Genomic DNA, 72089 nt, shown 5'->3' with positions numbered 1-72089 from the left:
GTGAGATTCTGCAGATTCGGGTATTGTTTGGGGACAGTGTGATTCTATAGATTGGGGTATTGATTGGGGACAGTGCGATTCTATAGATTGTGTCATTCATTGGGGCCGGTGTTATTCTAGAGATTGGGTCAATGGTTGCAGAGTATCTGATTTTCTAGATTGCATCATTGATTGGGGACCAGGGGATTCTATATATTGGGTAAATGATTGGGGAAAGTGTAATTCTATAGATTGAGCCATTGATTGGGACAGTGTGATTCTATAGATTGGGCCATTGTTTGGGAGAGTTTGATTCTATAGATTGGGCCATTGATTGGGGGGAGTGATCATTCTATTGATTGGGGGTATTGATTGGGGCCTGTGTGATTCTATAGACTGGGGAGTATTGATTGGCAACAGTGTGATTCTATAGCTTGGGTCATTGATTGAGGACAGTGTGATTCAATAGATTTGGCTATTGATCGGGGTCAGTGTCATTCTTTCGATTGGGTCATTGGGGAGAGTGTGATTCTATAGATTAGGCCATTGATTGGGTGTAATGTGATTCTATAAACATGGCCATTGATTGGGGACCGTCTGATTGTATAGATTGGTTCATTGGTGAAAGTTTGCTTCTATAGATTGCCTCAGTCATTGGGGACATGTGATTCTATAGCTTGGGCCATTGATTGTTGACATTGTGATTCTATTGATTGGGCGTTTGGGCATAGTTTGGTTCTATAGATTGGGTCATTGGGGACAGTGTGATTCTGTAGATTGGGCTGTTGATGGCGGTCAGTGTCATTCTTTACATGGTGTAATTGATTGGGAAAGTGTGATTCCATAGTTTGGGACAGTGCGATTCTATAGATGGGGCCATTGATTGGGGGAAATGTGATTCTATAGATTGGGCCATTGTTTGGGGACAGTATGATTCTATAGATTGGGGCATTGATAGGGGACAATGTTCTTCTATAGATTGCCTCATTGGGCACAGTATGAATCTATAGATTGGGCCATTGATTTGGACAGTGTGATTCCATAGTTTGGGACAGTGCGATTCTATAGATGGGGCCATTGATTGGGGGAAATGTGATTCTATAGATTGGGCCATTGTTTGGGGACAGTATGATTCTCGAGATTGGGTAATTGATAGGGGACAATGTTCTTCTATAGATTGCCTCATTGGTCACAGTATGAATCTATAGATTGGGCCATTGATTTGGACAGTGTGCTTCAATAGATAGCGTAATTGATTGAGGAGAGTGTCATTTTATAGAATGGGTCATTGATTGGGGGCAGTGCGATTCTATAGTTTAGGTCATTGGGGACAGTGTGATTCTTTAGATTCTTTAGATTGGGCCATTGATTGTGGCAGTGTGATTCTATAGATTAGGCTATTGATTGGGGAGAGAGAATTCAATAGATTGATTGTCTTGATTGGCGACTCTGTGACTCTATAGATTGGGGGGTATTTATTGGCGACAGTTTGATTCTATAGATTGGACCATTGTTTGGGCACAGTGTGGTTCTATAGATTAGGGGGTTACATTGTGGGCTGCGTGATTCTATAGATTGGGTGTATTAATTGGCGACAGTATGATTCTATTGATTGAGCCATTGATTGGGAACAGTGTGGTTCTATAGATTGGGTTATTGGGGATAGCGCAATTCTATACATTGGGCTGCTGATGGGGATTAGTGTCATTGTTTAAATTGTGTCATTGATTGAGGCAGTGTGATTCTATCGATTGGGCCATTGATTGGGGACTGTGTGATACCAGAGATTGGGGGTCTTGATTGGCGACAGTGTGATTCTATAGATTGGGCCATTGTTTGGGCACAGTGTGGTTCTATAGATTGGTTCTGTGGGGAATCTATAGAACCACACTGGGTCATTGACTGGGGACAGGGCGATTCTATAGATTGGGTCATTCATTGGGGACAGTGTGAATTTATAGATTGGTTCATTGATTGTGGACAGTGTGATTCTATCGATTGAGTCATTGCTTGGGGACAGTTGGATTCTATAGATTGGGTGAATGATTGAGGAGAATCTGATTCTATAGATTGCATCATCGATTGGGGACAACAGGATTCTATATATTGGGTCGCTAGGGAAAGTGTTGCTTTCGAGTGGGCCATCGACTGGGGAGAGTGGGATTCTATAGATTGCACCATTGATTGGGGATCGTGTGATTCTATAGATTGGGCCATTAATTGGGGACAGTGTTATTCTATAGATTGGGTCGCTCAGGACAATGTGATTCGATAGGTGGGTCATTGATTGGGGACCATGTGATTCTATAGATTGGGCCATAGTTTGGGGACAGAATGATTCTATAGATTATTTCGTTGATTGTGAACAGTGTGATTCGATAGATTATGTCATTGATTGGGGAACATATGCTTCTATCGATTGCATCATTTATTGGGGAAAGTGAGATGCTATAGATTTTTCCATTGATTGGGGACAGTGTGATTCTATAGATTGGGCCATTGTTTGGGGACCGTGAAATTCTACAGATTGGGCCATTGATTGGGGACAGTGTGATTCTATCGATTGGGTCATTCATTTGGGATGGTGTGATTCTATAGATTGGGGACATTGTGTTTTGATAGAGTGGGACATTTATAGGGACGTGTGAATCAGGTGATTGATTGGGGCGGTGTCATTCTATAGATTTGGCCATTGTTTGTACAGTGTGATTCTACAGATTGGCCCATTGATTGGGGATATTGTGGTTCTATTGATTGGGTCATTGATTGTAGACAGTGTGATTCTATAGATTGGGTCATTGATTGAGGACAGGCTGATTCTATAGATTGGGTCATTGATTTGTGACGGTGTGCTTCTATAGATTGTATCATTGATTGGGGACGATGTGATTCTATAGATTGGGTCACTGAAGTATGTTTGATGCTATAGATTTGGTCACTGGGGACAATGTGATGCTATAGTGTGGACCACTGACTGGGGAGAGTGGAATTCTATAGATTGGAACATTGATTGGGTCAGTTTGATTCTATAGATTGGGCCATTGATTGGGGACAGTGTGATTCTATAGATTGGGCCATTTATTGGGGAGAGCATGATTCTAGAGATTGGACCATTGATCGGGGACAGACTGATTCTATATAGATTGGGAATAATGTGGTTCTATAGATTGGGCCATTGATTGGGGACAGTGTGATTCTATAGATTGCATCATTGCTAGGGGACAGACTGATTTTATAGATTATTTCATTGAATGTGAATAGTGTGCTTCTATAGATTGCATCATTTTTTGGGGACAGCATGATTCTATAGATTGGGCCATTGATTGGGGGCACTGTGGTTCTATAGTCTGGGTGACTGGGGACAGTGTGATTATATAGATTAAGCGATTGATTGGGGACAGTGTGAGTCTAAAGATTTGGCCATCGATGAAGGGCAGTGTGATTCTATAGATTGGGAGTATTGCCTAGGGATGGTGTGATGTTATAGATTGGGGGTATTGATTGGCAACAGTGCGATTCTAAAGATTGGGCCATTGATGGCGGACAGTTGCATTATACAGATTGGTACATTTATTGGGCCATTGATTGGCATCGTGTTATTCTATAGATTGGTCCATTGATTGGGGACAGTCTGATTCTCTCGATTGGGTCATTGTTTGGGGTCAGTGTGCTTGTATAGGTTGCTTCATTGTTTGGGGACAGTGTGATTCTATAGATTGTGTCACTGGGGTCAATGTGATGCTATAGAGTGGGCCATTGATTGGGGACCGTTTCATCCAAATTGCGTTTCATAAATTGTGCCATTGATTGGGGACAGTGTGATTCTATTGATTGGGCCATAGATTGTAGACAGGGGGTTCTATAGCTTGAGCAACTGATTGAGGACAGTGTCATTCTATAGATTGGGACATTGATTGGGGACAGTATGATTCTATATATTGTGGGTATTGATTGTGTATAGTGTGATTCTATAGATTGGGTCATTGATTGGGGAGAGTGTGTTAGTATAGTTTGGTGCATTGATTTCGGATAGTTTAATTTTTTGATTTTGTCTTTGGGGACAGTGTGATTTATAGATTGAATCATTGGGCAAAGTGTGATTCTCTAGATCGGGCCATTGATGAGGGACAGTATGATTTTATAGATTGGGTCATTGGGAACAATGGGTATCTATAGATTGGGTCATTGATTGGGGACAGTGTGATTCTATAGATTGGCGGTATTGGTGAGGGATAATGTGATTCTATAGATTTGGGGTATTGCTTGGGGACTGTGTGATGTTATAGACTGGGGGTATTGATTGGCAACAGTGTGATTCTATAGATTGGGTATTTGTTTGGGGACAGTGCATTTCTATAGATTTGTTGATGGTGGTGACAGTGCAATTCTATAGAGTGGGTCATTGGGGACAGTGTGATTCTATAAATTGGGTCATTGCGGATAGTGTAATTCTATTGATTGGGCCATTGATTGAGGCCAGTGTGATTCTATATATTGGGTCTTTGAGGACAGTCTGATTCTATAGATTGGGTCATTGACTGTGGACAGTGGGCTTCTATAGATTGGGCCATTGATTGGGGGCATGTGGTTATATAGATGGGTCATTGGGGACAGTGCGATTCTATAGATCAGGTCATTCATTGGGGACAGTGTTATTCGATAGATTGATTCATTGATTGTGAACAGTGTGCTTCTATTGATTGGGTCATTTATTGGGGACAGTTGGATTCTATAGATTGGGTCAATGATTGAGGAGAATCTGATTCTGTAGACTGCGTCATTTATTGGGACAATGGGATTCTATAGATTAGGTCACTGGGGAAAGTGTGATGCTATAGAATGGGCCACTGACTGTGGACAGTGGAATTCTATAGATTGGGCCATTGATTAGGTAAGTGTGATTATGTAGATTGGGCTATTGATTGGGGACAGTGTCATTCTGTAGATAGGGCCATTGATTGGGGATAGTGCGATTCTATAGATTGGGTCATTGAGGATCGTATGATTCTATAAAATTGGGCCAATGATTGGGGACAGTGTCATTCTATAGATTGGGTCATTGATTGAGGATAGTATGGTTATCTATATTATGTTATTGATAGGGAACTGTGTGATTCTATAGATAGGCCATTGATTTGGTACAGTGTGGATTGTTAAAAGAGTCGTTGATTGGGGCAGTGCGATTCTATAGATTGGGTCATTGATTGCAGAAAGTGGGACTCTATAGATGATGTCATTGATTGTGGTCAATATGTTTCTATAGATTGGGCCATTGATTGGGAACAGTGTGATTCTATAGATTTGGTCAGTGATTGGGGACATTTTGATTCTATAGATTGGGTCACTAGGGAACGTGTGATTCTATATAGTTGGCCATTGATTGCGGACAGTGTGATTCTATAGATTGCATCGTTGTTTGGGGATTGTGTGATTCTATAGATTGAGGATATTGATTGGGGACAGTGTGATTCTATTTATTGAGCCATAGATTGGGGGAAGTGGAATTCTAGAGATTAGGCCATTGATTGGGGACAGTGTGATTCTATAGATTTTTTCATTGTTGGCAATTTAATTCTCGAGTTTGGGACATTGGTCGAGGCCAGCATGATTCTATAGATGATGTCTTTGATTGGGGATGCTATGAGTCTATAGATTGTGCGGTATTGATTGGGTACAATGTGGTTCTGTAGATTGGGCCATTGATTGGGGAAGTGGGATTCTAGAGATTGGGCCATTAATCAGGGCCAGTGTGATTCTATAAATGATATCATTGATTGGGGACAGTGTGATTCTATAGAGTTTTTTTTTGGTTGGGGACAGTGTGATTCTATAGATTGTCCATTGATTCAGGACAGCGTGATTCTATAGAGTCGGCCATTGATTGGGGTCAGTGTAGTTTGTAAAAAGGGTTGTTAATTGCGGCAGTGTGACTATAGATCGCGTCATTGATTGGGGACTGTGTGATACTATAGATTTTTTCATTGATTGGGGACAGTGGGATTCTATAGGTGGGCCATTGATTGGGGACACTGCGATTCTATAGATTGGGTCATTGGGGACAGTGCAATTCTATAGATTGGCCATTGATTCAGGCCAACGTGTTTCTATAGATTCGGCCATTGACTGGGGTCAGTGTAGTTTGTAAAAAGGGTTGTCAATTGCGGCAGTGTGACTCTATAGATTACGTCATTGATTGGGGAGTGATTCTATAAATTGGGTCACTGGGGACAGTGTGATTCGATAGAGTGGGCCATTGATTGGGGACAGTGTGATTCTATCGATTGGGTCATTGATTGGGGACGGTGTGATTCTATATATTGGGTCATTGATTTTTGGCAATTTAATTCTAGAGATTGAGACATTGGTCGGGGCCAGCATGATTCTATAGATGATGTCATTGATTGGGGATGGTATGATTCCATAGATTGTGCCAATGATTGGGGACAGTGTGATTCTGTAGATTTGGTCAGTGATTAAGGACAGTCTGACTCTATAGATTGGGTCACTGGGGACAGCGTGATTCTATAGAGTTGTCCATTGATTGGGGAGAGTGTGATTATATCGATTGGGTCACTGACTGAGGGCAGTGGGATTATATAGATTGTGTCATGGTTTGCGGACTGTGTGATTCTATAGATTGCGGGTATTAATTGGCGACTGTGTGATTCTATAGATTGTGCGCTATTAATTGGGGACAGTGTGGTTCTAAAGATTGGGTCTGGGAACAGTGTGATTATATAGATTGTGCAATTGATGTGGTGCAGAGTGGTTCTATAGATTGGGTCATTAATCGGGGAAACTGTGATTCTATAGATTGGGCCAATGATTGGGGGAAATTGGATTCTAGAGATTGGGCCATTGATCGGGGCCACTGTGATTCTATAGATGATATCATTGATTAGGGACAGTGTGATCTTATAGATTAGGCCATTGATTGGGGTCAGTGTGATTCTATAAATTGGGTAATTGATCGCGCACAGTGTGATTATATAGATGACGTCATTGATAGGGTACAGTGAGTTTCTATAGATTGGGCCATTGACTGGGGACATTTTGGTTCTATAAATTTGGGCGTTGATTGTGGACAGTGTGATTCTACGATTGGGTCATTGACTGGGTTGAGTATCATTCGATAGACTGTGTCATTGGAGACAGTGTGATGCTATAGATGGGGTCATTGGCAACAGTGTGATTCTATAGACTGGGCCATTCATTGAGACAGTGTGGTTCTATAAATTGCGTAATAAATTGGAGACAGATTGTTTCATTGATTGCGGACAGTATGATTCTACAGATTGGGTCATTGACTGGGCGTGGTGGAATTCTATAGATTGGGTCATTGATTGGGGCCAGTGTGATTCTATAGATGATGTCATTGATTGGGACGGTATGATTCTATAGATTGGGCCATTGATTAGGGACAGTTTGATTCCATAGATTGGGTCACTGGGGAGATTGTGATTCTAAAGAGTTGGCCATTGATTGGGGACAGTGTGATTCTACAGATTGAGTCATTGACTGGGCGCAGTGGGATTCTATAGATCGCATCATTGTTTGGGGATTGTGTGATTCTACATATTGTGTGGTATTGATTGTGGACAGTGTGGTTCTATAGATTGGGTCATTGGGGACAGTGTGGTTCTATCGTTGGGCCTTTTATGGGGGAAACTTTGTACAGATTGGGCCAGTGATTGGGGGAAGTTGGATTCTAGAGATTGGCTGTTGATCGGGGCCAGAGTATATCTGATGTCATTGATTGGTGACAGTGTGATTCTATAGATTAGACCATAGATTGGGGACAGTGTGATTCGAAAATTCGGTAATTGATTGGGGACAGTGTAATGATATAGATTGTTTCATTGATTGCGGACAGTGTGGTTCTATAGATTTGGCCAATGATTCAGGACAGTGTGATTCTATAGATTGGGCCATTGATTGGGGTCAGTGTGGTTTGTAAAAAGGGTTGTTGATTGCGGTAGTGTGATTCTATAGATTGGGTCATTGAGTACAGTAGGACTCTATAGATTGGGTCACGGGGACACTGTGATTCGATACAGTGGGCCATTGATTGGGAATCATATGTCTCTATAGATTGGATGATTGATTGAGGCAGTGCGATTCTAGAAGTTGGGACATTGATCGGGGACAATGTGATTATATAGATTGCGTCATTGATAGGGAACAGTGTGATTCTATAGATTGGGCCATTGTTTGGGGACATTGTGGTTCTATAAATTTTGGTGTTGATTGTGGACACTGTGATTCTATAGGTTGGATCATTGGGGGCAGTTTGATTCTAGCTATTGGGCCATTAATCGGGCCAGTGTGATTCTACAGATGATGTCACTGGGTCAGTATGATTCTATAGATTGGGCCATTGATTGGGGACAGTTTGATTCCATAGATTGGGTCACTCGGGAGAGTGTGATTCTACAGAGTTGGTCATTTATTTGGGATTCTATAGATTGGGCCATTGACTGGGTGCAGTGGGATTCTATAGATTTCATCATTGTTTGGGGATTGTGTGATACTACAGATTGGGGGTATAGATTGGTGACTGTGTTATTCTATAGATTGTGTGGAATTGATTGGGGACAGTGTGGTTCTATAGGTTGGGTGATTGGGGGCAGTGTGATTCTGTAGATTGGGTCTTTGATGGGGCGCAGAGTGTTTCGATAGATTGGGTCATTGATCGGTGAAACTGTGATTGTACAGATTGGGGGAAGTTGGATTCTAGAGACTGGCCGTTGATCACGGCCAGTGTGATTGTATATCTGATGTCATTGATTGGGGACAGTGTGATTCTATAAATTGGGTAATTGATTGTGGACAGTGTGATTCTATAGATTTTGTCATTGGTTGGGGACAGTGGCATTTTATTGATGGGCCATTGATTGGGGACAGTGTGATTCTATAGATTCGGCCAATGATTTAGGACAGTGTGATTCTATAGACTGGGTCATTGATTGGGGTCAGTGTGGTTTGTAAAAAGGGTTGTTGATTGCGGCAGTGTGATTCTATAGATTGGGTCATTGAGTACAGTGGGACTCTATAGATTGGGTCACGGGGACACTGTGATTCGATACAGTGGACCATTGATTGCGAACCGTGTGACTCTATAGATTGGATCATTGATTGGTGGCGATGTGACTTAAAACATTGGGCCATTGTTCGGGGACTGTGATTATATAGATTGTGTCATTGATAGGGAACAGTGTGATTCTATAGATTTGCCCATTGAATGGGGACATTGTTCTTCTATAAATGTGGGCTTTGATTGTGGACAGTGTGATTCTATATATTACGTAATTAATTGGGGACAGTGTGATTCTACAGATTGAGCTTTTGATCGGGGACAGTTTGATTCTATAGATTGGGTCATTGACTGGGCGCAGTGGGATTCTATAGATTGCATCATTGTTTGGGGATTGTGTGATTCTATAGATTGGGGGTATTGATTGGCGACTGTGATTCTATAGATTGTGCGGTATTGATTGGGGACATTGTGGTTCTATTGATTGGGTCATTGGGGACTGTGTGATTCTGTAGATTGGGCCTTTGATGGGGTGCAGAGTGGTTCTATAGATTCGGTCATTGATCGGGTAAACTGTGTTTGTACAGATTGGGATAAAGTGGATTCTAGAGATTGGGCCATTGATTGGGGGCAGTGTGATTCTATAGATTAGGCCATAGATTGGGGACAGTGTGATTCTATAAATTGGATAATTGATTGGGGACAGTGTGATTCTATAGATTGGATCATTGATTGGGGTCAGTGACATTCTATATGTTGGGCCATTGATTGGGGACAGTGTGATTCCATAGATTGGGACATTGACCAGGGACAGTGTGGTGTAAAAAGGGTCGTTGATTGGGGTAGTGTGTTTGTATAGATTGGGTCAATGATTGAGGACAGTGTTACTCTGTGGATTTGGTCATTGCTTGGGGACAGTGTGATTATATAGATTGCAACATTGATAGGGAACAGTGTGATTCTATAGATTGAGCCATTGATTGGGAACATTGTGGTTCTATAAATTGGGGCATTGATTGTGGACAGTGTGATTCTATATATTGGGTCATTGACAGGGTACAGTAGGATTCTATAGACTGGGCCATTGAGTGGGGACAGTGTGGTTCTATAAATTAGGTGTATTGATTGGTGGCTGTGTGATTCTATAGATTGGGCGGTATCGATTTGGCAGTGGGCTAGAACCTCCACTTTTTTTGCAGTCTAACGCCCATGTTATCACAGGAGTGACGTATAACGCCCATATTTCGCCCATTTTGACACAAAATGGAAACTGGCGGCCATTTTTCAAAACTTATCGCCGAGCGTTACTTTCCCCATGTGCTTAACGCCGAGACAAAATATTACCGCCCGGCCACATTTTTAGGGTAGAGTGTACAGAATGGGCGAATTCAACGGCCATATCGCTCAGTGTTACTTCCTTGTTTGTGAGCAATCGGTGGGAAACAGAGAACTACTGCAATGGGGCCTGTCCTTTCTCACCCTCTCTTGGTGACCAGCTACATGCAGCAGACTCGACATCGCTGAAGGAATGCTCCACTGCATTATGTGCCCAATGTACGAAGTGATAGACAGATAAGGAGGACCAGATGTTATACCTCCCCGCACCCCCCCCCCCCGCAAGTACAAGGAGAAGCATTCTTACGTCGACTTGCCCGACACCACCTGCCTTCGGAGACTTCACTTCCACAAAAAGGTTATCACTGAGGTATGCCAGCTGTTAAGGGCAGATCTGCAGCCTTCCAGCACCATCAGTACTGCACTGCCCATCGAGGTCAAAGTCACCACGGCACTGTCGTCCTACACCTCGGGTTCTTTTCAGGCCACAGCTGGCAACATTTGCGGAATTTCTCAGCATGCCACACATCGCTGCATTAGACAGGTCAATGAAGCCCTGCACACAAGCAGGAGGGACTTGATCCGGGAGGCAAAGAGTGAGAGGGCTCTAGGATTCTCCAGAAGTGCAAACTTTCCCAAGGTGCAGGGAGCAATAGGTTGTACGCACATCATGATGCGGGCGCCTTTTCAGGATGTTGAGGTTTTCAGGAACTGCAAGTGATTCCACTCCCTTAATGTCCAACTGGTTGTTGACCACCAGCAAATTATGCTGGCAGTGAATGCTCAATTTCCGGGCAGCATCCATGATGCTCACATCCTGCGTGAGAGCACTGTATCTGACTTGTTTAACAATGAGCCACAAGGTCAATGCTGGATGCTTGGGGACAAAGGATATGGCCTCGCCACCTGGCTGATGACCCCCCGTCGTGACACCCACAACGAGGCCGAGAGGCGATACAACGAGAGTCACAGAGCAACTCGCAATATCATGGAGAAACCGATTGGAGTGCTGAAGCAGCACTTTAGATGCCTGGACCATTCAGAGGGCGAGCTCCAATACCACCCTGAGCAGGTAGCTCAATTCATGGTGGTGTGCACCATGCTGCACAACTTGGCTATCAGGAGGGGACAAGAATTGCCTGATGAGTCTGACAGTCCACCTCACCAGAGAGAGAGGAAGAGGAAGATAAGGAGGCGGACGCTGACATCAGCCCAGACAATCAGGCTGATGCTGAAGCCATGCCCCCGCCCCCCTGTAGACCACATGAAAGGGCCCATGGTGGCATTATAGCTGCAAGAGCTTTACGTCAGGAGCTCATCAATGAGCGCTTTGCCTGAAAGAACGTTGGTGTTATTTGCAAGGCTGACACACTGCTGGGTGTGCAGGTCATACATCAATGGTGGGGCATCACCTTGGTGACAGTTAAAGTTTAACTTGACTAAAGTTAAGTGTGATTACACCTTTGATGTATTCACTGGAGTTCAGAAGAATGAGAGGGGACCTCATAGAAACATTTAAAATTCTGACGGGGTTAGACAGGTTAGATGCAGGAAGAATGTTCCCAATGTTGGGGAAGTCCAGAACCAGAGGTCACAGTCTAAGGATAAGGGGTAAGCCATTTAGGACCGAGATGCGGAGGAACTTCTTCACCCAGAGAGTGGTGAACCTGTGGAATTCTCTACCACAGAAAGTTGTTGAGGCCAATTCACTAAATATATTCAAAAAGGAGTTAGATGAGGTCCTTACTACTAGGGGGATCAAGGGGTATGGCGAGAAAGCAGGAATGGGGTACTGAAGTTGAATGTTCAGCCATGAACTCATTGAATGGCGGTGCAGGCTAGAAGGGCCGAATGGCCTACTCCTGCACCTATTTTCTATGTTTCTATGTTTCTATGAATCACCAGCGTGTAATGGTGCAGCTATCTGAGCCAATGTGCTACAAGGTTTTGTGAAATAAAAAACATTTAAACTGAACATTTGTCTGAAATCATAAGTATTTCTGTACAAGCCAACCTTTACACGCCCCTACACCCCCCCCCCCCCCAACCCCGCTTCTCCTCCCCACTTTTACCCCTTCCCCTTCCCCTCATGACTCCAAGCTGCCTGGCCGAGGAGCTCCTCAGGCGATGCTTCATTGGGGGGGATGATGGCCGAACCACTGCTTGGATGGATACGGGAAAGGACGGTCCCGAGGTGGGAACGTGCTCTGAACCAGAAGCAAGATGTTGCTGCTGGCTCTCGTGTGGGTGGCAATGGGGGTTCATCACCTTGGTGTGCAGTGCGGTGCTTCAGGACCTCTGGGACTCCTCTGCCACCAGTGTTCTTGGCTACCAGCTCCAGGGCCACCTCCATCCATTCCATATTATATCTTATTTGTTGGACAAAAACTCGGTGCCAACGATGCTCTTGGTGCTTAGTCGGCTTTTTGCTGCTGGTGAATCTCCGTCGTTCCTCCCACAACAGCCAAACAAGCACACACCAGAGCTACACACGCTTTCAGTGCCTCTGAGCTCCCTCTCTCTCTGTCTCCTCTTCTGTGTATATCATGATGATCCTTGATCCTCTGAATTGCGGGAATCCAGTGTTGCCATGCCGTTGCTAAGGACGGCCACACTTTACGGTTGAATGTCAAAATTTTTTTATGCTACCGCCTGTTTGATATCGCACGCAGTTACGCCCATTTTCATAAATATAAACTAGGTGTTTTGACAATGGGCAAGAAGCCGGTGATCTGAAAACCCTTTTTAAATGCCCACATCGGAAATAATGCCCATTTTGGGGCGATCAGCACGAAAGTGGCGGTTCTAGCCAATGTGATTCTATAGATTGGACCATTGATTGGGGACAGTGTGGTTCTATAGATTGGATCATTGGGGACAGTGTGATTTTATAGATTGGGCCATTGATTAGGGACAGGGCGACTCTATAAATTGGGTAATTGATTGGGGACTGTGGGATTCTGCACACTGGGCCATTGATTGGGGAACAGTGTGATTCTCTAGTTTGGGGTCATTGGTGACTGTGTGATTCTCTTGATTGGGCCATTGGCTGGGGACACTGTGATTCTATAGGTTGGATCATTGATTAGTAAGAGTGGGATTCTTTAGATGGGGTCATTGATTTGAGGGCAGTGTGATTATAAAGATTGGGTCATTGGTTGGGGACAGTGTGATTCTATAGATTGGGTCATTGATTGGGGACAACGTGATTCTATAAATTGAGCTCTTGATTGGGGACAGTGTGGGTCGTAAAAACGATCATTGATTGGGGACAGTGTGATTCTAAAAGATTGCATCATTGATTGGGAACGGTGTGATTGTATAGATTGGATCCTTGATTGGTGACAGTGTGATTCTAGAGATTGGGTCATTGATTGGGGACGATGTGATTCTATATATTGTAGCATTGATTGGGGACAGCGTGACTCTATAGATTGTGGGTATTGTTTGGGTACAGTGTGATTCTGCAGATTGAGGACTTGATTGGGGAAAATGTGATTCTATAGATTGGGTCATTGATTAAGGCCATTGTGATTCTACAGATTGGGTCGTTGTTTGGGAATAGTGCGATTCTATAGATCTCAGCGTTGATTGGGCAAAGTGTGATTCTATAGATTGGGTTGTTGATTGGGCAAAGTGTGATTCTATAGATTGGGTCGTTGATTGGGGACAGTGTGATTCTACTGATTCGGACATTGATTGGGGACGGTGTGATTCAATAGATTGGGTGATTGATTGGGGACAGTGTGACTTTATATATTGGGTGGTTGATTTGGAGATACTGTTGTTCTATAGATTGGCTCACTGGGGACAGTGTGATTCTATAGATTGGGGCATTGATTGGTGTCAGTGTGATTCAATAGATTGTGTCATTTTTTGTGGATAGTTTGGTTCTATAGATTGGGGTATTGATTATGGACAGTGCGATTATATAGGTTGGGCCATTTATTGGGGAATGTGTGTTTCTCTAGGTTGGGGTATTGATTGGGGACAGTAGATTTCTACAGAGTGGTTCGTTCAATTGTGGAGAGTGTGATTCTATAGATTGGGTCATTGATTGGGTACTGTGTGATTCTATAGATTAGCCATTGATTGTGGACAGTAGGTTTATATAGACTGTGTCGCTGATTGGGGACACTGTGATTCTATAGTTTGGCTCACTGGGGACAGTGTGATTCTAAATATTGTAGCTTTGAATGGGACAGCGTGATTCTATAATTCATGGGTATTGATTGTGTACAGTGTGATTCTATAGATTGGGTCATTGATTGAGGATGGTGTGATTCTATAGATTGGGTTATTGGGGACAGTGTGATTCCATAGATTGGGTCACAGGGGACTGTGTGATTCGAAAGATTGGGCCATTGATGAGGGACAGTGTGATTCTATAGATTGGGTCATTGAATGGGGATATTATGAATCTATTGATTGGGATATTGATTGGGGACAGTGGGATTCTAAAGATTGGGGTGCTGATCAGAGGCAGTAGGAGTCTATAGATTGGGTCATTGATAGGGGACAGTGTGATTCTTATAGATTGGGTCGTTGATTGCCGACATTGTGATACTATAGATTGGGGCATTGATTGGTGATAGTCGGATTCTTATAGATTGGTCCAGTGATGGGGAACAATGTGATTCTATAGGTTGGGACATTGCTTGGGGACTGTGCGATTCTATAGATTGCATCGTTGATTGGGGACAGTGTGATCTATAGATTTGTTGATTGATTGAGGACAGCCTGATTCAGTAGATTGGTTCACTGGAGACAGTGTGATTCTATAGATTGGGCCATTGAATGGGGACAGTGTGAATCTTAAAAATGTGGTCTTTGATTTGGGACAGGGTGATTCTATATGTTGGGGCATTGATTGAGGACAGTGTGGTCCTATAGATTGGCCGTTGTTTAGGGACAGGTAGATTCTATATATTGAGGCATTGCCTGAGGACAGTGTGATTCTATAGATTGGCCATTGTTTGGGGCAGGTCGATTCTATATATTGGGACATTGCTTGCGGACAGTAGTCTTCTATAGATTGGGTCGTTGATTGGGGACAGTGGAATTCTATAGATTAGGCCATTTATTGGGGATAGAGTGATTCTATAGATAGGGCCATGGGGGCAGTGCGATCCTATAGATTGGAGCATTGATTGAGGCAGTAGCATTCTATAGATTCGGTCATTGATTGGAGACAGTGTGATGCTATAGATTGGGGCATGGATTAGTGACAGTAGGATAATATAGACTGTGTTGCTGGTTGGGGACACCGTGATTCTATATATTGGCTCACTCGGGACAGTGTGATTCTACAGATTGGCCATTGGTTGGGGAGAGTGTGATTCTTCAGTTTGGGTCATTGATTAGGGACAATGTGATTCTATATATTGGGTCATTGATTTGCGGCAGTGCGATTCTATCGATTGGGTAACTTATTGGGGACAGTGTGATTCAAAAGATTGGGGAGTTGATTGGGGAAAATATGATTCTATAGATTGGGTCATTGATTAGGGCCAGTGTAATTCTATAGATTGGGTTGTTGATTTGGGATAGTGCAATTCTATAGATCTGGGCTTTGATTTGGAAAAGTGTGATTCTATTGATTCGCCCGTTGATTGGGGTGGTGTGATTCAATAGAATGGGAGATTGATTGGGGATAGTGTGATTTTATAGATTGGGGCAATCGTTGGGGACAGTAGGATTCTATAGATTGGGTGGCTGATTTGTGGACACTGTGATTCGATAGATTGGCTCACTGGGGACAGTGTGATTCTATAGCTTGGGGCATTGATTGGGGATGGTGTGATTCAATAGATTAGGTGATTGATTGAGGACAGTGTGATTCTATAGATTGGGTCATTTACTGGGGATAGTGTGGTTCTATAGATTGGGGTATTGATTGGGGACAATGCGATTATATAGGTTGGGCCATTTATTGGGGACTGTGTGTTTCTATAGATTGTGCCATTAATTGTGGACAGTAAGTTTCTATAGACTGTGTCGCTGGTTTGGGACAACGTGATTCTATAGATTGGCTCACTGGGGACAGTGTAATTCTAAATATTGTAGCTTTGAATGGGGACAGCATGATTCTATAATTCGTGGGTATTGCTTGTGTACAGTGTGATTCTATAGATTGGGTCACTGGGGACAGTGCTATTCTAAAGATTGGGCCATTGATGAGGGACTGTGTGATTCTATCAATTGAACTAATTATTGGGGACGGTGTGATTCGTAAAAAGGGTCGTTGATTCGGGACAGTGCGATTCTAGAAATTGGGTCATAGATTGGCGAGAGTGGGATTCTAAAGATTGGGTCATTGATTGGAGACAGTGTAATTCTATAGATCGGGTCATTGTTTGGGGATAGTATGAATCTATTGATTGGGATATTGATTGGGGACAGTGGGATTCTACAGATTGGGTCATTGTGGACAGTGTGATGCTACAGATTGGGTCATTGGTTGGGATCAGTTTGATTCTATAGATTGGGTCATTCGGGACAGTGTGATTCTATAGATTGGGTCGTTGATTGCGGACATTGTGATTCTATACAATGGGGCATTGATTGATTCTATAGATTGCGTTGTTGATTGGGGACACTGTATTTCTAAAGATTATCTCACCGGCGACAGTGTGATTCTATAGCTTGCGTCTTTGTGGGGACAGTGTGGTTCTATAGATTGGGGCAATGATTGGGGACAGCATGGTTATATAGATTGAGTGCTTGATGGGGGACCTTGTGATTCTATAGATTGGAACGTTTATTGGGGATAGTGTGTTTCTATAGATTGGGTCATTGGAGAACGTGTGATTCTACAGATTGGGTCATTGATTGCGGACAGTGTGATACTACAGACTGGGGCATTGATTTGGGACAGTCCGATTCTAATAGATTGGCCTTTGCTTGGCGCCTATGTGGTTCTATAGATTGGGGCATTGAGCGGAGCAGTAGGCTTCTATAGATTTGCCCAATGATTGGGACAGTGTGAGTCTACAGATTGGGGAATTGATTGAGGACAATATCATTGTTTAAATTGGTTCACTTGGGACAGAGTGTTTCTATAGATTGGGCGATTTATTGAGGACAGTGTGATTCTATAGATTGGATGTTGATTGGGGACAGCCTGATTCTATAGATTGGTTTAATCATTGGAGGCAGTGTGATTCTTTAGATTGGACGTGTATTGCGGAAAGTGTGATTTTATAGATCGGGGTGTTGATTTGGGGTCAGTGGGGTTCTGTAGATTGGTTCATTCATAGAAACATAGAAAATAGGTGCAGGAGTAGGCCATTCGGCCCTTCGAGCCTTCGTCACCATTCAATAAGATCATGGCTGATCATTCCCTCAGTACCCCTTTCCTGCTTTCTCGCCATACCCCTTGATCCATTTAACCGTAAGGGCCATATCTAACTCCCTCTTGAATATATCCAACGAACTGACATCAACAACTCTCTGCGGCAGGGAATTCCACAGGTTAACAACTCTCTGAGTGAAGAAGTTTCTTCTCCTCTCAGTCCTAAATGGCCTACCCCTTATCCTAAGACTATGTCCCCTGGTTCTGGACTTCCTCAACATCAGCAACATTCTTCCCGCACCTAACGTGTCCAGTCCTGTCAGAATCTTATACGTTTCTATGAGATCCCCTCTCATCCTTCTAAACTCTCGTGAATAAAGGCCCAGTTGATCCAGTCTCTCCTCAAATGACAGTCCAGCCATCCCTGGAATCAGTCTGGTGAACCTTCGCAGCAGTCCCTCAATAGCAGGAACGTCCTTCCTCAGATTAGGAGACCAAAACTGAACACAATATTCCAGATGAGGCCTCACCAAGGCCCTGTACAACTGCAGTAAGACCTCCCTGCTCCTATACTCAAATCCCCTAGCTATGAAGGCCAACATACCATTAACCTTCTTCACCGCCTGCTGTACCTGCATGCCAACTTTCAATGACTGATGAACCATGACATCCAGGTCCCGTTGCACTTCCCCTTTTCCTAATCTTCCGCCATTCAGATAATATGCTGCCTCCGTGTTTTTGCCCCCAAAATGGATAACCTCATATTTATCCACATTATACTGCATCTGCCATGCATTTGCCCACTCACCTAACCTGTCCAAGTCACCCTGCAGCCTTTTAGCATCCTCCTCACAGCTCACACCGCCACCCAGTTTAGTGTCATCTACAAACTTGGAGATATTACACTCAATTCCTTCATCTAAATTGTTAATGTATATTGTAAAGAGCTGGAGTCTCAGCACTGAGCCCTGCGGCACTCCACTAGTCACTGCCTGCCATTTTGAAAAGGACCCGTTTATCCCGACTCTCTGCTTCCTGTCTGCCAACCGGTTCTCTATCCACATCAGTACATTACCCCCAAAACCATGCACTTTGATTTTGCACACCAATCTCTTGTGTGGAACCTTGTCAAAAGCCTTTTGAAAGTCCAAATACACCACATCCACTGGTTCTCCCTGGTCCACTCTGTTCGTTACATCCTCAAAAAATTCCAGGAGATTCATCAAGCATGATTTCCCTTTCATAAATGCATGCTGACTTGGACCGATCCTGTCACTGCTTTTTAAATGCGCTGCTATTTCATCCTCAATGATTGATTCCAACATTTTCCTCACTACTGATGTCAGGCTAACCAGTGTATAATTACCCATTTTCTCTCCCTCCTTTTTTAAAAAATGGTGTTACATTAGCTACCCTCCAGTCCATAGGAACTGATCCAGAGTCGATAGACTGTTGGAAAATGATCACCAATGCATCCACTATTTCGAGGGCCACTTCCTTAATTACTCTGGGATGCAGACTATCAGGCCCCTGGGATTTATCGGCCTTCAATCCCATCAATTTCCCTAACACAATTTCCCGCCTAATAAGGATATCCTTCAGTTCCTCCTTCTCACTAGACCCACTGTCCCCGAGTACATTCGGAAGGTTATTTGTGTCTTCCTTTGTGAATACAGAACCGAAGTATTTGTTCAATTGGTCTGCCATTTCTTTGTTCCCCATTGTAAATTCACCTGAATCCGACTGCAAGGGACCTACATTTGCCTTCACTAATCTTTTTCTCTTCACATATTTATAGAAGCTTTTGCAGTCAGTTTTTATGTTCCCTGCAAGCTTCCTCTCGTACTCATTTTTCCCCCTTTTAATTAAACCCTTAGTCCTCCTCTGTTGAATTCTAAATTTCTCCCAGTCCTCAGGTTTGTTGCTTTTTCGAGCCAATTTATATGCCTCTTCCTTGGTTTTAACACTATCCTTAATTTCCCTTGTTAGCCACGGTTGAGCCACCTTCCCCGTATTATTTTTACTCCAGACAGAGATGTACAATTGCTGAAGTTCATCCATGTGATCTTTAAATATTTGCCATGGCTTATTCACCGTCAACCCTTTAAGTATCCTTTGCCAGTCTATTCAAGCCAATTCACGCCTCATACCGTCAAAGTTACCTTTCCTTAAGTTCAGGACCCTAGTTTCCGAATTAACTGTGTCACTCTCCATCTTAATAAAGAATTCTACCATATTATGGTCACTCTTCCCCAAGGGGCCTCGCACAACAAGATTGCTAATTAGTTCCTTCTCATTACACATCACCCAGTCTAGGATGGCCAGCTCTCTAGTTGGTTCCTCGACATATTGGTCTAGAAAACCATCCCTAATACACTCCAGGAAATCCTCCTCCACCTCATTGCTACCAGTTTGGTTAGCCCAATCAATATGTAGATTAAAGTCGCCCATAATTACTGCTGTTCCTTTATTGCACACATCCCTTTATTCTTGTTTGGTGCTTTTCCCAACCTCACTACTACTGTTTGATGGTCTGTACACAACTCCCACTAGCGTTTTCTGCCGTTTGGTGTTCCGCAGCTTCACCCATACCGATTCCACATCATCCAGGCTAATGCCCCTCCTTACAATTGCATTAATTTCCTCTTTAACCAGTAATGCCACCCCGCCTCCTGTTCCTTTCTGTCTATCCTTCCTAAATGTTGAATACCCCTGGATGTTGAGTTCCCAGCCTTGGTCACCCTGGAGTCATGTCTCCGTGATGCCAATTACATCATATCCATTAACTGCTATCTGTGCAGTTAACTCGTCCACCTTATTCCGAATACTCCTCGCATTGAGGCACAGAGCCTCCAGGCTTGTCTTTTTAACACACCTTGCCCCTTTAGAATTTTGCTGTAATGTGGCCCTTTTGTTTTTTGCCTTGGGTTTCTCTGCCCTCCACTTTTACTATTCTCCTTTCTATCTTTTGCTTCTGCCTCCATTTTATTTCCCTCTTGTCTCCCTGCATAGGTTCCCATCCCCCTGCCATGTTAGTTCAACTCCACCCCAAACACTCCCCCTAGGACATTGGTTCTGGTCCTGCTCAGATGCAGACCATCCGGTTTGTACTGGTCCCACATCCCCCAGAATCTGTTCCAATGTCCCAGGAATTTGAATCCCTCCCTTTTGCACCACTCCTCAAGCTACGTATTCATCTGAGCTATCCTGCGATTCCTACTCTGACTAGCACGTGGCACTGGTTGCAATCCTGAGATTACTACTTTTGAGGTCCTACTTTTTAATTTAGCTCCTAGCTCCCTAAATTCATCTTGTAGGACCTCATCCCGTTTTTTACCTTTATCGTTGGTATCTATATGCACCACGACAACTGGCTGTTCACCCTCCCTTTTCAGAATGTCCTGCACCCGCTCCGAGACATCCTTGACCCTTGCACCAGGGAGGCAACATACCATCCTGGAGTCTAGGTTGCAGCAGCAGAAACGTCTATCTATTCCCCTTACAATCGAATCCCCGATCACTATAGCTCTCCCAGAGCCACCCACGGTGCCATGAACTTGGCTGCTGCTGCTCTCCCCTAATGAGTCATCCCCCTCAATAGTACCCAAAGCGATGTATCTGTTTTGCAGGTGGATGACCGCAGGGGACCCCTGCACTATCTTCCTTGCACTGCTCTTCCTGTTGGTCACGCATTTACTATCTGGCTGTGTACCCTTTACCTGCGGTTAGACCAACTCGCTAAACATGCTATTCACGTCATTCCCAGCATCATGGATGCTCCAGAGTTCATCCACCCACAGCTCCAGGGCCGCATTTTTTAAGAAGCACACTGTCCCCAATGAATGCCTAAATCTATAGAATCACTCTGTCCCCAATGACATAATCTATAGAATCACACTGTCCCCAATCAAAGAGCAAATCTGTAGAATCCTACTGTCCCCAATAATGACCCAATTCATCGAATCACACTGTCCACAATGAATGCATCAATCTATAGAACCCCACTGTCACTAATCAACACCCCAAACTGTAAAATCACACTTTCCGCAATAAACGTCCAATCTAAAGAATCACACTGTTCCCAATCAATAAACCAATCTATAGAATCAGGCTGTCCCCAATCAACATCCAATCTATAGAATCACACTCTCAATAAATTGCCCAATCTATAGAAACACTCTGTCCCCAAATAATGAACCAATCTATGGAATTACATTGTCCCCAAGAAATGTCCCAATCTATAGAATCACACTGTTCCAAATGAATGACACAATCTTTAGAATCACACTGTCCCCAATGACCCAATTGGTAGAATCACACTGTCCTCAATCAAGCACCCTATCTATAGAATCATACCGTCCCCAATCAATGCCTCAATCTATAGAATCCTACTGTCCCCAATCATTGACCCTATCTGTAGAATCGCACTGTGCACAATGACCCAATCTATAGAATCACACTGCCCCTGATGAATGACTCAATCTATAGAATCACACTGTCCCCAAACAATGACCCAATCTATAGAATCACACTGTCCCCAAACAATGACCCAATCTATAGAATCACACTGTCCCCAATCAATGACGCAATTTATAGAATCATACTGTCCACAATCATTGCCCAATCTATAGAATCACACTGTGGCCAATCAACGATGCAATCTATAAGAATCCCACTATTTCCAAGCAATGCCCCAATCTATCATTCACACTGTCCACAATCAATGACCCAATCTATAACAATCACACTGTCTGCAATAAACAAGCCACTTTTTAAGAAACACACTTTCCCCAATGAATGCCTAAATCTATAGAATCACAGTGTCCCCAATGACCTAATCTATTGAATCACACTGTCCCCAATCAAAGTCCCAATCTATAGAATACTACTGTCCCCAATCAATGACCCACTGTATAGAATCATGCTGTGCCCCAATGAAGGGATTAAGTCATGGCAGGAGAGCTCGGACACGTGTTATGCTCCTCCTGTACTATGTGGGAAGTCGGGGACACTTCCGGTGTCCCTGACGACTACATCTGCGGGAAGTGTATCCGCCTCCAGCTCCTGACAGACAGTGGGATGCTATAGATTGGCTCACTGGAGACGGCGTGAGTCTATAGATTGGGCCATTGACTATGGACAGTGTGATTCTTATATATTGGGCCGTTGATTGGGTACTGTGCGATTCTTATAGATTGGGCCGTTTATTGCGGACAGTGTGATACTACAGATTGGGGCATTGGTTAGGGACAGTCCGATTCTCACAGATTGGCTCATTAATTGGGGACAGTGTGATCCTGCAGATTGGGTGATTTATTGGGTTAGTGTGATTCTTATAGATTGGGCGGCTGATTGCGGACCTAGTGATTTTTTTTAGATTGGGTCGTTTGATTGCGGACAGTGTGATTCTATCGTTTGGGAAAGTAGGATTCTTTCAATTGGGTCCATGACTGGGGACATTTGGATTCTATAGATTGGATCGTTGATTGTGGACCGTGTGATTCTATAGATGTAGCCATTGATTGGGGACAGTGTGATTCTATGGATTGAGCCATTGATTGTGGACCGTGTGATTCTACAGATTGGGCCATTGATTGGGGACAGTATGATTCTATAGATTGGGCCATTGATTGTGGACAGTATGATTCTATAGACTGGATCATTGATTGGGGACCATCTTATTCTATACATTGTGTCATTTATTGGGGCGAGTGTGATTCTATAGATTGGGTCACTGCGGACTATACGGTTCTATAGATTGGGGTATTGATTGAGGACAGTGAGATTCTTTAGATTGTGGCACTGTTTGGGGAATCTGTGATTCTATATATTGCTTCTGGGGAAAGTGTGCTTCTACAGATTGGGGACATTGTGATTCTATACATTGGCCCAATGATTGGGGACAGTGTAAATATTGGGGCAGTGTGATTCTATAGATTTGGTACATTGTGATTCTATGCATTGGCCCATTGATTGCGGACAGCGTGATTCTATCGTTTTGGTCATTGGGGACAGTGTGATTCTATAGATTGGGTCATTGATTGGGGACAGTATGATTTTATAGATTATGTTGATTGCGGACAGTGTGATTTCTATAGATTGGATCATTGATTGTGGACAGTGTGATTCTATTGATTGGAGCATTGATTGGGGACAGTAGGATTATATAGATTGGGACATTGATTGGCGACAGTGGGATTCTGCACATTGTCTCAGTGGAGACAGTGTGAAATTATAGATTAGGTCATTGGGGCCAGTGTGACTCTATAAATTGGATCATTGATTGGGGACAGTGTGATTCTATAGATTGGGTGATTGACTGGGAACGGTTTGATCTCATAGATTGGGCCACTGGTGACAGTGTGATTCTATGGATTGGGGCATTGATTGGGGACAGTAGGATTCTATAGATTTGGTCGTTGATTGGGGACAGTGTGATTCTATAGATTGGCTCACTGGGGTACAATGTGATTCTACAGATTGGGCCGTTGATTGGGGACAGCGCGGTTCTATAGATTAGGACATTGATTGGGGACAGTGTGAGCCTAAACATTGTGGACAGTAGGATTATATAGATTGGGCTGTTGATTGGGGACAGTGGGATGCTAAAGATTGGCTCACTGGAGACGGTGTGATTCTATAGATTGGGCCATTGACTATGGACAGTGTGATTCTTATATATTGGGTCATTGTTTGGGGACTGTGTGATTCTTATAGATTGGGCCGTTGATTGCAGTCATTGAGATATTTAGAGATTGGGTCATTGATTGCAGACAGTGTGATAATACAGATTGGGGCATTGATTCGGGACAGTCCGATTCTTATAGATTGGGTCATTAATTGGGGACAGTGTGATTCTTATAGATTGGGCCGCTGATTGCGGACATTGTGACTTTTATAGATTAGATCGTTGATTGTGGACAGTGTGATACTACAGATTGGGGCATTGATTGGAGACTGGGATTTATAGAGTGGGGCATTGATTTGGGGACAGTAGGATTATATAGATTTGTTCGTTGATTGGGGATAGTGGGATTCAACACATTGGCTCACTGGAGGCAGTGTGATTCTATGGATTGGGTCATTGATTGCAGACAATGTGATTCTATAGATTCGGTAATTTATTGGGGACCATGTCATTCTATAGATTGGCCTTCGATTGGGAACAGTGCGATTCTATAGATTGGGGCAATGATTGGGGATGGTGTGATTCTATAGACTGGCCACTGGCAACAGTGTGACTCCATAGATTGGGGCATTGATTGGGAACATTTGCATTCTATAGATTGGATTGTTAATTGGGGACTGTGAGTCTATAGACTGGCCACTGGCAACAGTGTGATTCTATAGATTGGGTCATTGATTGGGGACAGTACAATTTTATAGATTGGGTTTCTGACTGGGGACAGTTTGATTCTAAATATTGTTTCACTGGGGCCATTGTGATTCTATGGATAGGGTCATGGATTGTGGATAGTTTGGTTCTATAGTTTGGGTCATTGATTTGGGACAGTGTGATTATAGATTGGGTCATTGGGGAAAGTGTGATTCTATAGATTGGGTCATTGATTGGGGACAGTGTGATTTTATCGATTGGGGAAAGTAGGATTCTGTAGATTGGGTCCATGACTGGGGACAGTGGGATTCTATAGATTGGGTCGTTGATTGGGGACTGTGAGATTCTATGGATTGGCCATTGATTGGGGACATTGTGATGCTATAGATTGCGGCATTGATTGAGGTCAGTTTAATTCTACAGACTGGTTCATTGATTGGGGACAGTGAGATCCTTTAGATTGTGCCACTAATTAGGGAGGGTGTGATTCTATATATTGTCTCATGGGGAAAGTATACTTCTACAGATTGGGGACATTGTGATTCTATACATTGGGACATTGATTGGGGACAGTGTTGATATATAGGGGGCAGTGTGATTCTATAGATTGTGTACATTGTGATTCTATGCATTGGCCTATTGATTGCAGACAGCGTGATTCTATCGTTTCGGTCACTGGGGACAGTGCGATTCTATAGATTGGCCTTCGATTGGGGACAGTGCGAGTGTATAGATTGTGACAATGATTGAGGATGGTGTGATCCTATAGATTGGGCCACCGGTGACAGTGTGATTCTACAGATTGGGTCAATGATTGGGGCCAGTATGATTCTATAGATTGGGTCATTGATTGGGACAGTACAGTTCTATACATTGGGGCATTGATTAGGGACAGTGTGATTCTAAATATTGTGGCATTGATTGGGGGCTGTAGGATACTATAGATTGGATCATTGAATGGGGAAAGTGAGATTACTTATATTGGCTCACTGGGGACAGTGTGCTTCTATAGATTGGGGACATTGTGATTCTATACATTGGCCCATTGATTGGGAACAGTGTGAATATATAGATTGGGGACAGTGTGATTCTATAGATTATGGCATTGATCTGGGCAGTAGGATTCTATAGATTGGGGCATTGATTGGGGACAGTAGGATTCTATAGATTGGGTTGTGAATTGGGGACTGTGATTCTATAGATTGGCTCACTGAGGACAGTGTGATTCTATGGATTGGGTCATTGATCGGGGGCAATAGGATTCTACAGATTGGGTCATTGATTGGGGACAGTGTGATTATAGATTGGGTCATTGGGGACATTGTGATTCTATAGATTCGGTCATTGATTGATGACAGTGTGATTATAGATTGGATCATTGATTGATGACAGTGTGATTCTATAGATTGGGTCATTGATTGGGACAGTATGGTTCCATACATTGGGGCATTGATTGGCGGCTGTAGGATTCTATAGATTGGGTCATTGATTGCGGAATGTGAGATTACTTATATTGGCTCAATGGGGACAGTGTGCTTCTATAGATTGGGGACATTGTGATCCTATACATTGGCCCATTGTTTGGGGACACTGTGATTCTATAGATTGGGTCATTGATTGGGGACACTGTGATTTTATAGATTGGGTTGTTGATTGTGGACAGTGTGATGCTATAGTTTGGGTCATTGATTGGGGACAGTTTGATTCTACAGATTATTTCACAAGGGACATTATGATTCTAGAGATTGGGTCATGGATTGTCGATAGTTCGGTTTTATAGTTGGGGCATTGATCGGGGACAGTGTGATTCTGTGGATTGGATCATTGATTGGGGACAGTGTGATTGTTATAGATTATGTAGTTGATTGCGGACAGTGTGATTCTTATACATTGGGTCGTTGAGTGCGGAGAGTGGGATTCTATATTGGGGCATTGATACGGGACAGTAGGATTATATAGATTGGGATGTTGATTGAGGACAGTGGGATTCTATACATTGTCTCACTGAAGACGGTGTGAATCTATAGATTGCGTCATTGGGGCCAGTGTGATTCTATAAATTGGATCATTGATTGGGGCCAGTATGATTCTATAGATTGTGTCAATGATTGGGGACCATACAGTTCTTTAGATTGGGGTATAGCTTGGAGACAGTGAGACTCTAAAGATTGTGGCATTGATTGGGGAGTCTGATTCTATATATTGGCCCATTGATTGGGGACAGTGTGAATATATATATATATATTGGGGACAGTATGATTCTATAGATTGGGTTCATTGTGATTCTATGCATTGGCGCACTGATTGGGGACAGCATGATTCTATAGTTTCGGTCATTGATTGGGGACAGTTTGATTCTACAGATTGTTTCACAGGGGACATTGTGATTTTAGATATTGGGTCATGGATTGCCGATAGTTCAGTTCTATAGTTTGGGGCATTGATTGGGGACAGTGTGATTCTGTAGTTTGGGTCATTGATTGGGGACAGTGTGATTCTGTAGTTTGGGTCATTGATTGGGGACAGTGTGATTCTGTAGTTTGGGGCATTGATTGGGAACAGTGTGATTCTGTAGTTTGGGGCATTGATTGGGGACAGTGTGATTGTTATAGATTATGTCGTTGCTTGCGGAGAGTCTGATTCTTATATATTGGGTCTGAGTGCTGGCATTGAGATTCTATAGATTGGGGCGTTGATAGGGGAAAGTAGGATTATGTAGATTGGGACGTTGATTGGGGACAGTGGGATTCTATACGTTGTCTCACTGGAGACAGTGTGAAACTATAGATTGGGGTCATGGATTGTGGACAGTTTGTTTCTATAGTTTGGGGCATTGATTGGGCACAGCGTGATTCTCTAGATTGGGGCATTGATCGGGGGCATTGTGATTCTATAGATTGGCCATTGATTGGGGATAGTGTGATTCTATAGATTGGGGCATTGATTGAGCAGAGTTTGATTCTATAGTCTGGGCCATTGTTTGGCGACTGTCTTATTCTATAGATTGGGTCATTTATTGGGGCCAGTGTGATTTTATAGATTGGGTCATTGATTGCGCACAGTACGTTTCCATAGATTGGGGCATTGATTGGACACAGTGAGATTCTATAGATTGTGGCATTGATTGTGGGCTGTAGGATTCTATAGATTGGGTCGTTGAGTGTGAAATGTATGATGCTATATATTGGCTCTGGGGACAGTGTGCTTCTATAGATTGGGGACATTGTGATTCTATACATTGGTCCATTGATTGGAGACAGTGTGAATATATATTGGGGACAGTGTGATTCTACAGATTGGGTACATTGTGATTCTATGCATTGGCCCATTGATTGGGGACAGCGTGATCCTATAGTTTTGGTCATTGGGGACAGTGTGATTCTATAGATCAGGTCATTGATTGGGGACATTGTGATTCTATAGGTTGGCTCATTGATTGGGGACCGTGTGATTTTATAGATTGGGTTGTTGATTGGGGACAGTGTGATGCTATAGATTGGGTCATTGATTGGGGACAGTTTGATTCTATAAATTGTTTCACTGGGGACATTGTGATTCTATAGATTGGGTCATGAATTGTGGGCAGTTCGGTTCTATAGTTTGGGGCATTTATTCGGGACAGTGTAATTCTGTAGATTGGGACATTGATCGGGGACAGTGGGATTCTTTGAGTTGGCTCACTGGAGACAGTGTGAATCTATCGATTGGGTCATTTGTTGGGGCCAGTGTGATTCTATTCATTGGATCATTAATTAGGAACAGAGTGATTCTATATATTTGGTGATTTATTAGGGACAGTGTAATTCTATAGATTGGCCTTTGGATTGGGGACAGTGCAATTCTATAGATTGGGGCAATGATTGTGGATGGTGTGATTCTATAGATTGGGCCACTAGTGACACTGTGATTCTATAGATTGGGGCATTCATTGGGGACAGTAGGATTCTATAGATTGGGTCTTTGGGGACAGTGTGATTCTATAGATTAGCTCACTGGGGATAGTGTGATTATATAGATTGGGTAATTGATTGGGGCCAGTGTGATTCTATAGATGTCATTGATTGGGTAGAGTACGATTCCATAGATTGGGAAATTGACAGGGACAGTGAGCTTCGATAGATTGTGGAATTGATTGGGGGGCCCGTAGGATTCTATGGATTGGGTCGTTGATTGGGGAAAGTGTGATTTCATATCTTGGCCTTGGGGCCAGTGTGCTTCTATAGATTGGCGACATTGTGATTCTATACATTGGCCCACTGATTAGGGACAGTGTGACTATATACATTGGGGTCAGTGTGACTCTAGAGATTGGGTACATTGTGATTCTATGCATTGGCCCATTGATTGGGGACTGCGTGATTCTATAGTGTTGCTTATTGGGGTCAATGTGATTCTATAGATTGGGTCATTGATTGGGGGCATTGTGATTTTATAGATTGGGTTGTTGATTGGGGACAGTGTAATTCTACAGATTGTTTCACTGGGGACATTGTGATTCTATAGATTGGGTCATGGATTGTGAACAGTTCTGTTCTATAGTTTGGGGCATTGATTTGGGACAGTGTGATTCTATAGATTGGGGCATTAATCAGGACAGTAGGATTCTATAGATTGGGTCATTGATTGGGGACAGTGTGATTCTATAGATTGGGTCATTGATTGAGGACAGTGTGAATTTCTATATATTCGGTCATTGATTGCGGACAGTGTGATTCTATAAATTGGATCATTGATTGGGGACAGTGTGATTCTATAGATTCGGTGATTCATTGGGGACAGGGTGATTCTATAGATTGGCCTTCGATTGGGGACAGTGCAATTGTATAGATTGGAGCAATGATTATGGATGGTGTAATTCTATAGATTGGGCCACTGGTGAGAGTGTGATTCTGTAGATTGGGGCACTGATTGGGGACAGTAGGATTCTATAGATTTGGTCTTTTATTTGGGGGCAGTGTGATCCTATAGATTGTGGCATTGATTAGGGGTTGTAGGTTTCTATATATTCGGTCATTGATTGGCGAAAGTGTGATGCTATAGATTGGATCGTTGATTGGGGACAGTTTGATTCTAAAGATGTTTTCACTGGGGCCATTGTGATTCTATAGATTAGGTCATAGAAACATAGAAACATAGAAAATAGGTGCAGGAGTAGGCCATTCGGCCCTTCTAGCCTGCACCGCCATTCAATGAGTTCATGGCTGAACATTCAACTTCAGTACCCCATTCCTGCTTTCTCGCCATACCCCTTGATCCCCCTAGCAGTAAGGACCTCATCTAACTCCTTTTTGAATACATTTAGTGAATTGGCCTCAACAACTTTCTGTGGTAGAGAATTCCACAGGTTCACCACTCTCTGGGTGAAGAAGTTCCTCCGCATCTCGGTCCTAAATGGCTTACCCCTTATCCTTAGACTGTGACCCCTGGTTCTGGACTTCCCCAACATTGGGAACATTCTTCCTGCATCTAACCTGTCTAACCCCGTCAGAATTTTATATGTTTCTATGAGGTCCCCTCTCATTCTTCTGAACTCCAGTGAATACAAGCCCAGTTGATCCAGTCTTTCTTGATAGGTCAGTCCCGCCATCCCGGGAATCAGTCTGGTGAACCTTCGCTGCACTCCCTCAATAGCAAGAATGTCCTTCCTCAGGTTAGGAGACCAAAACTGTACACAATACTCCAGGTGTGGCCTCACCAATGCCCTGTACAACTGTAGCAACACCTCCCTGCCCCTGTACTCAAATCCCCTTGCTATGAAGGCCAACATGCCATTTGCTTTCTTAACCGCCTGCTGCACCTGCATGCCAACCTTCAATGACTGATGTACCATGACACCCAGGTCTCTTTGCACCTCCCCTTTTCCTAATCTGTCACCATTCAGATAATAGTCTGTCTCTCTGTTTTTACCACCAAAGTGGATAACCTCACATTTATCCACATTATACTTCATCTGCCATGCATTTGCCCACTCACCTAACCTATCCAAGTCGCTCTGCAGCCTCACAGCATCCTCCTCGCAGCTCACACTGCCACCCAACTTAGTGTCATCCGCAAATTTGGAGATACTACATTTAATCCCCTCATCTAAATCATTAATGTACAGTGTAAACAGCTGGGGCCCCAGCACAGAACCTTGGATTGTGGGCAGTTTGTTTCTATAGTTTGGGGCATTGATTGGGGACAATGTGATTCTATCGATTGGGGAATTGATTGGGGCCAGTGTGATTCTATACATTGGCCCATTGATTGCGTACAGTGTGATTCTATAATTTTGGCCATTGGGGCAGAGTGATTCTATAGATTAGGTCATTATTTGGGGACAGTAGGATTGTATAGATTGGGTCTTAGTTTGGGGACAGTGGAATTCTATATATTGGCTCATTGGAGACAGTGTGAATCTATAGATTGGGTCATTGATTGGGGCCCGTGTGATTCTATAAATTGGATCACTGATTGGGGACCGTGTGAATTCTATAGATTCGGTGATTCATTGGGGACAGGGTGATTGTATAGATTGGCCTTCGATTGGGGACAGTGCGATTGCATAGATTGGGGCAATGATTGGGGATTCAATAGATTGGGCCACTGGTGAGAGTGTGATTCGATAGATTGGGGAACTGATTGGGGACAGTAGGATTCTATAGATTTGGTCTTTGATTTGGGGGCAGTGTGATTCTATAGATTAACTCACTGGGGACTGTGTGATTCTATAGATTAGATCATTGATTGGGACCGATGTGATTCTATGGATTATGGCATTGATTGGGGGCTGTAGGTTTCTGTAGATTGGGTCATTGATTGGGGAAAGTGAGATTATTTATATTGGCTCTCTGGGGACCGTGTGCTTATATAAATCGGGGATATTGTGTTTCTATGCATTGGCCCATTGATTGAGGACAGCGTGGTTCTATAATTTCGGCCATTGGGGACAGTGTCATTCTATAGATTGTGTCATTGATTGGGGAAACTGTGATTCTATAGATTGGGTTATTGATTGGCGACAGTGTGATGCTATAGATTGGGTCGTTGATTGTGGACAGTTTGATTCAAAAGAATTTTTCACTGGGGCCATTGTGATTCTATAGATTCGGTCATGGATGAGGACAGTTTGATGCTATAGTTTGGGGCATTGATTGGGGACAGAGTGATTCTATAGATTGGGGCATTGATCAGGGCTGTCGGATTATATAGATTGGGTCATTGATTGGGGACAGCATGATTATAGATTGGTTCAGTGGGGAGAGATTGATTATATAGATTGGGTCATTGGGGACAGTGGGATTCTATGGATTGGGTCGTTGATTGGGGACGGTGTGATTCTATAGATTGGGTCATTGATTGGGGACAATACGGTTCCATAGACTGGGGCATTGATTGGACACAATGAAATTCTATAGATTGGGGCATTGATCGGGGCAGTAGGATTCTATGGGTTGGGTCATTGATTGGGGACAGTGTGATTGTAGATTGGTTCAGCGGGGACAGTTTGATTCTATACATTGGTTCATTGATTGGGGACAGTGTGATTCTATCGATTGGGGAAAGTAGGATTCTATAGATTGGGTCCTTGATTGGGGACAGTGGGATTTTATATATTGGACCTTTCATTGAGGACCGTGTGATTCTATAGATTGATTCATTGATTGGGGACAGCGTGATTCTATATATTGGCCATTTATTGGGGACAGTGTGATTCTATAAATTGGGGCATTGATTGAGGAGAGTTTGATTCTATAGACTGGGCGATTGTGGACCATCTTATTCTATAGATTGGATCATTTATTGGGGCCAGTGTGCTTCTATAGATTGGATCATTGATTGGCGCCAGTAAGGTTCCATAGATTCGGGCATTGATTGGGGACAGTCAGCTTCTATAGATTGTGGTATTGATTGGGGAAAGTGTGATTCTATATATTGTCGCTGGGGACAGCGTGCTTCTATAGATTGGGGACACTGTGATTCTATACATTGGCCCACTGATTAGAGAGAGTGTGAATATATACATTGTGGACAGTGCGATTCTACAGATTGGGTACATTGTGATTCTACAGATTAGGTCATGGATTGTGGACAGTTCGGTTCTATAGTTTGGAGCATTGATTGGGGACAGTGTGATGCTATAGAATAGGTCAGTGATTGGGGACAGTTTGATTCTACAGATTGTTTCACTGGGGACATTCTGATTCTACAGATTAGGTCATGGATTGTGGACAGTTCGGTTCTATAGTTTGGAGCATTGATTGGGGACAGTGTGATGCTATAGAATAGGTCGGTGATTGGGGACAGTTTGATTCTACAGCTTGTTTCACTGGGGACATTCTGATTCTACAGATTAGGTCATGGATTGTGGACAGTTCGGTTCTATAGTTTGCCGCATTGATTGGGGACAGTGTGATTGCTATAGATTAGGTCTTTGATTGTGGACAGTGTGATTCTATAGATTGGGGCATTGTTTGGGGACTGTAGAATTATATAGATTGGGTCATTAATTGGGGACAGTGGGATTCTATACATTGACTCAATGGAGACAGTGTGAATCTATGGATTGGGTCATTGATTGGGGCCAGTGTGATTCTATAAATTGGATCATTGATTGGGGACAGTGTGATTCAAAAGATTTGGTGATTCATTGGGGACAGGGTGGTTCTATAGATTGGCCTTTGATTGGGGACAGTGCGATTGTATAGATTGGGGCAATGATTGGGAATGGTGTGATTTTATAGATTGGGCAACTGGTGAGAGTGTGATTTTATAGATTGGGGCATTGATAGGGGACAGTAGGATTCTATAGATTGGGTCATTGATTGGGGAATGTGAGATTATTTATATTGGCTCACTGTGGACAGTATGCTTTTATAGATTGGGGACATTGTGATTCTTTACATTGGCCCATTGATTGGGCAGCATGTGAATATATAGATTGGGGAAAGTGTTATTCTATAGATTGGGGACATTGTGATTCTATGTATTGGCCCATTAATTGGGGATAGCTTGATTCTATAATTTTGGTCATTGGGCACAGCATCATTCTATAGATTGTGTCATTGATTGTGGACACTGATTCTATAGATTGGGTCAGTAATTGGAGACAGCAGGATGCTATAGATTGGGTTGTTGATTGGGGACAGTTTGATTCGATAGATTGTGGAATTGTTTGGGGACAGTAGAATTGTATAGATTGGGTCGTTGATTGGGGTAAGTTTGTTTCTATAGTTTGGGGCATTGATTGTGGGCAGTGTGATTCTATAGATTCGTCATTGATTGGGGACAGTGTTATTCTATAGATTGAGCCATTGATGAGGGACAGTGTGATTCTATAGATTGGGTCATTGATTGGGGACAGTGTGATTCTATAGATTTGCTGATTCATTGGGGACAGGGTGATTCTGTAGATTGGCCTTTGATTGGGGACAGTGCGATTGTATAGATTGGGGAAATGATTGGGGATGTAGTGATTCCATAGATTGGCTCACTGGTGACAGTGTGAGTCTATAGATTGGGTCATTGGAGCCAGTGTGATTCTATAGATTGGGTCCTTGATTGTGGACAGGACGGTTCTATACAATGGGGCATTGATTCGGGACAATGTGATTCCATAGGTTGGGTCATTGATTGGAGACAGTATGATTCTATATATTGTGGCATTGACTGGGGGCTGTAGGATTCTATAGATTGGGTCATTGATCGGGGAAAGTGAGGTCCTATATATTGGCTCACTGGGGACCGTCTGCTTCTATAGATTGGGGACATTGTGATTCTATACATTGGCCCATTGATTGGGGACAGTGTGAACATATAGATTGGGGACAGTGTGATTCTATATATTGGGGTCATTGCGATTCTATACATCTGCCCATTGATTGCGTACAGCATGATTTTATAATTTCGGTCATTGGAGCAGAGTGAATCTATAGATTGGGTCAATGATTGGCGACGGCGTGATTTTATAGTTTGGGTCATTTATTGGGAACAGTACGGTTCTATAGATTGGGTCGTTGATTGTGGACAGTGTGATTCTATAGATTGGGGCATTGTTTGGGAACAGTAGAATTGTATAGATTGGGTCGTTGATTGGGGACAGTGGGATTCTATACATTGGCTCACTGGGGACAGTGTGAATCTATAGATTGGGTCATTGATTGGGGCCAGTGTGATTCTATAAATTGGATCACTGATTGGGGACATTGTGATTCTATAGATTCAGTGATTCATTGGGGACAGGGTGATTGTATAGATTGGCCTTCGAGTGGGGACAGTGCGATTGTATAGATTGGGCAATGATTGGAGATGTTGTGATTCTATAGATTGGACCACTGGTGTGATTCTATAGATTGGGGCATTGATTGGGGACAGTAGAATTCTATAGATTTAATCGTTGATTGGGGACAGTGTGATTCTATAGATTGGCTCACTGGGGTCAGTGTGATTCTACAGATTGTGTCATTGATTGGGGCCAGTGATCATTCTATAGATTGGGTCATTGATTGGGGACAGTACGGTTCTATACAATGGGGCATTGATTGGGGACAGTGTGAATATATAGATTGGGGAAAGTGTTATTCTATAGATTGGGGACATTGTGATTCCATGCATTGGCCCATTGATTGGGGACAGCGTGATTCTATTATTTTGGTCATTGGGCACAGCGTCGTTTTATAGATTGGGTCATGGATTGTGGATAGTTTGTTTCTATAGTTTGGGGCATTGATTGGGGACAGTGTGATTCTATAGATTGGGGCATTGATTGGGGCCAGTGTGATTCTATAAATTGGATCATTGATTGAGGACAGTGTGATTCTATAGATTCGGTGATTCATTGGGGACAGGGTGATTCTGTAGATTGGCCTTCGATTGGGGACAGTGCGATTGTATAGATTGGGGGTGATGTGATTCGATAGATTGGACCACTGGTAGCAGTGTGATTCTATAGATTGGGTCATTGATTGGGGACAGTACAGTGCAGTACAGGACAGTACAGTTCTATACAATGGGGCATTGATTGGGGACAGTGTGAATATATAGATTGGGGGAAATGTTATTCTATAGATTGGGGATGCATTGGCCCATTGATTGGGGACAACGTGATTCTATAATTTTGGTCATTGGGGACAGCGTCATTTTATAGATTGGGTCAGTGATTGGAGACAGTGTGATGCTATAGATTGGGTCATGGATTATGGACAGTTTGTTTCTATAGTTTGGGACATTGATTGAGGTCAGTGTGATTCTATAGATTGGGGCATTGATTGAGGCCAGTGTAATTCTATAAATTGGATGATTGATTGGCGACAGAGTGATTCTATAGATTCGGAGATTCATTGGGGACAGGATGATTCTCTAGATTGGCCTTCGATTGTGTACAGTGCGATTGTATAGATTTGGTCGTTGATTGGGGACTGTGTGCTTCTATAGATTAGCTCAGTGCGGACAGTGTGATTCTACAGGTTGGGTCATTGATTGTGGCCAGTGTGATTCTATAGATTGGGTCCTTGATTGGGGACAGGACGGTTCTATACAATGGGCATTGATTCGGGAGAGTGTGATTCTATAGATTGTGACATTGATTGGGGACAGTACAGTTCTATAGATTGGGGCATTGATTGGAGATAGTATGATTCTATATATTGTGGCATTGATTGGAGGCTGTAGGATTCTATAGATTGGGTCGTTGATTGGGGAAAGTGAGATTCTATAGATTGGCTCACTGGGGACTGTGTGCTTCTATAGATTGGGGATATTGTGATACTATAGATTAGGTCATGGATTGTGGACAGTTTGTTTCTATAGTTTGGGGCATTGATTGGGGACAGTGTGATTCTATAGATTGGGGCATTGATTGGGACCAGTGTGATTCTATAAATTGGATCATTGATTGGGGACAGTATGATTCTATAGATTTTGTGATTCATTGGGGACAGGGTGATTCTGTAGATTGGTTTTCGATTGGGGACAGTGCGATTGTATAGATTGGGGCAATGATTGGGGATCATGTGATTCTATAAATTGGGCCACTGGTGACACTGTGATTCTATAGATTGCCGCATTGATTGGGGACAGTAGGATTCTATAGGTTTGGTCGTTGATTGGGGACAGCGTGATTCTATAGATTGGTTCATTGGGGACAATGTGATTCTATAGATTGGGTCATTGATTGGGGCCTGTGTGATTCTATAGATTGGGTCCTTGATTGGGGATAGGACGGTTCTATACAATGGGGCATTGATTCGGGACAGTACAATTCCATAGATTGTGGCATTGATTTGGGACAGTATGATTCTATATATTGTGGCATTGATTGGGGGCTGTAGGATTCTATAGATTCGGTTGTTGATTGGGGAAAGTGAGATTCTATATAGGCTCACTGTGGACCGTGCACTTCTATAGATTGAAGACATTGTGATTCTATACATTGGCCCATTAATTGGGGACAGTGTGAATATATAGATTGGGGACAGTGTGATTCTATATATTGGGGACAGTGTGATTCTATGCATCTGCCCATTGATTGCGTACAATGTGATTCTATAATTTTGGTAATTGGGGCAGAGTGATTCTATAGATTGGGCCATTGATTGGCGACGGTGTGATTTTATAGTTTGGGTTGTTGATTGGGTACAGTGTGATGCTATAGATTGGGTCGTTGAATGGGGACAGTTTGATTCTATAGTTTGGGACATTGATTGAGGTCAGTGTGATTCTATAGATTGGGGCATTGATTGAGGCCAGTGTAATTCTATAAATTGGATGATTGATTGGCGACAGAGTGATTCTATAGATTCGGAGATTCATTGGGGACAGGATGATTCTCTAGATTGGCCTTCGATTGTGTACAGTGCGATTGTATAGATTTGGTCGTTGATTGGGGACTGTGTGCTTCTATAGATTAGCTCAGTGCGGACAGTGTGATTCTACAGGTTGGGTCATTGATTGTGGCCAGTGTGATTCTATAGATTGGGTCCTTGATTGGGGACAGGACGGTTCTATACAATGGGCCATTGATTCGGGAGAGTGTGATTCTATAGATTGTGACATTGATTGGGGACAGTACAGTTCTATAGATTGGGGCATTGATTGGAGATAGTATGATTCTATATATTGTGGCATTGATTGGAGGCTGTAGGATTCTATAGATTGGGTCGTTGATTGGGGAAAGTGAGATTCTATAGATTGGCTCACTGGGGACTGTGTGCTTCTATAGATTGGGGATATTGTGATACTATAGATTAGGTCATGGATTGTGGACAGTTTGTTTCTATAGTTTGGGGCATTGATTGGGGACAGTGTGATTCTATAGATTGGGGCATTGATTGGGACCAGTGTGATTCTATAAATTGGATCATTGATTGGGGACAGTATGATTCTATAGATTTTGTGATTCATTGGGGACAGGGTGATTCTGTAGATTGGTTTTCGATTGGGGACAGTGCGATTGTATAGATTGGGGCAATGATTGGGGATCATGTGATTCTATAAATTGGGCCACCGGTGACACTGTGATTCTATAGATTGCCGCGTTGATTGGGGACAGTAGGATTCTATAGGTTTGGTCGTTGATTGGGGACCGCGTGATTCTATAGATTGGTTCATTGGGGACAGTGTGATTCTATAGATTGGGTCATTGATTGGGGCCTGTGTGATTCTATAGATTGGGTCCTTGATTGGGGATAGGACGGTTCTATACAATGGGGCATTGATTCGGGACAGTACAATTCCATAGATTGTGGCATTGATTTGGGACAGTATGATTCTATATATTGTGGCATTGATTGGGGGCTGTAGGATTCTATAGATTCGGTTGTTGATTGGGGAACGTGAGATTCTATATAGGCTCACTGTGGACCGTGCACTTCTATAGATTGAAGACATTGTGATTCTATACATTGGCCCATTAATTGGGGACAGTGTGAATATATAGATTGGGGACAGTGTGATTCTATATATTGGGGACAGTGTGATTCTGTGCATCTGCCCATTGATTGCGTACAATGTGATTCTATAATTTTGGTAATTGGGGCAGAGTGATTCTATAGATTGGGTCATTGATTGGCGACGGTGTGATTTTATAGTTTGGGTTGTTGATTGGGTACAGTGTGATGCTATAGATTGGGTCGTTGAATGGGGACAGTTTGATTCTACAGATTGGGCCATTTATTGGGGACTGTACGGTTCTATAGATTGGATCATGGATTATGGACAGTTTGGTTCTATAGTTTGGGGCATTGATTGGTGTCAGTGTGATTCTATAGATCGGGGCATTGATCGGGGTCAGTAGGATTCTATAGATTGGGTCATTGGGGACAGTATGATTCTATAGATTGGGCCGTTGGGGACACTGTGATTCTATAGATTGGGCCATTGATTGGGGCAGTGTGATTCTATAGATTGGAGAAAGTAGGATTCTATAGATTAAGTCCTTGATTGGGGACAGTGTGATGCTATAGATTGGGTCGTTGAATGGGGACAGTTTGATTCCACAGATTGTTTCACTGGTGCCATTGTTATTCTTCAGATTGGGTCATGGATTGTGGACTGTTCGGTGCTATAGTTTGGGGCATTGATTGGGGACAGTGTGATTCTATAGATTGGGTCATTGCTTGGGGACAGTTTGATTCTACAGATTGTTTCACTGGGCCCAATGTGATTCTGTAGATTGGGTCATGGTTGTGCAGAGTTCAGTTCTATAGTTTGTGGCATTGATTGGGGACAGTGTGATTCTATAGATTGGTGCATTGATCGGGGGCAGTAGTATTCTATAGATTGGGTCATTGATTGGGGACAGTGTGATTCTTATCGATTGGGTCGTTGATTGCGGAGAGTGTGATAATATAGATTGGGGCATTGATTGGGGACAGTTGAATTCTTATAGATTGAGACATTGATCGGGCACAATAGGATTCTAAAGATTGAGTCATTGACTGGGGACAGTGTGATTCTTATAGATTGGGCCGTTGATTGCAGACAGTGTGATTCTATAGATTGGGGTGTTGATTGGAGACAGTCGGATTCTTATAGATTGTGTCATTGATTGGGGACAATGTGATTCTATAGATTGGCCTTTGCTTGGGGACTGTGTGATTCTACAGATTGGCTCACTGTGGACAGTGTGATGCTATAGATTGAGTCATTGATTGGGAACAGTGTGCTTCTATACATTGAGGCATTGATCAGTGGCAGTAGGATTCTACAGATTGTTTCAGTGGGGAGTGTCTGATTGTGTAGATTAGGTCATTGATTGGGGAGAGTGTGATTCCATAGATTCAGTCATTGCTTGGGGACAATGTGATTCTTATAGGTTTTGGTCATTGATTGGCAATAGTGTGATTCTATAGATTGGGGAAGTGATTGAGGACAATGTCATTCTATAGATTGGTTCTTTGTTTGGGGACAGAGTGTTTCTATAGATTCGGCGATTTATTGAGGGCAGTGTGATTCTCTAGATTGGATGTTGATTTGGGACAGCGTGATTCTATAGATTGTGGCCTTGATTGGAGGCTATAGGATTCTATAGATTGGATTGTTGATTGGGGAAAGTGAGATTCTATATATTGGCTCACTGGGGACAGTGTCATTCTATAGATTGCGGGATATTGTGATTCTATGCATCGGCCTATTGATTGGGGACAGCCTGATTCTATAATTTCGGTCATTGGGGACAGTGTGATTCTATAGATTGGGCCATTGATTGGGGACACTGTGATTCTATAGATTGGGTCATTGCTTGGCGACAGTGTGATTTTATAGATTGGGTTGCTGATTTGGGACAGTGTGATGCTATAGATTGAGTCGTTGCTTGTGGACAGTTTGATTCTACAGATTGTTTCACTGGGCCCAATGTGATTCTATAGATTGGGTCATGGATTGTGCAGAGTTCGGTTCTATAGTTTGTGGCATTGATTGGGGACAGTGTGATTCTATAGATTGGTGCTTGATCGCGGGCAGTAGTATTCTATAGATTGGGTCATTGATTGGGGACAGTGTGATTTTTATAGATTGGGTCGTTGATTGCGGAGAGTGTGATAATATAGATTGGGGCATTAATTAGGGACAGTCGGATTCTTATAGATTGGGTCATTGATTGGGGACAGTGTGATCCAATAGATTGGGTGATTTATTGGGGAGAGTGTGATTCTATAGATTGGCCTTTGATTGGCACCAGTGTGATTCTATAGATTGGGGCATTGAACGGGCAGTAGGATTCTGTAGATTCGGTCCTTGATTGGGGACAGTGTGATTCTATAGATGGGCTCACTGGGGACAATGTGATTCTATAGATTGGGTCATTGTTCGGTGAGAGTGTGATTGCATAGATTGGGTCATTGATTGGCGAAAGTGTGATTCTATTGATTGGGCAATTGATTGAGACAGTTTGATTCTACAGATTGTGTCATTGGGTCAGTGTGATTCCATAGATTCGGTCATTGATTTGGGGACAGTGTGATTCTATAGATTGGGTCATTGATTGGCAACAGTTTGATTCGACAGATTGTTTCACTAGGGCCATTGTGATTCTACAGATTGGGTTATAGATTGTGGACAGTTCAGTTCTATAGTTTGGGGCATTGATTGGGGACAGTGTGATTCTATAGATTGGTGCATTGATCAAGGGCAGTAGGATTCTATAGATTGGGTCATTGATTTGGGACCGTGTGATTCTTATAGATTGGATCGTTGATTTTGGACAGTGTGATAATATAGATTGGGTCATTGATTGGGGACAGTCAGATTCTTATAGATTGGGTCATTGATTGGGGACAGTGTGATCCTATAGATTGGGTGATTTATTGGGGACAGTGTGATTCTTATCGATTGTGTCCTTGATTGGGGACAGTGTGATTATATAGATTGGTTCACTGGGTCAGTATGAATCTACAAATTTTGTCATTGTTTGCGGAGAGTGCGATTGCATAGATTGGGTCACTGATTTGGGTCAGTGCGATTATATAGATTGGGCCATTCATTGGGACAGTGTGATTCTACAGATTGTGTCATTGGGGACAGTGTGATTCTATAGATTCGGTCATTGATTTGGGAAAGTATGATTCTATAGATTGGGTCATTGATTGGGGACAGTGTGATTGTTATAGATTAGAGATTGCGAACAGTATGATACTATAGATAGGGTTTTGATAGGGGACAGTAGGATTATATAGATTGTGTCATTGATTAGAGACTGTGGGATTCTATACATTGGCTCACTGGAGACAGTGTGAATCTATAGATTTTGTCATTGGTTGGGACCAGTGTGATTCTATACATTGGCCAATTGATTGGGTACAATGTAAAAATATATATTGGGGACAGTGTGATTCTGTAGATTGGGGACATTGTGATTCTATGCATTGGTCCATTGATTGGGGACAGCGTGATTCTATAATTTCGATCATTGGAGACAGTGTGATTCTATAGATTGGGTCATTGATTGGGACACTATGATGCTATATATTCGGTCATTGATTGGCGATAGTGTGATTTTGTTTATAAATAGGTTGTTGATTGGGGACAGTGTAATGCTATATATTGGGTCGTTGATTGGGGAGAGTTTGATTTCACAGATTGCTTCACTGGGGCCATTGTGATTCTATAGATTGGGTCAGGGATTGTGGACTGTTTGGTTCTATAGTTTGGGGCATTGATTGTGGACAGTGTGATTCTATAGATTGGGGCATTGTTCGGGGACAATAGGATTATATAGATTGTGTCATTGATTGGGGTCAGTATAATTCTTATAGATTGGGTCATTGATTGTGGACAGTGTGATACTTTAGATTGGGGCATTGATTGCGGACAGTTCGGTTCCATAGTTTGGGGCATTGTTTGGGGACAGTGTGATTCTATAGATTGACCTTTGATTGGTGCCAGTGTGATTCTATAGATTGGGGCATTGAACAGGGCAGTAGGATTCTATAGATTGGATCCTTGATTGGGGAGCGTGTGATTCTATAGATTGACTCATTGGGGACAGTGTGATTCTATAGATTGGATCATTGTTTGTGGAGAGTGTGATTGCATAGATTGGGGACAGTGCGATTCTATAGAATGGGCCATTGATTCGGACAGTGTGATTCTACAGATTATGTCATTGGGGACAGTGTAATTCTATAATTTCGGTCATTGATTGGGGAAAGTGCGATTCTATAGGTTGGGTCATTGATTTGGGACAGTGTGATTGTTATAGATTAGGTTGTTGATTGCGGACAGTGTGATACTATAGATTGGGGCATTGATAGAGGACAGTAGGATTATATAGATTATGTCGCTGATTGGGGAAAGTGGGATTCTATACATTGGCTCACTGGAGACAATGGGAATCTATAGATTGGGTCATTGGTTGGGACCAGTGTGATGGTGTAAATTTGATCATTGATTCGGTGATTTATTGGGGACAGTGTTCTATAGATTGGCCTTCGATTGGGGACAGTGCGATTCTATAGATTTGGTCGTTTGGGGACAGTGTGATTCTATAGATTGGCTCACTGCGGACAGTGTGATACTATAGATTGGGGCAATGATTGGGGACAGTGTGATTCTATAGATTGGTCCACTAGCGACAGTGTGATTCTATAGATTGGGTCATTGATTGCGGCTAGTGTGATTAAATAGATTGTGGCATTGATTGGGGATAGTATGATTCTATATATTGTGGCATTGATTGGGGGCTGTAGGATTCTATAGATTGGGTCGTTGATTGGGGAAAGTGAGATTCGATAGATTGGCTCACTGGGGACAGTGAGCTTCTATAGATTGGGGACATTGTGATTCTATACATTGGCCCATTGATTGGGGACAGTGTGAATATATAAATTCGTGACAGTGTGATTCTATACAGTGGGTCATTCATTGGGGACAGTGTGTTTTTATAGATTGGCATGTTGATTGGGGGCAGTGTGATGTTATAGACTCGGTCATTGATTGCGGACAGTTTGATTCTACAGATTGTTTTACTGGGGACATTGTGATTCTATAGATTGGGTAATGGATTGTGGACAGTTCTGTTCTATAGTTTGGGGCATTGATTGGGGACAGTGTGATTCTATAGATTGGGGCATTGATTGCGGACTGTGTGATTCTTATAGATTGGATTGTTGATTGCGGACAGTGTGATTCTATAAATTGGATCATTTATTGGGGACAGTGTGATTCTATAGATTCTGTGATTATTGGGGAAAGAGTGATGCTATACATTGGCCTTTAATTGGGGACAGTGCGATTCTATGGATTGGTGCAATGATGGGGATGCTGTGATTCTATAGATTGGGCCACTGGCGACAGTGTGATTCTATAGATTGGTGCATTAATTGAAGACAGTCGGATTCTATAGTTTGGGTTATTGTTTGGGGGCAGTAAGGTTCTATAGATTGGGGCACTGATTGGGGACAGTGTGATTCTATAGATTGGGTGATTTATTGAGGACAGCATGATTGTATAGATTGGCCTTCGATTGAGGACAGTGAAATTCTATAGATTGGAACAATAATTGGGGTTTGGTGTGATTCTACAGATTGGGCCACTGGCGACAGTGCGATTTTATAGATTGGGGCATTGATTGGCGACAGTGTGATTCTATAGATTGGGTCGTTGATTGGGGACAGTGTGATTCTATAGGTTGACTCACTGGGGCCAGTGTGATTCTATATATTGGGTCATTGATTGCAGCTAGTGTGATTAAATAGATTGTGGCATTGATTGGGGACAGTGTGACCCCATAGATTGTTTCATTGATTGGGGAAAGTGAGATTCTGTATATTGGCTCACTGCGGACAGTGTGCCTCTATAGATTGTGGACATTGTGATTCTATGCATTGATCCATTGATTGGGGACAGCATGATTCTATAGTTTCAGTCATTGGGGCAGTGTGATTCTATAGATTGGGTCATTGATTGAGGACAGTGGAATTCTATAGATTTGTTTATTCATTAGGGACAGTGTGTTTCTATAGATTGGCCTTCGATTGGGGACAGTGCGATTCTATAGATTGGGGCAATGATTGGGGATTGTAGGTATTCTATAGATTGGATCGTTGATTGGGGAAAGTGAGATTATATATATTGGCTCACTGTGGATGGGGTACTAAAGTTGCAGGAATGGGGTACTAAAGCAGGAATGGTGTACCAAAGTTGCATGATAAGCCATGATCATATTGAATGGTGGTGCAGGATCAAAAGGCCGAATGGCCTACTTCTGCTCCTATTTTCTATGTTTCTATAGATTGGGAACATTGTTATTCTATACATTGGCAAATTGATTGGGGAGAGTGTGAATATATTGATTTGGGACAGTGTGATTATATAGATTGGGGACATTGTGATTCCATAATTTCGGTCAGTGGGGACAGTGTGATTCTATAGATTGGGTCATTGATTGGGGATACTGTGATTCTCTAGATTGGGTCATCGATTGGCGACAGTGTGATTCTTTCGATTGGGTCATTGGGGACATTGTGATTCTAAAGATTGGGTCATTGATTGGGGACAGTGTGATTCTATAGATTGAGGAACGTAGGATTCTATAGATTGGGAAATTGATTGGGGCCATGTGATTCTATAGATTGGCCCATTGATTGGGGACAGTGTGAATATATAGGTTGGGGACAGTGTGATTTTATATATTAGGGTCCTTGATTGAGCCAGTTCCGTTCTATAGTTTGGGTCGTTGATTGCGGAGAGTGTGATACTATAGATTAGGGCATTGAATGGGGACAGTCGGATTCTTATAGATTGGGTCATTGATTGGGGACAGTGTGGTCCTATAGATTGACCTTTGATTGGCGCCAGTGTGATTCTATAGATTTGGGGCATTGAACGTGGCAGTAGGATTCTATAGATTGGGTCCTTGATTGGGGATAGTGTGAATCTATAGATTGGCTCACAGAACAATGTGATTCTATAGATTAGGCCATTGTTTGGAGAGAGTGCGATTGCATACATTGGGCATTGATTGAGACAGTGTGATTCTATCGATTGGGTCATTAAGGGCAGTGTGATTCTATAGGTTCCATCATCGATTGGGGAAAATGTGATTCTATAGATTGGGTCATTGCTTGGGGACAATGTCATTCTATAGATTGGTTCATTGGTTGGGGACAGAGTGTTTCTATAGATTGGGCGATTTATTGAGCACAGTGTGATTCTATTGATTGGATGTTGATTGCGGACAGCGTGACTCTATAGATTGTGTTATTGATTTCAGACAGTATGATTCTATAGTTTCAGTCATTTGGTACAGTGTGATTCTATAGATTGGGTCATTGATTGGGGACACTGTGATATTATAGATTGGGTCATTGATTGGGGACAGTGTTATTTTATAGATTGGGTTGCTGTTTGGGGACAGTGTGATGCTATAGTTTGAGTCATTGATTGGGGACAGTTTGATTCTACAGATTGTTTCACTGGGGACATTGTGATTCTATAGATTGGGTCATGGATTGTGGATAGTTCGGTTCTATAGTTTGCCGCATTGATAGGGGACAGTATGATTCTATAGATTGGGGCATTCATCGGGCGCAATAGGGTTCTATAGATAGGGTCATTGATTGCGGACAATGCGATACTATTGATTGGGGCATTGATTGTGGACAGTAGGATTATATAGATTGGGTCGTTGATTGGGGACAGTGGGAATCTATACATTGGCTCACTGGAATCAGTGTGATACTATTGATTGGGGCATTGATAGGGGACAGTATGATTCTATAGATTGGGGCATTCATCGGAGACAGTGTGATTCTGTAGATTGGCCTTCGATTGGGGACAGTGTGATTCTATAGATTGGGTGATTGATTGGGAACAGTGTGATTCTATAGATTGGGTCATTGGGGACAGTGTGATGCTATAGATTGGGTCGTTGATTGGGAACAGTTTGATTCTACATATTGTTTCATTGGGGACATTGTGATTCTATTGATTGGGTCATGGATTGTTCACAATTCGCTTCTATAGTTTGGGGCATTGATTGGGGACAGTGTGATACTACTAATTGGGGCATTGATCGGGGGCAGCAGAATTCTATAGATTGGGTCATTGATTGGGGACAGTGTGATTCTATCGATTGGCCTTTGGTTGGTGCCCGTCTGATTCTATAGACTGGGGCATTGAACGGGGCAGAAGGATTCGATGGATTGGGTCATTGATTGGGCCCAGTGTGATTCTATAGATTTGCTCACTGGGGATAGTGTGATTCTATAGATTGTGCCATTGTTTGGGGACAGTGTGATTCTACAGATTGGGTCATTGGGGACAGTGTGATTCTATGGATTCAGTCATTGATTGGGGAAAGTGTGATTCTATAGATTGGGTCATTGATTGGGGGCAGTGCGGTTCTTTAGATTGGGGCATTGATCAGGGACAGTGTGATTCTATAGATTTGGTCATTGAGCACAGTGTGATTCTATAGCTAGGGTCAATGATTGGGGAACAGTGGGATTCTATAGATTGAGTTATTGATTGGGGACAGTGTGAGTCTATAGATTGAGTTATTGATTGGGGCAGTGTGATTCTTCTAGATTGTGTTGTTGATTGCAGAAAGTGTGATTCTATAGATTGAGTCATTGTTGGGGATAGTTTGATCGTATAGATTGGGCCATTGATTGGGGACTGTGTGATCCTATAGATTGGGCCATTGATTGGGGACAGCGCAGTTCTATAGATTAGGACATTGATTGCGGGCAGTCTGAGTCGATAGATTGAGGTCAGTAGGATTATACAGATTGGGTCATTGATTTGGGATGGTGGGATTCTATAGATTGGCTCACTGGAGACGGTGTGATTCTATAGATTGGGCTATTGACTAGGGACAGTGTGATTCTTATATATTGGGTCGTTGATTGGGGCCTGTGTGATTCTATAGATTGGGGCATTGATTGGGGCTGTGGGATTCTATAGATTGGTCATTGATTGAGGATAGTGTTACTCTGTAGATTTGTTGACTGGGGACAGCGTGATTCTATCGATTGGCTCACTGGGGATATTGTAATGCTATAGACTGAGTCACTGATTGGGGACCATCTTCTTCTATACATTGGGGCATTTATTGGGGACAGTGTGATTTTATAGATTGGGGTGTTGCTTGAGGACAGTGCGATTCTATAAATTTGGGCATTGATTGGGGACAGTGTGATTCTATGGATTGCGGCATTGATTGGGGACAGTAGGATTCTTTAGATTGGTGCATTGATTTTTGGACAGTGCGGTTCTATAGATTAGGGCATTAGAAACAGAAAAACATAGAAAATAGGAACAGTAGTAGGTCATTCAGCCCTTCGAGTCTGCACCGCCATTCAATATGATCATGGCTGATCCTCTATCTCAACAATATATTCCCGCTTTTTCCCCATACCCCTTGATGCCTTTTGTTTCTAGAAATCTATCTATCTCCTTCTTAAGTATATTCAGTGATTTGGCCTCCACAACCTTCTGTGGTGGAAAATTCCACAGGTTCACCACCCTCTGAGTGAAAGAAATTCTCCTCATCTCAGTCCTAAATTTCCTACCCAGTATCCTGCGACTGTGCCCCTTTCTTCTAGACTTCCCAGCCATTGGAACATCCTCCCCGCATCCAGTCTATACAACCCAGTCACAATTTTATACGTTCCAATGAGAACCCCTCTTATTCTTCTAAACTCGAGTGAATACAGGACTAGTCGACCCGATCTCTCCTCATACAACAGTCCTGCCATCCCAGGAATCAGTCTGGTGAACCTTCGCTGCACTTCCTCTATGGCAAGTATAACCTTTCTTGGGTAAGGAGACCTAAACTGCACGCAATACTCCAGCTGCGGTCTCACCATGACCCTGTATAACTGGAGTAAGACATCGTTGCTCCTGTACTTAAATTCTCTTGCAATGAAAGCCAACAGACCACTTGCCTTCCTAACTGCTTGTTGCACCTGCGTATTTGCTTTCAATGTACAAGGACACCCAGGTCCCTCTATACATCGACACTTCCCAAGCCATCACCATTTAAATAATACTTTGTCCTTACGTTTTTCCAACCAAAGTGGGTAACTTCACATTTATCCATGTTATACTGCACCTGCCATGTGTTTGCCCACTCACTCAACCTATCTAAATCAACTTGCAGCGTCTTTGCATCCTCCTCACAACTCACAATCCCACCTAGTTTTGTGTCGTCAGCAAACTTGGTAATATTACATTTGGTCCCCTCATCCAAATCATTTATATATATTTAGATATATATAGTGAATAGCTGGGGCCCAAGCACTGATCCCTGTGGAACCCGACTAGTCATTGCCTGCTACCCTGAAAAAGACATGTTTATTCCTACTCTCTGCTCCCTGTCAGTTAACCAATTTTCAATCCATGCCAATACATTACCCCCAATCCTATATGCTTTAATTTTGCACACTAACCTCTTATGTGGGACTTTATCAAAGAACATCTGAAATTCCCAATACACAACATGCACTGGTTCTCCCTTATCTATTCTATCAGTTACATCCTCAAAAAACTTCTGTAGGTTTGTCAAACATGATTTTCCTTTCATAAATCTTGTTGACTTTGTTTAATCCCGTTGATATTATCTAAGTTTGCCATTATCACATCCTTTATAATAGACTCCAGCATTTTCTCTACTACTGATGTCAGTCTAACCGGTCGATAGTTGCCCATTTTCTCGCTCTCTTCTTTTTTAAATAGTGGTGTTTCATTTGCCACCCTCCAATCGGCAGGAACTGTTCCATAATCTATACAATTTTGGAAGATGACAACCAATGCATTGGTAGGGGACAGTGTGATTCTATAGATTGGCTCACCTGGGAACAGTGTGACACTATAGATTGGGCCATTGATTGGGGGCCGTGCGATTCTATAGATTGGGTCATTGATTGGGGGCAGTGTGATTCTATAGATTGGATCATTGGTTGGGGGCAATGTACTTTTATAGATTGGGGACATTGTGATTCTATACATTGACCGATTAACTGGGACAGCGTGATTCTATAGTTTGGGTCATTTATTGGGAACAGTGTGATTCTATAGATTCGGCTGCTGATGGGGTCAGTGCGATTCTATAGACTTGATCTTTGGGGACAGTGTGATTCTATAGATTGGGTCACGGGAGACAGTGTGATTCTATAGACTTGGGCATTGATTGAGGAGAGTTTGATTCCATAGATCGGGTCTTTGATTGGTGATAATGTGATTCTATAGATTGAGTCATTTATTGGGGAAATTGTGACTCCATAGATCCGTATGCTGATTGGGTCATTGCGATTCTATAGACTTGATCTTTGATTGGGGACAGTGTGATTCTATAGATTGAGTCACTGGAGGCCATGTGATTCTATAGATTGGGGCATTATTTGAGGACAGTTTGATTCTATAGATCGGGTCTTTGATTGGTGATAGTGTGATTCTATAGATTGGGTCATTTATTGGGGACATTGTGATTCTGTAGATCCATGTGCTGATTGGGTCATTGCGATTCTATGGACGATCTTTGGGGACAGTGTGATTCTATAGATTAGGGCATTGATTGGGGACAGTGGGATTCTATAGATTGTGTCGTTGATTGGGGACAGTGTGATTCTATAGATTGGGGCATTGATTGGGGGCATTGCGCTTCTATATATTGTATAGTAGGTTGATGGCAGTGTGCATCTATCGATTGGGGAGCTTGTGATTCTATACATTGACCCATTGACTGTGGACAGCATGCTTCTATAGATTGGGTCACTGTTTGGGGACAATCTGATTCTATAAATTGGGTCATTGGGGATAGTGTGATGCTATAGATTGAGTCATTTATTGGGGACAGTGTGATTCTATAGATCCGGGTGCTGATTGGGTCAGTGCGAGTCGATAGACTTGATCTTTGATTGGCGATGGTGTGAATCTATAGATTGTGACATTGATTGGGGCCAGTGTGATTCTATGGATTTGTTGATTCATTGGGGACAGCATGATTCTATAGATTCGCTCATTGGGGACAGTGTGATTCGATAGATTGTGCCAGTGATCAGGGACAGTGTGATTCTAAACATTGGCCCATTGATTTGGGACAATGTAATGCTAAACATTGGGCCAGTGATCAGGGACAGTGTGATTCTATAGATTGGGTCATTGATTGGGGAGAGTTTGATTCTGTAGTTTGGGTCACGGGATGGTGTGATCTATGGATTTGTGACATTGTGATTCTATACATTGACTCATTGACTGTGGACAGCTTGATGAAATAGATTGGGTCATTGGGTCAGTGTGATTCAATAGATTGGGTCATTGTTTGGGGACAGTCTGATTCTATAGATTGGGTCATTGATTGATGGCAGTGCGCTTCTATAGATTGGATCATTAGTTGGGGATAGTGTGCTTCTATAGTTTGAGGAGATTGTGATTCTATACATTGACCGATTAACTGGGACAGCATGATTCCATACATTGGGTCATTGATTGGGCATAGTGTGATTCTATAGTTTGGGTCATTGATTGGGCATAGTGTGATTCTATAGATTCGGCTGCTGATGGAGTCATAGACTTGATCTTTGATTGGGGACAGTGCGATTCTCTAGATTGGACCACTGGGGACAGGGAGATTCTACAGATTGGGGCATTGATTGAGGGCAGTTTGATTCTACAGATACGGTCTTTGATTGGTGATAATGTCTTTCTATAGATTGGGTCATTTATTGGGGACATTGCGATTCTATAGATCCGTGTCATGATGGGATCATTGCGATGCTATGGATGATCTTTGACTGGGGACAGTGTGATTATATAGATTGGGGCATTGATTGGGGACAGTTGGATTCTAGATTGTGTCGTTGGTTGAGGACAGTGTGATTCTATAGCTCTGTTATTTGATCGGTGACAGCGTGATTCTATACATTTGCTCACTGGGGACAGTGCATTCGATATAGTGTGTCCCTAGGGACTGTGTGATTGTATACATTGGCCCTTTGATTGGGGATAGTGTGATTCTATAGATTGTGAACATTATTATTCTAGACATTGACCCATTGATTGGGGACAGCATGCTTCTATAGATTGTGTCACTGTGGACAGTATGATTCTATAGATTGTGTCACTGTGGACAGTATGATTTGATAGATTGGGTCCGTGGGGACAGTGTGATTCTATAGAGTGGGCCACTGATGGGGGACAACGTGATTCTGAAGATTGTGCCATTGATCGGGGACTGTGATTCTATAGATTGGGCCATTGAATGTATATAGCATGATTCTATAGTTTGGGTCATTGGGAACAGTTCGATTCAATGGATTGAGCCATTAATCACGGACAGCGTGATTCTATAGTTTGGGTCATTGGGAACAGTTCGATTCAATGGATTGAGCCATTAATCACGGACAGCGTGATTCTATAGTTTGGGTCATTGAATGGGGGCATTGTGCTTCTATAGATTGGGGACCTTGTGATTCTATACATTGATGCATTGAATGGGGACAGTGTGCTTCTATAGATTGGGTCACTGGGACAATATGATTCTATAAATTGGGCCATTGATTGGGGATAGTGTGATGCTATAGATTGGGTCATTTATTGGGGACAATGTGATTCTATAGATTGGGGCATTGTTTGGGGACAGTGCTATTCCATAGATTGTGACATTGATTGGGATCAGTGTAATTCTATCGATTTGTTGATTCATTGGGGACAGCTTAATTCTATAGATTGGCTCACTGGGGACAGTGTGATTCTATAGATTGTGCCAGTGATCAGCGACAATGTGATTATAAACATTGGCCCATTGATTGGAAACAATGTGATGCTAAACATTGGGCCAGTGGTCGGGGACAATGTGATTCTATAGATTGGGTCATTGATTGGGGAGAGTTTGATTCTATAGATTGGGTCACAGGACGGTGTGATTCTATGGATTGGGAACATTGCGATTCAATACATTGACTCATTGACTATGGACAGCTTGATAATATAGATTGGGTCATTGGGGACTGTGATTCTATAGATTGAGCGATTGATTGGGGACAGTGTGATTCTATAGATTGGGTCATTGTTTGGGGGCAGTGTGCTTCTATAAATTGAGAACATTGTGATTCTATACATTGGCCCATTGATTGGGGACAGTGTGATTCAATAGATTGAGCAATTGATTGGGGACAGCATGATTCTATAGATTGGTTAATTGATTGGGGGCAGTGAGCTTCTATAGATTGGGGACATTGCGATTCTATACATTGGCCCATTGATTGGGGACACTGTGATTCTATAGATTTGTTCATTTGGGACAGTGTGATTCTATAGATTGGGTCATTGATTGGGGATCGTGTGATTCTATAAATTGGGTAATGTATTGGGGCAGTGTGATTGTATAGATTCGGGTGCTGATTGGGTCAGTGCTATTCTATAGACTTGATTTTTGATCGGGGACAGTGTGATTCTATAGATTGGGTCACTGGGGATTGTTTGATTCTATGGATTGGCTCATTTATTGGGAACATTGTGATTCGATAGATTCAGGTGCTGATTGGTTCAGTGTGATTCTATAGACTTGATCTTTGATTGGGGCCAGTGTGATTCTATAGATTGGGCATGGAATGGGGACAGTGTAATTCTATAGATTGGCCCATTGATTGGCGACAGTGTTATTCTATAGGTTGTGTCATTGATTGGGGATTGTGTGATTCTATAGATTGGGTCATTGATTGCGGACAGTGTGCTTCTATATATTGGGTCATTGATTGGGGGCAGTGTGCTTCTATACATTAGCCCATTGATTGGGGACAGTATGATTCTATTGATTGGGGACATTGTGATTCTATACATTGACTCGTTGATTGGGGACAGTGTGATTCTAAAGATTGGGCCATTGATTGATGACAGTGTGATTCTATAGATTGTGTGATTGATTGGGGACAGTGTAATTCTATAGACTGTGTCACTGGGGACAATGTGATTCTACATATTGGGTCATTGAATGTGTATAGTGTGATTCTATAAATTGAGTCATTGATTGGGGACAGTATGATTCTATATATTGGGGAAGTGATTGGCGCCTGTGTTATTATATCGAGTGGGCCATTGATTGGGGACAGCGTGATTCTAAAGATTGTGTCATTGATCAGGGACAGTGTGATTCTATAGTTGGTTCATTGAATGTGTATAGTGTGATTCTCTAAATTGAGTCATTGATTGGGGACAGTATGATTCTATATATTGGGGAAGTGATTGGTGACCGTGTGATTCTATAGACTGGGCCATTGATTGGGGACAGTATGATTCTACATATTAGGGAAGTGATTAGGGATAGTGTGGTTCTACATATTGGGGAAGTGATTGGGGATATTGTGGTCCTGTAAATTGGGGAAGTGATTGGTGACAGTGTGATTCTATATATTTGGTCACTGGGTACACTGTGAATCGATGGAATGGGAGAGTGGTTGTTCCGTCCCCAGCTGGAGCACTGCAATTATTTTTGGGCACCGGAATTCAGGAAGGATATATTGGCCTTGGAGTGGGTGCAGTGCAAATTCACCAGACTTATTCTGGGTCTTGCGAGTCATTTTAACAGAATAGGTTGCATATATGTGGCAGTTATTCCCTTGAGTATTCAGGAAGGATATATTGGCCTTGGAGTGGGTGCAGTGCAAATTCACCAGACTTATTCTGGGTCTTGCGAGTCATTTTAACAGAATAGGTTGCATATATGTGGCAGTTATTCCCTTGAGTATAGGAGTATAAGGGGAGGTCTGATCATGGTGTGTAAATAGAGAAATGATATCTTGGGGAATCAAAGCTGAGGGGACTTAATCTTAAAATAAAATCTAGGCTGTTTAGGAGGATAATGAGGAATCAGTTTTTCTCTCAAATTGTAGTGGAAGTCTGGAACTCTCTCTCCCTAGTGGCTGTGTATACTGGGGGCCAATTGGAGTATCGGGAGTATCTATAGATAAAGCCAATAATGAAGTCAAATGGCGTTGTGGGCTTTATACTTGGGGCACATACAAGGAACATACAAGGAACTATAAGCCCTTGGTTAGGCCACAATTGCAGTGTTGCATGCAGTTCTGGGTGCCTCTTTATATTAAGGATGTTAGAGCCATGGTAAGGGGACACTGAAACGTTCACAGGAATCAGGGTTATGAACAAGACTTGAAAAATGGAGGACTTTTTCACGGTGACGAGAACGCTTTATGACTGGAAGGTCGAAGGAGGAAGTTGCAACAATTTTTTTTTTCCCACGGTAGTGCAGGGAATGTCTTACCACCAGAAGTTATTGCAACATTTAATATGAAACTGGGTGTGTGGATTTGAAAAGGAAGATTATAAAAGTACACAGGGAAAGGGCAGAGAAATGGAACTGAATTCGACAGCTCCAGTTGAAAGCTTGAATGTTCTAGTGGGCTGTAAAAAGGAGGAAAGGAATCAATTGGGTAACTAGATACCAGTCAAGCCTAAGGTTGGTAATGGATAAGCTTATAGAGGCCAGAATACGAGATAAAGTTAATGCTTGCCTTGAAAGAAATGGATTAATTTAGGGCCAATTTAATGAAGTTCTTTGGAGTGTATAGAGAAAGGAAATAAAGTGAATGATATGTATCTGAATTTTCAAAAGGCTTTTGATAAAGTGTCTCATAGGAGGCTTGTTGATAAAATGAAGGACCACGGTGTGGAAACGATTCTGCCAGTATGGACAGGGGATTGGTTTCTGTCCCAGTAGCTGACGGATGTTTTTCAGCTGGGGATCAGTGCTGAGACCATTGGTCTTCTCTCTCATAGTGTGTGTGTATGTATATGCGTTTTATGTATATGTAATTGTATTCTGATTATATGTATAAATATGGATACGTGTATTCATCGATTGGGCAGAGAGATGTCATGACAGTTAATGCAAAAGTCTTTGAGGTGTTACATTTTGGGAGGAAGAACAAGGAGAACAAACACACTAAATGGCAAAACTTTAAACTCAGTGGACGAAGAGAGAGATGGGGGTTCAGATACACAGATCTTTAAAAATGGGAGGACAAGTTAATCAACGGAAAAAGCTTTTGGGATTTATAAATAGAGGCACAGAGTGCAAAGCAAAGAGGTGATGCTAAACTTGTACAAATCAGACCACAGACTCCTGGCGATAGTGGGGCAGCAGGGTCTTTCCGACTGGGGGCAGGCGGACGGGCCGGCCAATCAGAAATCGTTCCCGAGCCGCCCAGCGTGCCCGCCCCATCAGGCGTGCGCTGACCCCTTACCGCCCAGCGGCAACCTCTTTCTGCCCCCGCGAGAGAAATTGCCCCGCCCAAGCTGCCAGTTACTGGACGGCGCGTCCGCCCACAAAGGGGAGGGCACACCACCGCGGCCGCCATTTCGTTTGACCTGTCCGCCGACTCTGAAGCCGGCCTGACTGTCGCGGCCACGGGTTCGGCTGGGCGGCCAACAGGCAGCCCGGCAACCCCCCCTCTTGGGTGCCGGACCGCTGGCCCAGCCAAAGCCCTCCTCGGTGGCCCAGTGGGCGCCACCAAAGTGGCTGCAGATTTCGCAGTGACCCTCCCCTTTAACTGAAGGGGAGGGCCGTCGCGACGTGGCATGCCCGCGTCGCGCTGATGTCACGGGCGTGGCGCTGACATGGTCAGCACGGCACTCATGACACCGCCCAGCTCCTGCCCCGCTCCAATAGCACTTCCGCCCCCAAATATCCCCCGCTACGAAATAAAGCTGCGAAAGAGGGCAATTTCCCTCTATTCCCCGCCCCACGGATTCAGGCGGAGAATATCCACTTAAATCAAATGGCCTGCCCGTCTGTGGAGGAGGGCAATTTCAAGTGTTTAACTGGAGCAGAGGAGCAAAGGGATCTAAGGCTACAGATACACAAATCATTAAAGATAGCAAGATTAAAAATAACAATGCAAGATAACATAACCGTAAAACATTCAAATATAGCACGAGGTTAATTTCTGGAATTGAAAAGCAGAGAAATGCTGTTACATTTATATATGACCTTGGTTAGACCATGCTTGGAGCACTGTGCAGTGTTCTGGTCTCCATCGTACAAAATGGATAGCGAGGCTCTGGAACAGGTGCAAAAAGGATTTTCAAGGTTGATACCAGAGCTGAGAGAGTATAATTGTACGGAAAGATTGAAAAGGCTGCAGCTCCTTTCTCTCGATAAGAGAAGACTGAGGTGTGACCTGATAGAAGTCTTTAAAATTGTGAAGTGGTTTGATAGGGTAGATGTAAAGATGATGTTTCCACTTGTGGGGGAATGAAAAACTAGGGGCCATAAATATAAGATCGGCACCACTAAATCCTATGGGGAATTCAGGTGAAATGTCTTTACCCAGAGAGTGGCTAGAATGTGGAACTCGCTTCCACAGGGAATAGTTGAGGTGCATAGCATAGATGCATTTAAGATACAGTTTGATAAGTGTAAGGGCAGACATCGCCGATGAGGTTCAACACCGCCTCCAGAATGCCAGCGCAACCTTCGGTCGCCTGAGGAAGAGAGTGTTCGAAGATCAAGCCATCAAATCTGACACCAAGCTTATGGTCTATAGGGCTGTAGTGATACCCGCCCTCCTGTATGGCTCAGAGACGTGGACCATATACAGTAGACACCTCAAATCACTGGAGAAATGCTATCGCCGATGCCTCCGCAAGATCCTGCAAATCCCCTGGGAGGACAGACGCACCAACGTCACTGTTTGCAATCAGGTCAACATCCCCAGCATCGCCTGACACAAGACTCCCAAAGCCAGCGCTCGACTTGGATCTCCCACACGGCAAGCGAGCCCCAGGTGGGCAGAGGAAATGTTACAAGGACACCCCCAAAGCCTCCTCGATAAAGTGCAACATCCCACCGACACCTGGGAATCCCTGGCCAAAGACCGCCCTAGGTGGAGGAAGAGCATCCGGGAGGGCCCTGAGCACCTCGAGTCTCGTCGCCGAGAGCGTGCAGAAAACAAGCGCAGGCAGCGGAAGGAGCGGGCGGCAAACCAGACTCCCCACCCACCCTTTCCTTCAGCCACTGTCTGTCCCACCTGTGACAGAGACTGTAATTCCCGTATTGGACTGTAGAATTCATTTTTCGAGTGGAAGCAAGTCTTCCTTGATTCCGTGGGACTGCCGATGACGAGATAAGTGCAGGAGGGAGAAGGAATAGAAGGATATGCAGATAGGGTTAGATGAGGTGGAGTGGAAGGATGCTCGTGTGGAGCATAGCTGCCAGCACAAACCAGTTGGACTGAATGGCCCGGTTCTCTGCTGCAAATTATATGTAATTCTATGCAAAACGCACATTGAAAACCTGGACCTATGAGGCAAATAAAAAAATCAGCTGAAGCCATCATCGGTGGGTGGAGTCGAGCCATCAACCTTTTGGTTACCAGCCGAACAGGCTGAGCAATTTGTCACAGAGACGAGTGGTAATACCTATTTGACATCTTCCAAACCAAGACGTCACCAAGCTAAAGCTTCAGGTTACAGTGACCAAGGGAGCCGCTGTTTACTTTTCCAAATTGAAGACTGTGACGTTCATTATCGAAACAGTTGTGGGAGCGTAAGCCAAGCATAGGCCACTTGAGCCGAGTGGCCTGTTTCTATGCCGCATATTCTGGGTAATTGTTTAGGGCACAGTTGGAATATAGGCCCCAATATTTGCAGGGAGGGAGCAGCAGGCATGGTGGCTGGGGGGAGCCCGGAAATCCCAGGGACGCAGAGGTCCTGCTGGTAATAACAGTGCTCTCGATCGAGTTACTGGTGGGCAAATGCCATCGAGCACAAAACCTCCTTCAAAGCTGGCATTAATTGGTAGTCTCAGAAAGTTTCATGGTCAGCTGATGTGGGACATGGTCCAGTAGGTTCTGAGGCTCTGGTACACTGGGATCCTGCAGATGGAGCTTTACTCTGTATCTAACCCCGTGCTGTACCTGCCCTGGGAGTGTTTGATGGGACAGTGTAGAGGGAGCTTTACTCTGTATCGAACCCCCTGTACCTGCCCTGGGAGTGTTTGATGGGACAGTGTAGAGGGAGCTTTACTCTGTATCTAACCCCGTGCTGTACCTGCCCTGGGAGTGTTTGATGGGACAGTGTAGAGAGAGTTTTACTCTGTATCTAACCCCCTGTACCTGCCCTGGGAGTGTTTGATGGGACAGTGTAGAGGGAGCTTTACTCTGCATCTAACCCCGTGCTGTACCTGCCCTGGGAGTGTTTGATGGGACAGTGTAGAGGGAGCTTTACTCTGTATCTAACCCACTGTACCTGCTCTGGGAGTGTTTGATGGGACAGTGTAGAAGGAGCTTTACTCTGTATCTAACCCACTGTACCTGCCCTGGGAGTGTTTGATGGGACAGTGTAGAGGGAGTTTTACTCTGTATCTAACCCCCTGTACCTGCCCTGGGAGTGTTTGATGGGACAGTGTAGAGGGAGCTTTACTCTGTATCTAACCCACTGTACCTGCCCTGGGAGTGTTTGATGGGACAGTGTAGAGGGAGCTTTACTCTGTATCTAACCCCGTGCTGTACCTGCTCTGGGAGTGTTTGATGGGACAGTGTAGAGGGAGCTTTACTCTGTATCTAACCCCCTGTACCTGCCCTGGGAGTGTTTGATGGGACAGTGTAGAGGGAGTTTTACTCTGTATCTAACCCCGTGCTGTACCTGCCCTGGGAGTGTTTGATGGGACAGTGTAGAGGGAGCTTTACTCTGTATCTAACCTGTGCTGTATTTGCCCTGGGAGTGTATTAAAAAACTCATTGATTTACTGTGATAAGTTTAGTCTTGTGCTGCTGAATGTGACTGTCTGTTCTTTTTACCGTGACCAGGGCATTGAGCATTGCTATATTTTTCCTGTTCTATCTCCCCCGTGTGAAATATTCAGAGCCCAGAAGAAAGAGTAGCTCTCTGGGACAACGAATAATTATAGAAGAGAAGGTGAGAGTGGGATGTGTGGTGGTATCACCCTGTGGGTGCCGAGGTGAGAGTGGGTGTGTAGTGGTGTCTCCCAGTGGGTGCCGAGGTGAGAGTGGGTGTGTAGTGGTGTCTCCCAGTGGGTGTCGAGCTGAGGGTGGGTGTGTAGTGGTGTCTCCCAGTGGGTGTCAAGGTGAGGGTGGGTGTGTAGTGGTATCTCCCAGTGGGTGTCGAGCTGAGGGTGGGTGTGTAGTGGTGTCTCCCAGTGGGTGTTGAGCTGAGGGTGGGTGTGTAGTGGTGTCTCCCAGTGGGTGTCGAGGTGAGGGTGGGTGTGTAGTAGTGTCTCCCAGTGGGTGTCGAGCTGAGGGTGGGTGTGTAGTGGTGTCTCCCAGTGGGTGTCGAGGTGAGGGTGGGTGTGTAGTGGTGTCTACCAGTGGGTGTTGAGCTGAGGGTGGGTGTGTAGTGGTGTCTCCCAGTGGGTGTCGAGGTGAGGGTGGGTGTGTAGTAGTGTCTCCCAGTGGGTGTCGAGCTGAGGGTGGGTGTGTAGTGGTGTCTCCCAGTGGGTGTCGAGGTGAGGGTGGGTGTGTAGTGGTGTCTCCCAGTGGGTGTCGAGCTGAGGGTGGGTGTGTAGTGGTGTCTCCCAGTGGGTGTCGAGGTGAGGGTGGGTGTGTAGTGGTGTCTCCCAGTGGGTGTCAGGGTGGGTGTGTGGTGGTGTCTCCCAGTGGGTGTCAGGGTGAGGGTGGGTGTGTGCTGGTGTCTCCCAGTGGGTGTCAGGGTGAGGGTGGGTGTGTCGTGGTGTCTCCCAGTGGGTGTCGAGGTGAGGGTGGGTGTGTAGTGGTATCTCCCAGTGGGTGTCGAGCTGAGGGTGGGTGTGTAGTGGTGTCTCCCAGTGGGTGTTGAGCTGAGGGTGGGTGTGTAGTGGTGTCTCCCAGTGGGTGTCGAGGTGAGGGTGGGTGTGTAGTGGTGTCTCCCAGTGGGTGTCGAGCTGAGGGTGGGTGTGTAGTGGTGTCTCCCAGTGGGTGTCGAGGTGAGGGTGGGTGTGTAGTGGTGTCTCCCAGTGGGTGTCAGGGTGGGTGTGTGGTGGTGTCTCCCAGTGGGTGTCAGGGTGAGGGTGGGTGTGTGCTGGTGTCTCCCAGTGGGTGTCAGGGTGAGGGTGGGTGTGTCGTGGTGTCTCCCAGTGGGTGTCGAGGTGAGGGTGGGTGTGTAGTGGTGTCTCCCAGTGGGTGTCGAGCTGAGGGTGGGTGTGTAGTGGTGTCTCCCAGTGGGTGTCGAGGTGAGGGTGGGTGTGTAGTGGTGTCTCCCAGTGGGTGTCAGGGTGGGTGTGTGGTGGTGTCTCCCAGTGGGTGTCAGGGTGAGGGTGGGTGTGTAGTGGTGTCTTCCAGTGGGTGTCAGGGTGAGGGTGGGTGTGTGGTGGTGTCTCCCAGTGGGTGTCAGGGTGAGGGTGGGTGTGTAGTGGTGTCTCCCAGTGGGTGTCGAGCTGAGGGTGGGTGTGTAGTGGTGTCTCCCAGTGGGTGTCGAGGTGAGGGTGGGTGTGTAGTGGTGTCTCCCAGTGGGTGTCGAGGTGAGGGTGGGTGTGTAGTGGTGTCTCCCAGTGGGTGTCAGGGTGGGTGTGTGGTGGTGTCTCCCAGTGGGTGTCAGGGTGAGGGTGGGTGTGTAGTGGTGTCTCCCAGTGGGTGTCGGGCTGAGGGTGGGTGTGTAGTGGTGTCTCCCGGTGGGTGTCGAGGTGAGGGTGGGTGTGTAGTGGTGTCTCCCAGTGGGTGTCGGGCTGAGGGTGGGTGTGTAGTGGTGTCTCCCAGTGGGTGTCGAGGTGAGGGTGGGTGTGTAGTGGTGTCTCCCAGTGGGTGTCAGGGTGCGTGTGTGGTGGTGTCTCCCAGTGGGTGTCAGGGTGAGGGTGGGTGTGTAGTGGTGTCTCCCAATGGGTGTCAGGGTGAGGGTGGGTGTGTAGTGGTGTCTCCCAGTGGGTGTCGAGGTGAGGGTGGGTGTGTAGTGGTGTCTCCCAGTGGGTGTCGAGCTGAGGGTGGGTGTGTAGTGGTGTCTCCCAGTGGGTGTCGAGCTGAGGGTGGGTGTGTAGTGGTGTCTCCCAGTGGGTGTCGAGGTGAGGGTGGGTGTGTAGTGGTGTCTCCCAGTGGGTGTCAGTGTGGGTGTGTGGTGGTGTCTCCCAGTGGGTGTCAGGGTGAGGGTGGGTGTGTAGTGGTGTCTCCCAGTGGGTGTCAGGGTGAGGGTGGGTGTGTGGTGGTGTCTCCCAGTGGGTGTCAGGGTGAGGGTGGGTGTGTAGTGGTGTCTCCCAGTGGGTGTCAGGGTGAGGGTGGGTGTGTAGTGGTGTCTCCCAGTGGGTGTCGAGGTGAGGGTGGGTGTGTAGTGGTGTCTCTCAGTGGGTGTCGAGGTAAGGGTGGGTGTGTGGTGGTGTCTCCCAGTGGGTGCCGAGGTGAGAGTGGGTGTGTAGTGGTGTCTCCCAGTGGGTGCCGAGGTGAGAGTGGGTGTGTAGTGGTGTCTCCCAGTGGGTGTCGAGCTGAGGGTGGGTGTGTCGTGGTGTCTCCCAGTGGGTGTCGAGGTGAGGGTGGGTGTGTAGTGGTGTCTCCCAGTGGGTGTCAGGGTGGGTGTGTGGTGGTGTCTCCCAGTGGGTGTCAGGGTGAGGGTGGGTGTGTGCTGGTGTCTCCCAGTGGGTGTCAGGGTGAGGGTGGGTGTGTCGTGGTGTCTCCCAGTGGGTGTCGAGGTGAGGGTGGGTGTGTAGTGGTATCTCCCAGTGGGTGTCGAGCTGAGGGTGGGTGTGTAGTGGTGTCTCCCAGTGGGTGTTGAGCTGAGGGTGGGTGTGTAGTGGTGTCTCCCAGTGGGTGTCGAGGTGAGGGTGGGTGTGTAGTGGTGTCTCCCAGTGGGTGTCGAGCTGAGGGTGGGTGTGTAGTGGTGTCTCCCAGTGGGTGTCGATGTGAGGGTGGGTGTGTAGTGGTGTCTCCCAGTGGGTGTCAGGGTGAGGGTGGGTGTGTAGTGGTGTCTCCCAGTGGGTGTCAGGGTGGGTGTGTGGTGGTGTCTCCCAGTGGGTGTCAGGGTGAGGGTGGGTGTGTGCTGGTGTCTCCCAGTGGGTGTCAGGGTGAGGGTGGGTGTGTCGTGGTGTCTCCCAGTGGGTGTCGAGCTGAGGGTGGGTGTGTAGTGGTGTCTCCCAGTGGGTGTCGAGGTGAGGGTGGGTGTGTAGTGGTGTCTCCCAGTGGGTGTCAGGGTGCGTGTGTGGTGGTGTCTCCCAGTGGGTGTCAGGGTGAGGGTGGGTGTGTAGTGGTGTCTCCCAGTGGGTGTCGGGCTGAGGGTGGGTGTGTAGTGGTGTCTCCCAGTGGGTGTCGAGGTGAGGGTGGGTGTGTAGTGGTGTCTCCCAGTGGGTGTCGGGCTGAGGGTGGGTGTGTAGTGGTGTCTCCCAGTGGGTGTCGAGGTGAGGGTGGGTGTGTAGTGGTGTCTCCCAGTGGGTGTCAGGGTGCGTGTGTGGTGGTGTCTCCCAGTGGGTGTCAGGGTGTGGGTGGGTGTGTAGTGGTGTCTCCCAATGGGTGTCAGGGTGAGGGTGGGTGTGTAGTGGTGTCTCTCAGTGGGTGTCGAGGTGAGGGTGGGTGTGTAGTGGTGTCTCCCAGTGGGTGTCGAGCTGAGGGTGGGTGTGTAGTGGTGTCTCCCAGTGGGTGTCGAGCTGAGGGTGGGTGTGTAGTGGTGTCTCCCAGTGGGTGTCGAGGTGAGAGTGGGTGTGTAGTGGTGTCTCCCAGTGGGTGTCAGTGTGGGTGTGTGGTGGTGTCTCCCAGTGGGTGTCAGGGTGAGGGTGGGTGTGTAGTGGTGTCTCCCAGTGGGTGTCAGGGTGAGGGTGGGTGTGTGGTGGTGTCTCCCAGTGGGTGTCAGGGTGAGGGTGGGTGTGTAGTGGTGTCTCCCAGTGGGTGTCAGGGTGAGGGTGGGTGTGTAGTGGTGTCTCCCAGTGGGTGTCGAGGTGAGGGTGGGTGTGTAGTGGTGTCTCTCAGTGGGTGTCGAGGTAAGGGTGGGTGTGTGGTGGTGTCTCCCAGTGGGTGTCGAGGTGAGGGTGGGTGTGTAGTGGTGTCTCCCAGTGGGTGTTGAGGCAGTTGGCTCCCTTTGTTTGCTGTTATTCGAAGGGTCCGCAATCATACGCTCACCCATTTGGACATTGTGTATGTCTGTGCTGCTGTGATGTTAATGGGTTTTACTGAGAGCAACCTTCGTTCAGCCATTAGCTGCTCCAACGCTGACTTGAAAATAGAGAGTCAGAACATTTTACTCATTGATCTGGCGACATGTGCGTGGTTTGATTAAAATCAGAGGGACTGTGAGGTCCAATGGAAGTGCAAACTAACTGATTGAGGTCGATAGTTGAGAGGCCAGACACCAGCTCTACGTCACTCGACACACACAGGCATGTGGTGAATCCCCTGAGGGGATTTCATTTCCAGAAGTGTCATTCGAAGAAGCTGGAATGAGGTGTCGGTTGGCGGGAGGGTGGGCTGGAGTTTTGTTCACTGGTCCCTGCTCTCTGAAAATTGACCTGTCCTTAATATGTCTTTCAGTTGCTCAATGAATAAATACTTAATTAGAAAATTGATGTAGATTCGGTGGTCAGCCACCTGTCCCGATTTCCCGTTTGGGAGGGATGTGTAACGGATGGCCAATCCGATATCGACCATTTTATACTTTCGGCCAGTGTTGAAATGACTCCCTGAGTTCCATTCCCACCACAGCAGCTTGAGAAATTCAATTGAGATTTATTTTAAATCTGGAAATCAAAAAGCCTGTTGCTTGTAAAGGGGAGGTGCAAAGAGACCTGGGTGTCATGGTACATCAGTCATTGAAGGTTGGCATGCAGGTGCAGCAGGCGGTTAAGAAAGCAAATGGCATGTTGGCCTTCATAGCAAGGGGATTTGAGTACAGGGGCAGGGAGGTGTTGCTACAGTTGTACAGGGCATTGGTGAGGCCACACCTGGAGTATTGTGTACAGTTTTGGTCTCCTAACCTGAGGAAGGACATTCTTGCTATTGAGGGAGTGCAGCGAAGGTTCACCAGACTGATTCCCGGGATGGCGGGACTGACCTATCAAGAAAGACTGGATCAACTGGGCTTGTATTCACTGGAGTTCAGAAGAATGAGAGGGGACCTCATAGAAACATATAAAATTCTGACGGGGTTAGACAGGTTAGATGCAGGAAGAATGTTCCCAATGTTGGGGAAGTCCAGAACCAGGGGTCACAGTCTAAGGATAAGGGGTAAGCCATTTAGGACCGAGATGCGGAGGAACTTCTTCACCCAGAGAGTGGTGAACCTGTGGAATTCTCTACCACAGAAAGTTGTTGAGGCCAATTCACTAAATATATTCAAAAAGGAGTTAGATGAGGTCCTTACTGCTAGGGGGATCAAGGGGTATGGTGAGAAAGCAGGAATGGGGTACTGAAGTTGAATGTTCAGCCATGAACTCATTGAATGGCGGTGCAGGCTAGAAGGGCCGAATGGCCTACTCCTGCACCTATTTTCTATGTTTCTATGTTTCTATGTGACTATGAAGCTGTTGGATTGTCGTGAAAACCCAACTGGTTTACTAATGTGATTTATGGATGGAAACCCTCCCCCCTCCGTCCTTACCTGGTCTCATCATCATCATCATAGGCACTCCCTCGAAATCGAGGAAGACTTGCTTCAACTCCAAAAGTGAATTCTCAGGTGACTGAGTTGTTGATGAGGGTCCTGACGTTCCAGGTCCCGAACTTCATTTTGAAGGGGTGGAGGATGCCCGTGCGTGAGTTCTTTTAATGTGGGGTGGCCGTTGCACACGGGCTACCACACGGGCTAAGCAAAGCGTGCTCTTGGTCCAGTGGCAAGGGGGTCCAAGACGACTGTGGACCAGGCACTGCTGTATGAGCCTCGTTGCCTATGGTGGGAAGCTCGGAAACAGTAACTTCAATATAACTCATCCCCCAAGTCCTTTCCACTCAAACGTCCCAAAACAGAACAGTCCTTGTCCCTAAAAACAGTGCACCCTCAACCCGGTCTGGCCGATATGTGACTCCAGACCCACACCGACATGATTGACTCTCAACTGCCCTTTGAACTGGCCGAGCAAGCCGCTCGGAATTCAAGGCACAGGGAGAATCTGTTGCCAATATCCAAGAAAACACACAGACTCCAACTGTACAGGAGGAAGAGGGTGATGAGACTGGCACGGAGGTCAAGGTCACAGAACTGGTCATGTCCCAAGCCAATGTGTCTCGGGCTAAGGCTGTCCGAGCGTTGAAAAGTAACAACAGCGATATTGCAAATGCTCTTCTGGAGTTGATGATGTAAGCGCCAGAAAATGCAGGAGTGGTTAACTATCCATTTGGTGCAGCTTCAAAACACTTGAACCATTTATATTGATAAACCTCAAATAAAAATGTGGCTTGAAATGGTAAAAAAAAAAGCAAGCCACTCGGTTGTGTCAACAACAAAAAAACCATTACCAGCGGTTCAAGAAGAAGATCCACCGTCAACCTCTCCGGGGAATCTCGGGATGGGCAATAAATGCTGGCCTTGCCAGGGTACTCAAGAGGTATACTAAAATGTACGTGGAACACCTGGCATGGGTCGTGGAACAGAAAAACTGAATGCATTTCAAGAAAGATGTCGACACGTTATGGCTACAAGCTGGGCGTGACAGGTAGATAAATATTTTGGGTTTTTAATGGCCTTTAGAATGGACAGCGAAATTGGAAAAGGAGGGGCAGCGACAATATTTATAAAAGACACGATTACAGCTTGAGAATGAGGGGATATTAGCAAGGGTGAACAGGTAGTGGAGTTGAGGAATAGAGAACGTTGCAAGTCTTCGCTGGGAGTTGTCTACAGATCTCTTGAGTTGTCCACGAGGGTCCTGATGTTCCAGGTCCCGAACTTCATATTGAAGGGTGGAAGATGCCCGTGCGTGAGTTCTTTTAACGTGGGGTGGCCGTTGCACACCGGCGACCACACGGGCTTAGCTGAGCAAGGTCTTGGTCCAGTGGCAAGGGGGTCCAAATGACTGGAGACCAGGCATTGCTGTATGAGCTTACTTGCCTACAGCGAGATGTGGGCTGTAAGTTCGGCACTGAGTACCTCTTGATGATAGTGATAAAGCAGCAGGATGCACAGATACAGAGATTAGAGAAGCTTGTGGCTATAATGGGCGAAAGGGAATATTATTTAAATGGGGAGAAATTACAACATGCTGAGGTGCAGAGGGACCTGGGGGTCCTTGTGCATGAATCCCAAAAAGTTAGTTTGCAGGTGCAGCAGGTAATCAGGAAGGCGAATGGAATGTTGGCCTTCATTGCGAGAGGGATGGAGTACAAAAGCAGGGAGGTCCTGCTGCAACTGTACAGGGTATTGGTGAGGCCGTACCTGGAGTACTGCGTGCAGTTTTGGTCACCTTACTTAAGGAAGGATATACTAGCCTTGGAGGGGGTACAGAGACGATTCACTCGGCTGATTGTGGAGATGAGGGGGTTACCTTATGATGATAGATAGAGTAGACTGGGTCTTTACTCGTTGGAGTTCAGAAGGATGAGGGGTGATCTTATAGAAACATTTAAAATAATGAAAGGGATCGACAAGATAGAGGCAGAGAGGTTGTTTCCACTGGTCGGGGAGACTAGAACTAGGGGGCACAGCCTCAAAATACAGGGGAGCCAATTTAAAACCGAGTTGAGAAGGAATTTCTTCTCCCAGAGGGTTGTGAATCTGTGGAATTCTCTGCCCAAGGAAGCAGTTGAGGCTAGCTCATTGAATATATTCAAATCACAGATAGATAGATTTTTAACCAATAAGGGAATTAAGGGTTACGGGGAGCAGGCGGGCAAGTGGAGCTGAGTCCACGGCCAGATCAGCCATGATCTTGTTGAATGGCGGAGCAGGCTCGAGGGGCTAGATGGCCTACTCCTGTTCCTAATTCTTATGTTCTTATGTTCTTATAATAGGAGACTTTGATTTTCGCATCGACCAGGAGAAGTAGAGCTCGAGTCCCAAAGGCGGTGAATTTCTGGAGTGTATTTTAGACAGTTTTCCAGAACGATATGTTCTTGAACCAGCAAGAGATCAGGCCATTTTAGTTTGAGTGATGAGTAATGAGCCAGAATTAGTCAGCAATCTAGCGAGGGAACATCTCGTTATCGGTGACCATAATATGTTAGAATTCAATCTTCGGTTTGAGGTGGAGAAGGGTGAGTCACAAACTACAAACTAAATTTCATTAAGGGGGGACTTTGGAGGGGTAAGGTAGAAATGGAGCACGGCAAACTGGGCAGAGCTATTAACTGGTAAAACCACAGATAAACAGCGGGAAATGTTCAAAGAAATATTTAGCAGAATACAGGGCCTATACGTATTCCGAAGGGGCAAGAGTTCTACTTTTGAAATAAAACAACCTTGGTCACCAAAAGAAGTGAGAGATCGTGTTAAAGAAAGTTTTTCTACAAAGGGAAAGCAGAGTAGAGATCCCACACACTGGGAGAGATGTAAAGAACAGCAAAATATAAGAAAGACTTGCATTCATATAGCGCCTTTCACGTCCACCGGATGTCCCAAAGCGCTGTACAGCCAATGAAGTACTTTTTGTTCTACTGTAAGAAACATGGCAGCCAATTTGCACACAGCAAGCTCCCACAAACAGCAATGTGATAATGACCAGATAATCTGTTTTTGTGATGTTGATTGAGGGATAAATATTGGCCAGGACACTGGCGAGAACTCTCCTGCTCTTCTCAGAAATAAGAACATAAGAAATAAGAGCAGGAGTAGGCCATACGGCCCCTCGAGCCTGCTCCACCATTTAATACGATCATGGCTGATCCAATCATGGACTGAGCTCCACTTTCCTGCCCGCTCCCCATAACCCCTTATTCCCGTATCGGTTAAGAAACTGTCTATTTCTGTCTTAAGTTTATTCAATGTTCCAGCTTCCACAGCTCTCTGAAGCAGCAAATTCCACAGATTTACAACCCTCTGAAAGAAGAAATTCCACCTCATAGTTTTAAATGGGCGGCCCCTTATTCTAAGATTATGCCCCCTAGTTCTAGTCTCCCCTATCGGTGGAAACATCCTCTCTGCATCCACCTTGTCAAGCCCCCTCATAATCTTATACGTTTCGATAAGTGCCATGGGATCTTTTACGTCCACCTGAGAAAGCAGACTCTGAAAACTTACACTCCTCCTCCTTTTCCAATTTCCCAGCCCTTTCTAAAGGCCATAAAACTTATGTGCATCTGAAAGATGGCAGCTTCAATAGAGCAGCGCTCCGTCAATATTGCACTGGCGTGTCAGCCTGGATTTATGTGCGACAAAGGAAATAGTAAGAGCTGCAAAGAGTGCATGAGAAAAAAATCTGCAAGGAATATCAAGGATAACGCGAAAGGTTTTTTCCAAATATAATTGAGAGTAAGAGGGTGGCTAAAGATAATGTAGGCCCCTTAGAAACAGATGCAGGGAATACTGTTATTCAAAATAAGGAACTGGAAGACTTGCTAAATAATTACTTTGTATCAGTCTTCCGAGTCGAGGAAGGGGATAAAGTACCAGAGATGCAAGGAAATAATGAAATCGAGGGGAGGAACTTATGGATTCAATACAAGTTTGAAAAAATGGTCGTAGAGAAAATAATGAGACTAAATGTAGACAAATTTCCAGGACGAGATGGTTTCTATACCAGGGTATTAAAAGAAGTAGGCGAGGGAATCATGATATTCTGAAACTCTCTCGATGCAGGAATTTCCCCCCTTTGATTGGGAAATTGCCAATGTCATTACATTATTGTAGAAGGATGGGAGAGAGAAACCAGGAAACGTCTGTCGTGGGAAAGTTCGAGGAATCAGTTTTCGGAACAGAATGACTGAGCATTTGGACAAATGTGAACTGATCAGAGAGCGAAGCAGCATGAATTTATATCGAGTAAGTCATGTCTAATGAACAACAACAACTTGCATTTATATAGCGCCTTTAACGTAGTGAAACGTCCCACGGCGCTTCACAGGACTGTTATGAGACAAAAAATTTGACACCGAGCCACAAAAGGAGAAATTAGGGCAGGTGAAGGTCACAGAGGTCGGTTTTAAGAAGAGTCTTGAAGGAGGAAAGAGAGGTAGAGAGGCGTAGAGGTTTAGGGAGGGAGTTCCAGAGCTTGGGGCCAAAGCAGCTGAAGGCACGGCCATCGATGGTGGAGCGATTATAATCAGGGATGCTCAAGAAGGCAGAGTTAGAGGAGGGCAGACATCTTGTGGGGCTGGAGATTACAGAGATAGGGAGGGACGAGGGCATGGAGGGATTTGAAAACAAGGATGAGAATTTTGAAATGGAGGCGTTGCTTAACCGGGAGCCAATGTAGGTCAGCGAGCACAGAGGGTGATGGGTGAGCGGGACTTGGTGCGAGTTAGGACACGAGGCTGCTGAGTTTTGGATCACCTCTAGTTTACGTAGGGTAGAATGTGGGAGACCAGTCAGGAGTGCGTTGGAATAGTCAAGTCCAGAGGTAATAAAGGCATGGATGAGGGCTTCAGCAGTGGATGAGCTGAGGCTAGGGCGGAAACAGGCAATTCTGCGGAGGTGGAAATAGGCTGCGGATATGTGGTCGAAAGCTCATTTCAGAACCTGGTTGATCTTTTTGAGCAGGTCACTAACATGGTGGATATGGGAGTGTTTATGGACGTTATATATATGACTCCCCATCAGAGATTATTAGCAAAAATGAAAACATACTTAATTGGAGGTAACTTTGTGACTAAGTTTGGTAATTGCTTATGAAGTAGGAGACAGCGAGCAGGGATAAAGAAACGTTCTGTAATTGGTGGAAATTAACAAATGGTGCACCCAAGAATCTGTACTGGTGCCTCAGCTTTTCACCATATACACCAATAACTTGGATGAAGGAATGGAGAGTTGTGTATCCAAGTTAGGTGGCACAATAAATAGTGTAGATGGGAGCAGTAAGTTACAATGGGACATTGATAGATTAAGTGGCTGAAGAAAAAGAACTCGTATTCACCAAACCGATGCCACGCTTCAATGGATAAATTATAATGATGGGTTGCATAAAGTTGGCTTGTATTCCCTAAAGTATGTATGATTGTTTCCTCCTAATCTCTTTTCCAGATTAATAGAGTTACAGTTACAGGGTACAGCTGTTAATGGGTCTATAGTTGTAGGGTACAACTGTTAATGGGTCTATAGTTATGGGGTATGAATGTTAATGGGTCTATAGTTAAGGGTACAACTGTTAATGGGTCTATAGTTATGGGGTATGAATGTTAATGGGTCTATAGTTACAGGGTACAACTGTTAATGGGTCCATAGTTACAGAGTACGACTGTTAATGGGTCTATAGTTACAGGGTACAACTGTTAATTGGTCCATAGTTACAGGGTATGACTGTTAATGGGTCTATAGTTGTAGGGTGCGACTGTTAATGGGTCTATAGTTGTAGGGTGCGACTGTTAATGGGTCTATAGTTATGGGGTATGAATGTTAATGGGTCTATAGTTACAGGGTACAACTGTTAATGGGTCCATAGTTATGGGGTATGAATGTTAATGGGTCGATAGTTACAGGGTACAACTGTTAATGGGTCCATAGTTATGGGGTATGAATGTTAATGGGTCTATAGTTACAGGGTACAACTGTTAATGGGTCCATAGTTATGGGGTATGAATGTTAATGGGTCTATAGTTACAGGGTACAACTGTTAATGGGTCTATAGTTATGGGGTATGAATGTTAATGGGTCTATAGTTACAGGGTACAACTGTTAATGGGTCCATAGTTACAGGGTACGACTGTTAATGGGTCTATAGTTGTAGGGTACGACTGTTAATGGGTCTATAGTTATGGGGTATGAATGTTAATGGGTCTATCGTTATCGGGTACAACCGTTAATGGGTCTATAGTTACAGGGTACAACTATTAATGGGTCTATAGTTATCGGGTACAACCGTTAATGGGTCTATAGTTACAGGGTACAACTGTTAATGGGTCCATAGTTACAGGGTACAACTGTTAATGGGTCCATAGTTACAGGGTACAACTGTTAATGGGTCTATAGTTATCGGGTACAACTGTTAATGGGTCTATAGTTATCGGGTACAACCGTTAATGGGTCTATAGTTACAGGGTACAACTGTTAATGGGTCCATAGTTACAGGGTACAACTGTTAATGGGTCCATAGTTACAGGGTACAACTGTTAATGGGTCTATAGTTATCGGGTACAACCGTTAATGGGTCTATAGTTACAGGTCTATATAATTACAGGGTACAACCGTTAATGGGT

The sequence above is a fragment of the Pristiophorus japonicus genome, chromosome 31 (assembly GCF_044704955.1).
Source record: "Pristiophorus japonicus isolate sPriJap1 chromosome 31, sPriJap1.hap1, whole genome shotgun sequence".
NCBI lineage: Eukaryota > Metazoa > Chordata > Chondrichthyes > Pristiophoridae > Pristiophorus > Pristiophorus japonicus.
Note: the sequence above shows the minus strand (reverse complement) of the source record.